The following is a 61001-nucleotide window of genomic DNA, read 5'->3' on the forward strand; positions in this document are numbered from 1 at the left end:
ATGCCCTAAGCACAGCCCAACAATGGTTCCCCCCTCGGCCCTTCCATTGCTTAACTGACAAGACATTAAGACTCAATAAGTGCTGAAGGTAAAATAAGAGACTGAAAATTCAGTTTTCTTCCAGGCCAGATCCCACAACTATATTAAATAAAAACTGTTTTTAATTGTATTTAACACTAAATAGCAGTAAGCAATGTAAGCAAATTATTTACTTATAACTAGGGCAACAGAAAAAATGCAAATTTTCAACACTGTTTTATGCATTTCTTAATAAAATTGTTTAAGGGAAAAAATGCAAATACAAAAATTTATTGAAACCGATTTTTAATCACCCTCCCAAAGATTATAAGGCAAAATAAGATCAGATATTACCTCTACTGAAATTGCTTGATCTCGAGAGCATACTTTTCAATTTTGAAAATCCACTTTCTACAGAAATCTATGTTGACGGACAATTTTTTAAGAAGAGATTCTAATGGAGAAATATCATTATTTGTACGAAACAAAACATCTTTTATTCCATTGCTTTCTAACCTTGAAGATACACGGATCAGCCATGGAGCACATTACGACGCCAAAGGTAGAAAACGTCAAGTTACTAGATCGTTACACCAACAGGAAGCCAGCAAATGGAACGTTGTACTTGACAGCAACTCATCTGATCTATGTAGATGCTTCAGCTGAAGTTCGAAAGGAGACATGGATTCTCCACCACCACATTGCTACTGTGGAGAAGCTGCCTCTGACCGCATCGGGCTGCCCACTGCTTATTCACTGCAAGAACTTCCGTGTCGCTCACTTTGTTATTGGGCATGAGCGGGACTGTCACGAAATCTACACTTCCCTGCTGAAACTCTCGCAGCCAGTGAAACCAGAAGAACTTTATGCATTCTCTTACAACCCCAGAATGCCCAAAGACAACCAGGAGATGGGCTGGAAGCTGATAGATGTCAAAGTAGACTACCAAGGGATGGGGTTTCCCAATAACTATTGGGAAATAACTGATGCTAACAAAGACTATGAGGTTTGCAGCACATACTCTCTGGATCTAGTGGTTCCTAAAGCAGCTACTAGGGCGATGGTGCTGGGGAGTGCGAGGTTTCGAAGCCGAGGTCGGATACCAGTGCTTTCCTACTTCTACAAAGAGAATAATGCTGCCATATGCCGTTGTAGTCAGCCCTTGTCTGGGTTCAGCGCCCGCTGCCTGGAGGATGAACAGCTGTTGCAGGCACTGAGGGAAGCAAACCCAGGAAGTCCGTTCATGTATGTTGTAGACACAAGGCCAAAGTTGAACTCCATGGCCAACCGAGCTGCTGGTAAAGGTTATGAGAACGTTGATAACTATGACAACATCCGTTTTAAATTCATTGGTATCGAAAACATACATGTAATGAGGAGCAGCCTGCAGAAGCTCTTGGAAGTGTGTGAAACTAAATCTCCTTCAATGAGCGACTTCCTTACTGGCTTAGAGAACTCTGGCTGGTTACGGCACATTAAAGCTGTAATGGATGCTGGCATCTTCCTTTCAAAGGCAGTGAAAGATGAAGGCGCCAGTGTCTTAGTGCACTGTTCTGATGGCTGGGATCGCACTGCTCAGGTCTGCTCAGTGGCCAGCCTTCTCTTGGATCCCTTTTATCGGACATTTAAGGGATTCATGGTAAGAGTAGGAGAACACCTATCTTTGTGTTTTGCTTTTAAACCAAGTAGTCAGTTTGTGAAAATGGATTCAAACTGGTCTGAAATGTACAGACTCCAGTTAAATGCATCTGATTGCTTTTGTAGAATGCTTGTGACTTGCAGAAATCCCTGACGAGATACGCCTGGTGCCTTCTTTGTTATCTTTTCGGCGCCAGGTAAAGACCTACCTCTTTGCCCAGGCATTTTAATTTTAATTTTAATTTTAAATCTAATTGTAATTGTAATTTTATTTTAATTTTTGTCTTAATCTTTGCTTTTAAAAATGTTTTTATAGTAGTATTGTACCCACTCTCACTTGTATTTTAAATGTGGTTTTTATTCTGTTGTACACCGCCCTGAGAGCTTGTTGCTATAGGGCGGTCTAAAAGTACAATAAATAAATAAATAAATAAATAAATAATATATTCATAATGATTAGAAAAACACTGAAATTCATGCAGAAAAACGTTGGTAAGACAGTCAAACATACTGAACTCTAGGTCTATGTCTGACACCTTCAAATTTTTAAACTTCAGTCACTCACCATACCAAAGAAAACTTTTTTTTTAACAATTCAGATTAAAGTCGAACATGGCAGATAAGGAGAATTACAAAAAAATCGACTAAAGTCAAGTGTGGCAGTAAAAGAGTTGAAAGTTAAGGGCATGATAGCTAGCGGGGGAAACTCTGCGGTGCCTCCCTTCCCTTGGTGCCCTGAGCACGTGCTTATTTTGCTTAATGGTTAATCCAGTGCTGCCTTCTGTCCTGGCCAGCATGCTCAGCAGGGATGCAGACACGACGGTGGCTCTGCCACTCCATTGAGCTCCACCAGGCAGCTGCTAGGGTCAGGATTGCACCCTCTGATTGCAACAGTGATATGCAGTGGTCCCAATCCTCAGAAGTGTCCCACTGAATTTAATGGGGCTTATTCTTATACGCAAGTGTATAAAAGATTACAGCATTAGCTTCTGATATGCTTCTGTAATGCCACAATGTGTGCTTGTGCAATTGCATTCAAAAAGAAGTTAGGAACTTTCAAGCCCCTTGGATTTTCCATTTGAGAGTATTTATTCAAAATATTTTAAGGGGAGGTTTCTCACACATTGAAAGAATATGCGAGTGGGTTTCATGGTCATGTCTCTTGATTGTTTTTAATGCGGGCGGGTTTTTTTCTGAAGTTGAACCCTTGAGATTTAAACCCACATGGAACTTGCTCTACCAGTGGTTGCCCAGTCCTAGAGCTGACATGAGAAGCGGGTGGGAGGGAGGCAAGCATGAGGTGCTCTTTTTTTTTTTTTAATAGGAGAGTCTATGAAACGACAAAATATGGCTGCTTATTTGGAAAGGAACTTCTGTCCCTAATTTTAGAAGAGCCGTAATCTCCAGATTCCATTAAAAAAATAAAAAGAGCAAGAGAGAAAATAAGGACTTGTCTGGCATTTGTAGAATAATAATAATAATAATAATAATTTAATTTGTGGGTCGCCTATCTGGCCAATGGCCACTCTAGGCGACGTACAATTTAACAACAATACATTACATCATAATAAAATACATCATAAAATACAATATAACAATAAAACAGTTCCAGTACAGAGTAGTAGGCTATTGGTCGTAAAAATTTAACTCTCCCCGTAAGTCCCAAAGGCCTGTCTGAAGAGCCAGGTCTTCAAAGCTTGGCGGAATACATTCAGGGAAGGGGCATGTCGAAGGTCATACGGGAGGGAGTTCCAGAGAGTGGGGGCCGCCACTGAAAATGCCCTCTCTCTAGTCCCCACCAACCTAGCTGTTTTCGTTGGTGGGACTGAGAGAAGGCCCTGCATAGCTGATCTAGTCAGGCGGCTTAATTTGTGGTACTGGAGGCGCTCCATCAGATAAACTGGGCCGAGACCGTATAGGGATTTAAAGGTTAATACCAACACCTTGAATTGGGCCCGGAAAATAACTGGAAGCCAGTGTAGGTCGAACAACACTGGGGTGATGTGTTCCCGGCGGCGACAGTTTGTAAGTAGTCGAGCTGCAGCATTTTGTATAAGTTATAATTTCCGGACCGTTTTCAAGGGTAACCCCACATAGAGCGCATTACAGTAATCCAACCGAGAGGTGACCAGGGCATGTACCACCAGTGGGAGCTGATGAGCAGGAAGGTAGGGCTGCAGTCTACGAATGAGGTGTAATTGATACCAAGCTGCCCGGCTCACTGCCGAAATCTGAGCCTCCATGGACAGCTTGGAATCAAGAACAACCCCAAGGCTGCGGACCTGGTCCTTCAGGGGCAATTTCACCCCGTCGAACACCAGGTCAACATCTCCCAGCCTTCCCTTGTCTCCCACGAGTAGCACCTCAGTCTTATCAGGATTCAACTTCAGCCTGTTCCTTCCCATCCATCCACTCACGGATTCCAGGCACTTGGACATGGTCTCCACAGCAGACTCTGGTGAAGATTTAAACGAGAGATAGAGCTGAGTGTCATCCGCATATTGGTGACACTGCAGCCCAAATCTCCTGATGATTGTCCCCAGCGGCTTCATATAGATATTAAATAGCATGGGAGAGAGGATAGAGCCCTGTGGCACACCACAATTGAGAGGCCAAGGGTCTGAAACCTCCTCCCCCAATGCTACCTGTTGATGCCTGTCGGAAAGAAAGGAATGGAACCACCGTAGTACAGTGCCTCCTATTCCCGATTCCTCCAGGCGATGTAAAAGGATACTGTGGTCGACAGTATCAAAAGCCGCTGAGAGATCGAGGAGGACAAGAAAGGTGAATTCTCACCTATCTAATGCCCTCCTCATATCATCAACCAGAGCGACCAATGCTGTTTCAGTTCCATGTCCAGTCCTGAAACCCGATTGGTATGGATCCAAATAATCCATTTCATCCAAGTGTGTCGACAACTGATTAGCCACCACTCGCTCAATGATCTTGCCCAGGAATGGTAGATTCGAAATTGGACGAAAGTTATTCAAAACTTGGGGATCCAAGGAGGACTTCTTTAAGATGGGCTTTACAATTGCCTCCTTGAGTGCTAATGGCATTACACCCTCCTCCAAGGATGCATTGACCACCGCCTTAATCCCCTCGCCCAATTTCTCTTTGCAGCTCACAGGGAGCCATGATGGGCAAGGATCAGTTAGACAGGTGGTAGGCTTCACAGTCGAGAGCACCTTGTCCACATCCTCAGAAGGAAGAGGTCGAAACCGATCCCATTTGACCGGATTGCAACTGGCCAACTCTGTTTCATTTACTGTGTCCACGGCGTATGGAATTGAGCTCCGTAAATGTTCGATTTTGTCGGCAAAGTGCTTTGCTAATTTGTCACAGGAGGCCTTAGACTGTTCCAAGGGTTCCTGAGCAACTGGACCGACCAGGCTTCGGACCACTTGGAACAACCTCCTGGGACAGCACTCTGCGGATGCAATAGAGGCGGCAAAGGACCTCTTCTTTTCTGCCTTTATTGCCACTTGGTAGGCAGTTACTGCTGCTCTAACCTGTGTCCGGACATCTTCGGAACGGGATTTCCGCCATCGGCGTTCTAGTCGTCTCACCTCCTGTCTCAGATTTCGCAACCGTGGAGTATACCAAGGTGCTAACTGAGTTCTGTTCAGGGGGAGAGGACATTTCGGCACCACGCGGTCCAGAGCCCTGGTGATCCCCTCATTCCACTCCATCACCAGGGTATCGACCGTGCGGCCTTCAGCAGGTTCCAATTCCCCAAGCGCAGTCAGGAATCCTTCTGGATCCATTAGGCGTCTGGGGCGGACCATTGTAATAGGTCCTTTTCCCCTACGGAGGGTGTGTGGTATCGAGAAGCCTATATTTACCAGATAGTGGTCTGACCATGACACAGGGGTGGAAGAAGCCACCCCCAACTTCAGAACACTTCCCTCCCCTCCCAGGACAAATATAAGGTCGAGAGCATGACCGGCTACATGGGTGGGCCCAATATTACTAAGGTGCAGTTCCCAGGAAGCCATGGTTTCCAGGAAATCCCGAGGGGCTCCTACGAGAGTGGCCTCAGCATGTACATTGAAGTCCCCGAGAATTAACAGCTCTGGGGACAACGCACGTACAGCCGAGACCATCTCTAGCACCTCGGCCAGGGAGTCTGCTGTGTAGCGGGGTGGGCGGTACACAAGCAGGATCCCCAAACTGCCCTTCGGGCCCAACCTCCAGTACATGCAGTCAACAAACTTAGTCCTATGAAGAGGAGGTCTGGTGAAAACTAAAGACTCCCGATAGATGACTGCCACACCTCCTCCCCGCCTTCCCACCCTCGGTTGTTGTGAGATAGGAGGCAACAAATGCAGGCCCCCGTCTGTAGGCCTAATCCAGCCTCGTATGTCTCTTCATTTGATCCAGGAGGCCATTTCAGATAAGCCAGCCCACCTGCCCTGTCACTGATGTCATACATAGGGGGTTAGGTGTGGGGCAGGTATGGCAGGGCATGGACAAAAGGGGTTTTGCAGACACTGCCAATTGTCAGTGCCTGTAGAGTCCAGCTGCACAGCACTTCCCAAGTGCTCTACAGCCAGCTAGCTGTCAGGTGTTTGGAAACCACTGCACAAAGCGCTTTGCCAGCCCTGTGCTTGACACTTAGGAAGCGCTGAGCACAGAGCTTGCAAAGCACTTTGCACTGCACTTCCCAAATGCCCAACATCCAGCTGGTTGTCAGGCCTTTGGGAACCATTGCACAGGGGACTTCGACAAGTGTCAGTCACCTGACATCATTATGACACCCAACTGATGTTCTCCTGCCAAAGTTGGCAGAGAGCAGGGAGTGATAAGGATCTGGCTTGCCAGGCCCAAATGGTTCCCCATCCCTGGATAGACTGTAGAGAAGGAATTTCTCGGTTTGTTTTTAAGCCTTTTAGGCTCCTACTGGGAGAAAGGGTGGGATATAAATCTAATAAATAAATAAATAAATAATGTTATGCTAGTCTTCCCTCGTGGAGGTGAGTGCTGCCCCAGCAAACAATTCAGGTATCTAGGATTTTAGTGCAGCTGTGACAGGTCAATTGTGCACTTACTCAAAAAATAAAAGGTAGTAACCCAGACAGATCCAGACAGGACTTCATGATCTTTCTAACTCGGGTCTTATTGCATCCACACACACAAAAACCACTAAATATTTTTAAAAATTACTCTGCTAATGCCAATGCACCCATATTGTACCCATATTGCAGGATGTGGGGCTGTGACTGGCAGAGTGGGAGTTACATCATCCCTGTGAAGTAACCCAGAGTCCCTAAACCCACTTTGCATTGGGGGGGGCAATGATAGCGTAGGGCATGACAACCCTGATGTGCAGTCTGGTGTTCTTGTTTTTAGAGAAATGCAGTGGGGGAGAGCCATGAAGCTGATTATAGCAGCAGTGCACTTAGGCCGGAAGGAATAAAGGAACCCATGGAAAGAATGTAGGGTTCCAGAAGTGAGTGGAAAAATGTTGTCTGGATGCCAGGTCTACCCATAGATGGACAGGCCTACCCACTGAGAAATAGCAGATGTGTATGCCTGGAATACAATTTTTTTCTCAGAATTTTTTCCCCTCAGATTCACCCAATCTCGCCACTGCTCCGTCACCAGATCTATCAGGAATCTCTCTGATGCTAATTATGTTTGTTTGGTTTTCTGGAGTATTTATTTTGTCCCCGTCCCTGGAAAAATTCCTGTGGACACCCAAGTTTGTAGGAGGGGATACTATCTTTCCTCCTGGCTTTTGTGGAACCTTGTGAAAGCCAAACTAGTAAGTCTTTCATTATATGGGCAAAAGCCCATAGGTTATGGTTTGGTGTAGGGTTGCCAGGCTCAGGGCCTGAGAATGATTCTGTATCTTTAAGAGAAGAGACAATTCAGCCAAGTGCAGGTTTTCTTGCAACACTGTGGTGGGAAAAACCACAAGGTGAAATTCTCCCTTCCCCCTGCACAACTTTTAAAGATACCGAAGACCGCTTGGAGGCTGGGCCTGGCAACCTGCATGAAAAGAAAACCTGCACTTGGCTGAATTGTCTCTTCTCTTAAAGATACAGAATCATTCTCAGGCCCTGAGCCTGGCAACTAGGATTGCCAGGTTCTTGGCCTGAGACTGATCCTGTATCTTTAGGAGAAGAGAAGGTCAGCCAAGTGCAGATGTTTTTGCAACTCTGTAATGAGAAAAACCACAAGGTGGAATTCTCCCTTCCCCCTGCCCAACTTTTAAAGATACAGAAGACCTCTTGATTGCCAGGCCCGGCCTCCAAGAGGTCTTCTGTATCTTTAAAAGTTGTGGAGGGGGGAGGGGGAATTCCACCTTGTGGTTTTTCCCATTACAGAGTTGCAAGAACACCTGCACTTGGCTGACTTTCTCTCCTCCTAAAGATACAGGATCAGTCTCAGGCCATGGACCTGGCAACCCTAGTTTGGTTTGTGCTCAAAGAAAGATCAAGGCAATTATTCCATTCACTCTTCACATTAGTTAGCAGCTTTTCAAGAACCTCATGTTAGAACTGGACCTGATCATGTTTATTTTGTCTCTGTTTCCACACTTTTATAATCATTATGACAGCTATGTATACTGTATACACTGTGATTTAAAGGTTTCTTTAAAATCCATGGGACTCTCAGTGAGTAGGGAAAATTGTGATCCGTGAATCAAATTCTCAGTTAAGCATGAAAAGGGGAAATATAAACTGATTTAATGAGGATGAAATTCAGCCTGACCCATGATCTTGATTTCTGAGAGTTTAGGCTGAAAATGGGATAACATTTATGTCCACCTGATGACAAAAACTATAATTTATGAAGTTCTCATTTTTGCCTTCTAAAATAAAGTGATGAGCTGTTATAGAAAATGGCAGATAAACTTCGTTTTATCACAGAAGGAGACTGTTTTTTTACGAAATTACTGCTATTTTCACCGTTATGTGTAATTGGCTTTATTGCTGTTTTAATCTTGACTTTTTCCTTCTCTGCTCTCTGCATTTTTTAAAGCAGTAGACACATTTCAAAAATAAATATACCAGATGAGAGTGAAGCACTTCAGTTTTAACATGACTGCCACCGTAATGAATGAGATCAAGTTAAATTGAGCTGCTTGGCTTATCTTTTGAAAAGGAAGCTCACACTTATGACAGATCTAACTAGTAATCTGTAGGCGATGGTTTTCTTTTCCTGAAAGCTCTTTGATGCGATACTGTGGTGTTTCCCCACCTCCATGCCTGTGACAAATGCTGATGTAAACAGGCCAGTTTGACAGGCCAATGAATCCTCTGTTCTTTCTACAAATCTGTTAATTTAAAATGTAGAGGCTAATATCTGGGTAACCTAAAGCCCCTGCAAATCACTGTTCACAAACACCACAACATGCCAGCCAAAGTGTAGACTTCATGTTCCATGTATTTCCATGAAAGAATTAAGTACACACAATATTCTCCCACTGAAATCAAACTTTGGCTGGATAGTGTCCAGCAATAGCCACATCACAGACAGATTCATGAAGGTTTTTGAACTGCAATCCTATGCATGTTTACTTTGATGTAGGCCCCTATTATGCTTAACGGTGCTTATCGTCAGGACTGCAGCCTTACAGGGCATCCTAGGCATGTCTACTCAGTAGTAAGTCCTACTGAATGAAATGAAATTTAGTCCCAGGTAAGTGTACAAGATTGCAGTCAGTGTATTAAGTGAAATTTTATCTGTCTGTAAGGTATCCAGTTAAAAACTGACTTATTTAAGCAGAGACGTTATTTGAAAAATCCTCTGTTTTCATTAGTAGAAAAGGAAGTACAGTACTTGCTTACATAATTAAACTATGGAATTCACTACTGCCATATGTAATAATGGCTTCAGCTTGAATGGCTTTAAAGAGGGGTTAGAGGAATTCATGGAGGATAAGACTATGGCTACATACTGCCTCTGAAACCCAATTACTGGGAATCACTAGTGGGGAGGGTGCTGTTGCGCTCATGTTCTGCTTGCAGTCTTAGCCGGTCACTGTGAGAATAGGATGCTGAACTAAATGAGTCTTTGGTCTGATCCAGCAGGACTCTTCTTATGTTATGTTCTTATGAACTGCTAAGAGTAGAACACATGAGATAAGATTTCAATAGCAGGAAGAAAGTAGACCTCAAGAGGATATAACCAGAATTTAAACAGAAACAGGAAGTTGTTCAGAAGGGTGTTTTTGGCCATTAATGTGTTTGAAAGCTCACTGGGAAAGAACTGAAAATTCAACATTTTATTTATCATTACTATGTTTCAAACAATGACTCAAAGCCAAGCTTAATTTTCTTTTACAGTGTGTTGCACAACTATAGTTATTTGTTAACAAACATTTCCAGCTTTATTTTCTCTTGTAAGCAACAAAGGAGGGTAGTAATAGAATAGTTAGAATACTGACTCCCACTGGTTATAAATAAAACAAAGCCAGTTTTCTGACTATTAATAAACACTGACCCTGTTCAATAGTCCACCCACCTTCTTAATCAATGCTATGCTTCTTATTGGACCATTTCCACATTGTTTGTTGCTTTCTTTGCACAAAAATGTAAACACAAACTTTTCTATATTTTCTGGTATTTGGTGCATTAGATGCTATACAAAAAGAGTATCATTCTGTTTGTAGTAATCTTTTAAAAAGCAGTCTTAAGAGGCAAGGAGACAGCATTCAGCACAGAAACAGTCTACACAAACTATTCAAAGCCCAAGGTTGATTCTAGTTAATCCATAGATTGCCCTACAATCACCAGTCTTATAAACTTGTGCAGTATTTGTTTCATATAAACTCATACACTAAGGGCACATTATAACTGCTGTTGACCCAAGGCTGAGGGGAGTTGGATATGGCAGACCTCTGGCTGGGTCAGCTGGGTCCCAGCTCGGCCGGTCTATGTCGGCATAAGCCCCTCATCAGCTGGAGGTCCACCGGAGAAGCCAAGCCCAGCATAAAGGAAGCCAGTGGAAGGCCTACAAAAGGGGCATTCCAGGAACTTGTTGGAGGAAGGGCCAAGGGGGGGGATCTATGCGATATCCAGGTTTCATTCAGCTAGCTGCTGCAGCAATCTGTCCCGGCAGCTGGTACTCCGGGAAAGGGGTGGCGGAAGGAAATGTATTTTGTTTCCTCCTGCTGTGCCCTGCCGGCGTAATCGGTGCCCTTCCCTCCAAGAGGCCTCTGAGTGGCAGCTGGATGTGGTGGCCCCTCCCATCAGCTCCATCTCCGCCAGCTTTGCTCCTGCCAGCCTCCCATAAATTGGATTGCTCAGCCTGGATATGATCCAGGCAATGTTAAGCAATCTTGTTGATTTCAAGGGTAAAGTGAAGACGTTACCTAGGAGAAGACTTTACCTTGCCAAACACAGTGGAACTTAAATACAAGTAAATATGCTTAGCTTATCTGTGAACTCAAGTACTTAAAATGAAGTTTCATTAGGATCTGTGGAACTTGGTTCAAAGAAAATGTAGTTAGAAATTGTAAATACTGCACCTCAAAACAATATAGAAGGCATGATACAACCAATCCCAAGTAGTTTGAAGTCTTATTTAGAGATTTACATTTTTGCTTCAGGGCAAACTACACATTACACAGAAATCTCTGTAACAAAGCCCTGATATCTCTTTAAATTGACAAGCAGCATCAAATTGATGAGCAGAATTTGAATGAAGGGTGGGTGAGTGGAAAAAGAGTTGCTTAACCCTTTCTTGACAGCAATTTTAGCTTTTCTCCCCAAAGTGTTCCAGATGTGAGTAGGGCACACACGTGAAACACTGTGTGGGGGAGGGGAGGGCAACTGGAGAGGGAGCTCTTGAGTGTAAATGGCCAGGAGCAGAAGGGTTCAGCAGGCTGCTTTCCCTTCCTTGGCTCAAAATCACAGCCTTCCAAAGCTCCTTTGCATTTAAGTATAAACAAATGTTGTGGCTTTATCTACATTTCCATGTAGCATATAGACTGAACCTAATTAAAGTAGGGCCCCGCTTCCCGGCGTTCCGCCAATGCGGCAGCTTTCATTCCCCGTTTTAAAGCCGATTTTGCGCTTTTGCGGCATTTTGCGGCATTTTCGCATCATTTTTTGCGTGACACGCCCCATTATACTCAATGGGGTTCCGCTTTACGCCAATTTCCGCTTTACAGCAGGGGTCCGGAACGGAACCTGCCATATAAGCAGGGCCCGCCTATATCCAACTGAATAGTAAGTGTTTTACTTTGTCTGGATTAGGACAAAGCAGTTTACATAGATTATAGTTCCCAACTCCATTGCCAACTGTGGCACATCTATCACAGCTGCACAGCTTTTCCTGTCCATATCTTGACTCAAGAGCTTCTGTCACAAGATGTATTGGCAATCCTAAAACAAATAGCTAATGTTGAGCGTCCATCTAATGCTAAAAATCACATGCATGCAAGAATCCGGATAAGAAACTAAGTTATTTTTGAAAGACCAATTAGCAAATCAGAATCAGAAGGAAAAGGCACTCCCTTCTGCCTTGGATATTCAAAACACAAATTGGTTCTCAATAACCTCTACAATGCCTATACTGAATATTAGGCTCTATGCAGACATATCTTGAAAATCAAGGTTGCTGATGTTATCTCCCACAGTTCAGGCCTGGCTTTCCATGCCTTTAAAACCCCTTTCAAAGATGTACTAGACAGCAAAGTGCCTTGCCTGTTTCTTGCCTGCCTTACCCCTTCTCCTTCAAGTGGACAGTTCACCTCTTTTGTAAAATAAAATAAAAAAGGCCTCTTAACAGCATGAGCATTCATTCACATGGCCATTGGTTAAGTTCCTTATTTGTAGGAGGAAACATATAGAAAAATTCCTCATGTTATGCACACCTGTATGCCACCTTAGATAACAAAAATATTCAAATCCACTATGAAGTATTTTTAAGCATGGACCAGCATATTCATGTACATACATTTATTCTACAATTCTCACCTGAAGTGTTTTTTGCACCACTTGAAAATATATTCCATTCAAAGCCAAAGGACTGCCTTCCAAGTAATGAATTTCGAACCAGTGTGCTATTCAAATAAATTTCACACTCTGCCTTATGAGAAAAAAGTGTAGTCATCAAACCTTTAAGAACTAAATACAAGCTGACCTTCATATTAGAATTACAAATCTTCTGTTTTATCACTGTTTGATAAAACCAACCAGAAGAAACTGGGCTGCAAGCACAAGAAAAGCCACATACAAAAAGAAATTGTGCTTGTTTGCAGAATGCATCAACACTATATATGTACATACATGAAAATAACAGAACAGCTACATAGGGCCTATCAATTCTTTTTTCAAATTAAAGAAAATGAATAGTGCAATCATATGCATGTTTACTCAGACGTAAGTCCCCCTATGTCAGTGGAACTTACTCTCTATTGAGTGTGTTAAGGATTGCAGCCTAAATATATCAAGAAAAATGTGCCAGACTATGGACTGGCTTGTTAGCAGGGGCAGAAAATGGATACTATATCCCATGGCAGTATGCATCTTTAAGATGTATAAATTCAGGGAGATTTAGAACATGAGTCTCCTGCCAATTGTATAAAAATATACAATTTGTCCCTGATTAGAAATTCAAGTTGAATACCCTTTTAACTGGAGAGCGGAATATACTTCAGTACAGAAAAGAAAGACACAACTAGTTTTAAGGAAGGATGGGATCATGATGACTATTTCCTATGATTCATTCAGAATTCCGCTTTGATACTTCTTCCGGTAACTACAGCTTTTCCCCTACACTACATATGAATATGTCTGACCAAGCAATAAGCAACACAGTAACCTGAAATTACAGTCCTTCCTTTATTGTAAGAATAAAACAGTGACAGAAATCACTCAAGGTCACATAGTTACTTAGGTAACTAACTACCCTTCAGTAACTGGTATACTTAACTCTGTGCTGAATTAAGGCCCATGTCTCTCAACATTATCACTCAAAAGAAATAATTGTGACAATAAAGTCAACTGAGAATTAGTTCAAACACTGTTTTCAGTACTTAGATGGCACAAATTAAACTGCCGTGCACTTGTAAGGGAGTTCTCAGTTGGTGTGGATATTAGTCTACACGGATTTGCCCTAAATTCTGTGCAAATATGTGTTTGGGTGGGTTTTTTTTAAGATGCCTGTGTCTGCAATACTATACATATGTACCTGGGAGTAAGTACCACTGAACTGAATGGGGCTTACATCTGAGTAGACATGTATAGGATTGCACTACAAATCCAGTGATTGTTAGGGAGATTTTATTGCTTACTGAGCTTAACATAAACTTTATAAAAATGAAATAATGATATAAATAACATAGTATGATAATAAAATATTTATCCTAAGAATACTCCTGATGGATTGTGCAGAATGTGCTCCAAACAGTAACAATATAAAATTTGAAAATTATGAGAATGTCAGGAATTATATTACTTTTAAAAAAACTTACACACTGCAACTTTCTTGAAAAACTGTGTAGACTTCTAAAAAATAGCATACTTTTATAAAAATCACAAAATAATTCCACTTCAAAGAATAACATATTTTTGAGTGCCATCTTGTATCATAGTAAACTGTTGCTTCAGTCTAAAAATTCCTGCCCTGAGATTTCTAATCAAATAAATAATTAAGAGTCTGAAATAAGTTCAAGTCATCTACAAGACACTGCCCTCATTTAAGAACATGTAAACATATCAAATATTTTGTCAGTTTTCACACCTAACCCCAGCAGCAGAATCTGAGGTAAAGCAATCCAAAAGATGGAGGGAAGAGGCCATGTGTCCACTGTAAAATATTTTTAGGCTTGCCGATATCCATTCTTTGAATGATTTTGTTCTTCTTCATTTCCTGGGTGAAAGCACTGATTTATATCCTGTAACTGTGATCCAGTGATTCACATATTATTCATAACTTCCAAAATTGTGCTTCAGGCACCAATTTTCATATGCTTACTCTTGAACAGAGGAATGAGGGATAGATCGGTGGTAATCTTCTGAACTGGTGACTTGTTCTGATATATCATAGCCTCTTAGAAAAGGTCCAGTGTTTTGCTGTGCAAAGTAATATAGCTGCCTTGCAAACATTGGCTCAACCTTAACAAAAGAAAAAAGATTAATGGGACACATAGCCAGATGCTCCGATTCATTCATACTGAGGAATTTTAAAAATGTTAAGACCAGGACAAGATAACACAGTTGCACATACGAAAGCATTTCGGTTGATTTCTGTCTCGCTTAATTTGTTCAAATAAGCCTGGTTCAAGTTATTAAAGCTTATCAGACATGCTTCTTTTCAGCAGCAGTGATATATATACTTACTGGGAATAAGTCCCACTGATATCAGTAGAACTTATTTTTGAGAAAGCATGCATAGAATCGCGCTGCCAAGTATATAGCAGTCTAGTGGAGTTTCATGTACATAGAAGCCTATACACATATGCAAGCACAGGCTTCAGAACATACTTGGGCTGAGATCCTGGACATACCTTGAACATATATTTACCTGAAACACACAAGACTAGCCTATTGCCAACCATGGATGCTAACAAAAATATATTTCCCCCAGTTGTACACAATTTTTCAAAATGTATGGAGCTGCTGCGTGTGAGCACGGCACAGCCCCAGGGGTACTCCACACAGACAGACACACGCAGCAGTAGGGGCATTGAAATGTTACTCCTCACTGTGTAAATTGCTCATACAATCAGTTGCAATCATTGGTGAAGATGAGTAATATTTAAATCTTCTATACATTATCAACTTTTACAGTTGATTATTATGAGGCGGGGGGAATTGTAGAAGAAAGAAAAAACACAACCAAACATACACACAGCTTTCAAGACAACACTGTCTTAGCTCATATAATAATGGCAAGCATACGACTGGCAAATTTCAAAATAGCCTACACTGCAGCTGAGAAAACAAACAAGATAACCTTGTTTGTCACTATTATATTGGTCATATAATGTAATCTTGTACATCTAATTCTTTTGCTGAATGTTTCTAAATAATGGATATAATAGAAAACACAATTAACAACCTGATTCACAATCTAATTATGCCAATACACTTTGATTTTAGGACAATAGTGAACTGATGCCCTGGCTTAACAGCTTTGTGAATTACAGGTTTAGTGTCTTGCACTTTAAATTGATTCATCAGTGCCCTAAACAAAGGAGGATGGAAAGAGCTGGCTGTAAGGGCACAGAATTCATGGAGGACATGGTAAGTGGTAGGAGGGAAGCACTATGGAAGTAAGAGGAGAGACTTCTACTCATCCACCTTGCTCAAAGCATCACTATAATCACTATAAGAATACCAACACTGTACGTACAATTTGTGGCAAGTCATAAAGCCTCATATTTATAGTTCATGTCTGGTTTATTAGCAGTATTGAAATAAACTGTGATTTCCATGTTCGTATAATTTGAGTTGTTTAAATGTTTAGCTTGAACCAAAAGTGAAATCACAGATGTGAATAATTTAGAAACTGGTATTGCATATTTCCAGGCAACGTAATTATAATTATGGATGTTTCAGTTATATTGCTCAGCAGTCTGAGTGATTCACTGTGGAAATCGCAGCTCATTTCAGTACTACAAAACAATTGTTGAACTTATCTGAATACACTGGATTAACTTAATTAATTTGAAGCATTCACTTTAGCTATGTACTTTTATACTGGCAGTCCATTTAATATTTTCAAATGTCCCTAGTTTTAAGTAAATCAAATAGTTTATACTTACATGGGCTGTAATTTTTCTCTGCCTTTGTGGATCTGGAAACTCTTCTCCAAAACACAACACAATTTGGAATCTAGGCAATGGCCGCCCATGGTGAGCAAATGCTTGTAGTTCTGGAAAGTCAACAGAAAATACTCAAGCTATTCTCTGGGACTGAATTTCAGAGCTATAGCAGAAAAAAATAGCATGGAAAAGTTGGCCTAGATTACTGACCAAAAGATTCTATGGCAACAAGAATCTAACTTTAACTATGGTACAAGTTCTAACTCAGGGATCACCAACCCATCACCCACAAAGGTCTTAAGTGATGCCCCCAGCAGGTAGCCCAGAATCTAAGCTTTCATTAAAAAAAATTGTAAGTCTCTAGCCCTCCTAGAAAAAAAGTTATGGAGCAAAATGAAATGAGCCAACCTGGCTATTCCTACCTATCAGTGTTATTACCCATTGACTGAAGTCAGAGCTGTGATTGAGAAGTGAGTTGTTTGGACACCAGACAATAGGAATCCCTGCGGTCCTAAACAGCTGCCTTTTAATACACTTCCCCCCTCCCTTTTAAATGCACTTTTCTTGCTTTCCCCCCCCCCCGTCCTTGGAATCTCCATAGTTCGCCTTTTCCCCTAGCAACTAGGATTCATCTTTCCTGTGATGGGTTCACCTGAAATCAGGTAGTCCCTAGAAGTTATTGTCTGCAAATACTACCACACCAATAAGTGTAGGTAGATCTTAAAGTATCCCTTCCCCAAAAGGCAAATGCAAAATGTGAAAACTTTGTGAAAAGGTTTAAGCATGTCTCCTGCTGTGGAGCAGCTGGTGTCCAAAAACTCATTAAGAATTCACTGTATAGTTAATTTACAATATAATGGTATACATGTCTACTCAGAAATAAGTCTCCCTTACTACTGTGTTGGTGATGAGGTCCAAATGCAAACAACTCAGGGATGGGTTCCTGCTTCTGTCACAGCAAAAGGGATGAGCCCTAATTGTATGAAGTTATAAGACTGGGGGAATGACTTACAGAACAAACAAGAGACATCTGAGGAAGTCCCAAACATGTCCCACCCCCACATCTATGGAACCATCTCAAGATGCATCCAACAGACAGCCCCCTGAAGTGGACGGAGATCCATTGCCCCAAGACTGTTCACAATAATATGAGCATCCAGAAGCATCCAGGAACTCTCAGGAAACAGCCACCCAAAGTAGGGCTCTAAACTCACTAATCACCAGATCAAAGCGTTTCAGTTTAGTCACACCTGTAGGGGGAACAGGTTGATCTGCCAATCAGTTGTGAGATCTCTTAGAAGCGGATTTTTAAAACACCACTCAAGCTGTTCCCACCAGGTTTTACAGTAAAAAGGGGTGGGATTTGAGTAGTATGTACTCCTGTTTCAGAAGTCCTGTCATTGAAGTCTGATGGTCATAGTTCACCGATCACTGAAATGAGCATCTGCAAATTTTAAGCATGTCTATGAAGAAATTGGACTTTACTGTTTTTGGACTGTAAATATGGACTATGGCTTTTTATGGGATGTTGTGTATAATATGGGAATGCATGTTTTTACTTCTTGTTCATTGGGGATTATAGGGTTAACCTGCTCAAATCACCTAGTCCAACTGATCACATGACCTCAGTTGGGGACACAACTATCAAGACAGTGTAGTGGTCATTCCAAATGTATGGAAAATCAGATTTCAGCCTACTCAAATAATTTAATTCCTTATCTGTTGGTGGCAAGAACCTCATATGAGGAGTGGGAGGGTGCAAGAGAATTGTACACTCTATTGTAGCTGTGTCTACCTTCCCCAGATGGCCAGGGACCCATAGTGTCAGGATGTGGCCATCATACATGCACTTGAAGCAAACCTTGAGAATGCCACAATGCCTGAGAAGAATTCAAGTTAGACTTCTGATATAAGGCCAAGTATCAGCATAAATATAGGCAATGATACATAACCACAGTGCACATATAACCATATAAATCAATAATCTACAACATCCTGCAAAGTAGTGTTACACTTCCCTACTTCCCCAGACTTCTGATCAGGTACACAGGTATAGTAAAAAAAAATATTTTCATTTGGCAGGACATTACAATGACCAGCTTACTGAGTGATTACATGCATGCCATGGTTGTCTGTATTCACCTTCAGTTGGGATAAACTGGAGCTGACTTTCAGACAAGACCAAGGCTTTTTTAAAGTAATACAGTAGGGCCCCGCTTTGCGTCACTCCGCTTTGCAGCGTTCCACTGATACAGCAGTTGTCAGTTGCAGAAAGGCCCTGCTCCTACAGCACTTGTTCTGCTTTTACGTCGTTTTTTGGCCGTCGGGCGCCATTTTAGTCAATGTTAGTCAATGGGTTCCACTTTACAGCGGCTTTCGCTTTACAGCGGGGGTCCGGAACATAACGGTCCGGAACATAACCCGCTGTATGAGTGGGGCCCTACTGTAGTTGTGTGTCCAAATGGACACTCAGTCCTCGCTTTTAGACACCAAGTGGACACAAATGGACACATAAAATTTAATCAATGAACCAAGAACACAAATTCAGGTTGGAAACCACTGAAACACTGTCTGGAGGTATGAAATTTTACTGAAATTGAACAGAAACAGCAGAACATAGGGGCACATGACACAATAATCCTTAGGGTTCTTACGAACCACCAGTCTTTCTGAAAATCTACTTAACATAATCTATCAATAATTGGGTGTTAGAACAAATTAAACCAGAACTGTCACTAGAAGCTAAAATGATGAAACTGAGATTATTATACTTTGGACACATAATGAGAAGACATGATTCACTAAAAAAGACAATAATGCTGGGAAAAACAGAAGGGAGTAGAAAAAATGGAAGGCCAAACAAGAGATGGATTGATTCCATAAAGGAAGCCACAGACCTGAACTTACAAGATATGAGCAGGGTGGTTCATGACAGATGTTCTTGGAGGTTGCTGATTCATAGGGTCGCCATAAGTCGTAATCGACTTGAAGGTACATAACAACAACAACATCTCTATACACACCGTAATCAGGTGTGTAGTCCTGTTGGGATGTGTTGGGATACCATCTTACTCTTTTTTGGAGGCTGCCTCCTCCCAGCCCCCTCTGATGCACCCCCACCCTCATGAAGAAGGAGAAGGCAGGAAAGGAGGGCCACTGGGCTGAATGATAAGAGTGGAGGCATCAGCAGCAGCCCTCCCAAGCAGGGCCAGACTGTGGTGGAGGAACAGGAACAGTACAAGAAGGTGCCACACCATGGGGCAAGAGACAGACTACAGACTGGGGTGAATGAAATATCTGCTTGAACTGGACTGCGGGAGGGGAGCGTCAGAATTTAGCGGATATTTGTCCACACCAGCCTGCAGCTTGTCTCTTGCCCTGTGGTGTGGCGCCTCCTCTTCCTGTTCCTCTTCCTCCTCCATGGTCTGGCCCTGCTTGGGGAGTCTGTTGCCAAGGCCTCCACTCAATCGTTTGGCCTGAGGAGCCCTACTCTCCTGCCTCCTTCTCCATGATAGGCATCCACTGTGGGTGTGGATCTCATTACTAGTGCAGGTGTGCTTACTGAAATGGAGGTTGCTCAAGTTTTGTGTGTGTGTGTGTGTGTGTGAGAGAGAGAGAGAGAGAGAGAGAGGGAGAGAGAGAGGCTGAAGGAGGCCAGGTTGCAAGGGGGGTGGCATGACTCATGAAGGGATCCTGCACTTCTAAATTTGCACCACACTACTGACTGTAATGTCTGGTTCTCTGTATCTTTGTTCTTTTTTCCTATGAATTCTGCTAGAGAAGGGTGTGGATCGTAAGGAGCAGTTTTAAATTTTAATTTGCTTTTCAGTTCATGTATTTACTGGTGGTTGGGCAGGCTAGTAAGAATTTTGCTAGGCTAGTAACTTCTGTAAATGCATTTGCAAGGCTGTATTCACTTCCTGTTTGTTTTTTAGTTTGAACCACTTTCGCCTCAGTCCAAATGTCAGAGCTTTTACATGGTAGAGAGACTTCCATGTGTGCAACAAACCATTCGAATGAAAAAATGGACACCCAGTAACAATTCCTTTAAAAACACCCTGGACAGGACCCAATGCAATAGCTTGGCTTTCGGATAAGAACAAGTATGGAGAAGACACAAATCTCCCATACACTTTTTGAGGGGGAGGGGGGATTTATGATTTATCTATTTATTCAAAATTGTATACGTGGGGGTATAGAAGGATTGTTTAAATAAAGCTGAGTCCAAATGGGCAAATCTATAAAGTAGGGGAAATTTCATACATAATCATTTCTTTCATCTATTCCTTTTTCAAATTTGCTCAGAAGTGTTCATTTCAGTCCAATTGTTTCTATACCAGCTATATATGTATGTTCACTATACTGTGAATATACATTTCACAGTTTCAAATTAAGCTGGAATGCTACATCACATCACTGAAGGACAGGCAAAAATGTGCATGAGGGACATTATCAGCCCTCAGTGGGACAACTAGTAACACAAAATGGCTATTCTCAAATGAATACTAATTATACATTTTTAGTCGATTAGATAATATTTCATTATATTTTATGGCAAAATAACAGTCAAATTATGAGTGTGTATTCAACTCCCAATGAAACCCACTGCTAGTTAAAATAATAATAATAAAGCCTTAATCACACAATTTAGAAAGGACAAGAATGCATTGACAATTGTAACAAACTGAAAATTTACCTGATAAAAATTGCTGAGTATCAAAAAGTTTGCATGTCTGCTCTCTTTCCAGTTTGTTAGGTCTGTCATTGCAAAATGCCAGAGGCCCATCCCAGTAGATCCTGCTTTGACAAAGTCTCTTAGCGTATAGTCCATCAGATGTCATCCAGAGTATCACTCCCCCTTCTAGATGGCTTAGGGATTTTTCAGTTATTTTCCTCTGATTATGATCTTCCGGATAAGGGAAAAGAACTTCATCCAGCCTGCTGACTTCATAACTTTGTCCATGAGATATTCTACAGCCCTCAGTACTTGATGTTGTGACTTCTTTTACAAGAGTTTCATAGTAATATAGACAGATACGTAATCGACAATCTGAAAGTATATTTATGCAAAATTATTGTAACAATGACATCAGAAAATGGCATTTAATGTACCATCTACAAGTGCCGCCCTGGGCTCCTGCTGGGAGGAAGGGCGGGATATAAATAAAATAATAAAGTAAGGTAAGAAACACTGAGGTTTAGGTGGTGCATCAAGCCTTAGAGATGTGGGTTCAAATCACTTTTCCGCTGCAGACTTTGAGTGAACCTCAGTATGTGTATGCAATTCTGAGTACACTTGCTAGGACGTAAGCACAATTAAACACAGCAGGGCTTAAACATGTGTAAGATTGTGCCACACAGCATGTGAATAGATTCATTGGGGAAATGCTTATTGCAAGTGGTATCTGGCATAGTGAATTCTGTTATGTATCAGGTTTACATGCTTGCTGGCCTAGTCAAAATGCACACTAATTGATGGCACCTAGGTAGCAGCTCTATTTGTTTGGAGCAAGTAACAAATATGGCTAATGAGCTGCAGGTGTGGACAGGTGTGGAGTTACAGGTAGCCAAACAAGCCACCTTTATAAACCACCCTTAGACCAAGAGAACATATTTATAAACATGCACCTGAAAATAATTTTATCCATATGCTTAAGTACTGCATAATTTATGTCAGCATATATCCATCAAGGTTAATAGGAATTGTAATTGTACAGTCTTAATGCACATTTAGATGAAGGCATGGAGAAAGTTCACCAAACAGTAAACAGGGAATTTCACACATAAGGATGTTTGTTATGAATACTTGACAAATGGTTCTGGGCAAAATTAATTGGACAGATGTACTTTAATGCCTGGTTAATGATATGCATGGCCTCCACATACATTTCACCTAGTGCCTGGGTAATTATTTCAGATTTGTGCACCGTTCTTCAGTGGAACTTTCATGTTTATAAAAATATCAAATATATAACAATCAACAAAAGAGAGGAAAATATATTATACAAGCCTGGGAGAATCCTTTGCCAGTTCCTTCCCAAGGTCAGCCTGCCTGGCACTCTGAAAGAATAATAGTGCCTTCCTAGGGAAGGAATTCCACAAATAGGAGCTCTAAAGAGGATCTCTGTCTGGTTAACACCTGTCTTACCTTGGACACCTACATAGATTGCCCAAAACACACACTACCCAACTGATTTTATCCACTTATGCATATTTTTCAACATAAGTTGGAAGTGGAATCCATGCATGTTAACTGGCCATTGCATAAAAGTCCATGCATATTGACTAGGCATTGTACAAAATTCCTTGTTCATGTTGTCTGTTTTTGCATTCTCCACACTTCATGTAAATGTGCATAATCAAAGTTTTAATTACATTCTCCACTCACCATACATTTCCCAAACCAAAACAGAGAACCAAATGTTGGTGAAATTTCACATTTATCCCCTTGTTTGATTTCACGGGGAAGGTAGAGACTTATCTGGAAAGTTATGGGAAGGTTGCCATGAATTCATCATACTTGCCAATTGTTGAATGATTTCTATACCTGACAATGGAAGAGCTTCACCAGACCTTATGCTTGGCTCTGTTGGGATCCCAGGAGTCTGTGCCTCAGGGTGTGCACAAGCGTAAAAGGTTCCAGTCACCTGACAACCTGTTTTCACAAACAACAAGTTTCTCTTCACTAACTATGTTGCCAAGTGGTCCAAAATCAATAGAAGGCTTTCCCCTTCCAAATCTGAGACACCTACCATCCATTTTGACTTGAATACATTTTACATATTTATTTAAAATATTTATAGATTGTCCTTCAGCAGAGCTCCCAGGAAATTTACAAAAGCCTTGGTGGATGTTTACCTTCCCTTGCACTTTGGATGTTTCTGCTGAGGGCCTGTGGTGGCTGCAGAGATGGTTCTCTTGGTACTCCTGTACTTTTTTACACTAAGTGGTACTTCGCTGATGCTTGTAACCATTGCCAGACTCCAGAAGAGGCATAGCAGTGGCACTGAGTTCAGGGTCTTCCTTTCTAGTAAACATGTTTAGTATTTCAGTCTAATAAAGTGATCCCATACATGTTTATTCCCAAGTTCCTCCAAGGAGCGCAAGGTGGCACATATTCCCACAACAACCCTATGGGGCAGGCTGGCCTGAGAAACAGCGACTAGTCCAAGGTCCCTCAGTGAACTTCATGGTGGAATGGGGATTTGAACCTGGGTCACCCCAGTCCTAGTTCAACCCTCTAACCACTGCACTACACAGGCATGCAGCCTTAGAGTGAAGGCAGATGTAACATTTATACAGCAGCAGGGCCAGCATGCAACACTATCACTAGGTTCCATCTAAATATATGTTTTCCTCTTAGGCCAAGCTCTGCAAACAAACAAACAAAAAACAGTTGTGCAAGTTTACAGCAAAAGCTGGCTTTGTATGGCATCAGCTGGTTTTGTGATGTTGCAAAGCTTGGAAACCCTCAAGGGGTTTCTTTGAGTATTTGACTTTAATGCTTAAAGGACACAATACTTGGTGACCTCCACTTACCACCCCCTCTTCATCTCTCAAAGGATTGAAGTTTCACATTGGGGAAACCCCATCAAGCCTCTCCTCTGACTGGAAATGAAGCACTGATGATGAGGGCTAGACCTTAAGCATCATCCCTGGTAGTAAAAGATGCTCACAACATCATTTCCTGCCACAGAAGAGAATAATCAGACCCCTCCTGTCATCACTGGAGCCCTCCTCTGCCTGCGATCTATGCCCATTGCCTCTAGGTGAGGGTTATTTTTTCCCTTTGGGAAGGAAGAACAGATAGCAAGAGAAGGGAAGGATGTCTGTGTGCAAAACTGATTCTGTGCCTGCCTTAATTCTTACATAATAAAAAACACCCCTGCTTTGATTTCCCCTATTTGCAAATTGTTTTTGAAATGTTTACATTTTAAAATAAATAGAAGAAATAACATTTAAGCAAACAATTGCACATGTTCCATTTAAATAAAAATAAGGTGGGCAGCCTACATAAAGCATTAATGGGAAGTACAAGACAGAAGCCTGAATCTATGTTCAGTTTGTTGGTACATACGTCTGTCTGCCTAATTGTGATGCCAAATTCCAACTGCTGATTGAGAACCCACTGCAACTTATCTTCACATGTTTAATCTGTCTTTACCCTTCACATTTTTACCAATAGAACGCTCTTGTTGGACAAGGCCAAGATGTAGCTGTTAGGATCTGGGTATCCATTTCTAGTCTGCAGAATAGAAATAATATTTCCTGTATCAAGTAGATTTGTGGTGTCCATGCAATAGGATTGAGAGAGATACCTAAAATCTGACTGCTTAACTCTTCCACTGGAATCATTAATTTTGGGTGGATCTCGCTTTAAATAATTGTTTCTTTATAATGTATCTTTGTATTGTGTTTAAATCAGTTGGATCTACTCATAAACAAACATGTATAGGGTGGAAGCAAAAAACGAACAAAGCAATAATTTTTTTTTACAGGCTTCATTGCAAACCTTCCATGTTTATGAAGTTTCCAGCGCCCATGGAAACCTGAGTAACTATCATGGGCACCACATCACAACCACACATGCACATCCTGCAACCATACAGGCGCACATGCCCCACATCCACACATTCATTCTCTCCTCCTCAGCAATTAGGTTTGAAAAAAAGTGTTTTAGACTTTTTCAAGACTTTTTTTTTTAGGGGGTGGTGATCTTCCTGGACAGTGAAGCTGTTGAGGAACTGGTTAACCCAGTCTCCCATGCTACAATCTCTGATCACACACACACATACATAACAATTAGGTTTGGGGAAAGCCTTCTGCTGGAGACAATTGAAAGCTTTTATGTCTAATTGCTTTAGGGGAGGGGTGATTTTGTGGGTCCTAACTGGGGAGGAAAGGGTTATGGAAGCTGGCTTCTTTCACATCCAAGTCCAATGAAGCAGGGTGAGGAGGGAATGCTATAGGCACCAGGGAGGGCTTGGCAGCACACGTGTGCCTGTGGGCACCATGCCGGTGACCCCACTCTGAAGAATAACAGAACAATTCTGTCAACATTGAAAAGCTTTCATTATACCTACCATCAAAATTTGGCTCATTTTCTTTCCTTACTTTACCTCATCTATTATTCTGAATGTACATAGTAAAAACACTCCAAACTTCTAATGAGAGATTACCATTTTCTTGTTCTAAGTGCTTACTATATTTAGTGAAGCAAAATAGAGCCTGAGAACATAACCCAAAGTTAACCATTTCTGTAAGTCTAGTTGATTTCAGTGGGAGTGAGTTATGCAAGTATTTATCTTTCCCTTATATGGGATTTTAAAGTGCTTACCTTTGACCGCTTCATGCACCTATTCTTGTTTATACTATTATAGTTCCTTGCAACAGTGGGAGGTTTGATGAATGCATAGGGTTTTCCCACTTGCCCTGGGTTCCCCATTCACATCTATGAAGAGGGAATTTTCACACACACAAAGGGATGCATATGCAGAGCTGTGTCCCCCAATGAAGTGAATGAGGAAATCCATGTACTCAGGAGCACCATGCTCACAACTACATGAACACAGAGGACCAGATCTGGAACTGCAACTTCTTTTGCTGTTTAAACAACAATCAGATCTGGCACTGCATAAAAACACTGGGATATTCTTACCATTCTGACACACTGTACTTTGCCAATGATGATTACGAGCTGCAAAAGGAACACTTGCACACTGGTAGGAGATATCAGGGTGTGACTGCTCTTCTATATAGTCTCTCCAGTTACGGTCATGAGACATCATGTAACTTGGCACCTGTATACATTTATCAAAGCATTACATAATTATTTTAGTTGGTGCGAAATCCTCTTCAACTTTCCTTTTCTCACTCTATGTCATCCTCAGAATGTCCAAAGAGAAAATTATCTCCAGGGTCTTTTGCAGGGGTGCCTCCTAGCCCTGCTCCCAAAGATTCTTTAAGTAGCGATGCCAGGGACTGAACATGGAACCTTATGCACACAAAACATGCATTTTACCACTGAGCCATAGGCTCTCTCCTAAAAATAGTGACAATACAATGCCAAAGGTCCTCTCAGAAGATGATATACATATGCAACTGATGCATTTGCACAAATCCAGTGTTATTTTTTCTTTTAATGAACCTGCAATTACAGGAGGATGCAAGTATTTGAAATTTGTGAAGATTAGTACTGGGACCAAAACGACAAAACAGAAATGAAATGTAATAAGATCACAGCAGCACCTACAAATTCTTCTGAGAACATTCCTTAAATTGTGTTTGACGTTCTTCGCTACTTCTTTTTCAGTCTTAGATCAAGAAATGAAACAACAATGGCATCTATACAGTTTCATTGTTTGTCATTCAGAACTAAGATAAATGTATATTACGTACCTGAGACTGTAGTGGAGGGTATGATGAATTCATGGTGTAAGGATTATTCATAATCATTTGTGGATCTTCCATGCTAAGCTGTTTTGCTCCTGATATATAGATGAAAATAGAGAGATTTACACATATATACCATGGAGAATCTTGCAAGAAAAGTAGCTTGCATTTAAATATGACATCCTTCATTGCTAATTTCTACTTGTAATAACATGCTTCAAACTACTTCACAGACATGAAGTTTATTTGCATGCTTTACAGAGAGTGGATAAATCTAGTATTCTGTCATTTGAAAACCATATGTAATCAGAGTAAAAGACAACATACATGCAAATTGTCTTAATCACATCATTCATTTTCTTACAAAATTAAGTAGAACTGCCTCAGTTATTTGACCCTTGATTTCACTACGTGTTTTCAATATCATTGTAACCCTACTTAAAAGTTTATTAATTTTTTATTCCACCAGATTTAATTCACTGAAACAGTTGTAATGCTGCATATACTTCTCCCGCTCCCGTTCCCCTGCCCCATCTAATACATGGGATTGTTCTGTATAATGAAAGGCACCCTACCTTTTTTTGCACCTTCTGGAACTATTCTGTACACTTTATAAGGGTCTGATATATCCAGCTGGCTTCTTTCAACCAGTTCTTCAAAGTCATTGCTCTTGTTCAAAGCACATCGCAGCCTTGTCTTCCAAGTGGGAGGGTCTGGCTTATCAATGCCTTCTCTGAACTTTCCTTTAAATAGAGCCCAAGCCTAAAAATATTGATGGTGGTTAACAACTTTTTAAAAAAGATTTTTAATACATATCTGTAAGCAGCAATATAAATTGCATAATATGTGTATTCACTAATAGAAGTTCTTTGCTGGAATTATCATTAGCTTTTCTCCTGCCACAATAGGATTTTCACTTCCCTAGTCATAATTCAGCCTGGGTGGGTGGGTGGGTGGGTGGAGCTAACCATCTGGGATCTTTCCTGTTTTTTAAAATGGTAATGCAGCTATGATGGTGAATGTAGCCCCAGATTCTTCTCCTCCTGTATACTATAGGGTTCAAATAAAGACCTACTTGTAGAGAGTAGGCAATGGGAATAGGGATATAAAGCCACTGAAACTGGAATGAGAAACCTGTGGACCTCCAGATGCTGTTGTATTCCAACTCCCATCAGACCCAGTCAGCACAGTCAACAGTCAAGGATTATGGGAACTGGAGTCCAACAGCAGCTGGAGACCCAACTGTTTCTCATTCTTGCTCTATAAGAACTCATTGTTCACATACTGGCATGGAAATAGCATCTAAATCCCTACCAAGTCCAGTCTAAACACTAGAATTTGCAAGTAGTAAAATGTGGGGCGGAAAATTCAAGTCAAGAGACAGCTTGTTAAAAAATACATGTCACAATGTGAATTCAGTACACAAGGTTGAGAAAGCCACACTGATGTTTAACATGGCTGAATGAGTGAGGGGAAAAGATGTACCATATGGATTCCACCAGTAGTGTAAGTGGTTGCTTTAAAAAATTAGTTACTATTAAAAGAAATTAGCTACATTAATTCTAGCAGAAATGGAACAGTTTTGCTCCAGGTAATACTGTTCAATAACAATCAACAAAAGGAGTTTTGCAAAGAAATTCTTACTAAACAGTTATGGTGCTTGCTGAAGTTAATGACAAAGGCTGTAATCCTGTTCAAAATTATACACAAGTTCCATTGATCCCTATGGGATGTAAGTTAGTGCAACTATGAGCATCATTGCTCGCCTTGGGGCAGTTAATCAAAGGAGGAAAAGGAAATTATGGAACATGGAAAAAATCTTTCAAGTGTGACAGGAAAGCAGCAGATGCAACATCTAGGATACCAGTTGGGTAAGAAAGATACTTTCTTCAGTAATTTAGGTGATCATTTAATTTCTCTCTTAAAGTAGTAAAAGATGTACCATATAATAAAAAATCCTCTTCAGCCCAGTATCCAGCAATTCATGTTTAATGGGAGGGAGAGAAGTCTCGTGGTTGCTCCAAGCTACCTCTTGGGTTCTTCAGTCTACAGCAGAGATGTAATCATCCAGGGTCTCAGGGGGTCTTAGACCCTTTACTTTTTTGGGAGCAGGGTCCCAGCAGGTTCCCTTAGTCTCCAGCACCCTGTGAGCCAATCAGTATGAAAGGAAGAGTCTTCTGATATGCTTCCTTGTCCTTTCCTGTTGACTGGAGCCAGTCAGATTGAAAGGAGGTACGTCTGCCACAGAGAAGACTATTCTCAGTATTCCCTTTAATGCTTATTGGCTCCTAGGAATGTCTGTTGTTATGGGAGAAAGCATTAACAAGGATCTCATTCTCAACTCAGCAGCAAAAAAAAGCGGGGAGGGGGCATGGCTTTGACTGACAGGATGAAGGAACCCTGCACTTCTGAATTTGCCACTACACTACTGGTCTACAGATTAGAAAATGCCAAACATAATTTCTTTAACAAATCATAGATCTGCTCCTTTTGATAGGGAAAATGTCTGCCCTTCTGTTGGGGAGCAGAGGCTGGAGTTGGACCAAGGAGGCCTGAATTCAAATCCCAGATTACCCATGAAGTTCACTGGTGCCCTGGTTCAACCCTGTCTTCCAGACCAATCTACCTTGCAGATTTTTGTGAAGATAAAACATAACTGTTTACATTAAATTTGCTCTCATGCATATACATCCCTTGATGTGCAATCTCTCTCTATTTAAAGGTGTTGCATTTCAAATGACAGTACTATATCATGAACATGCATTTGTAATCCAGCCCTGTTTTTCAAATATTAGTCCAAACCTTTAAACACTCTCATCAAAAGCAGGCTTCCTGCTGCCTATCACTGCCTAACAGGTGACTGAAGCTAGAGTTGTAAATGTCAATGCAGTGATCACAGACACGCAACAAGGTGATCAGTGACATCAGCCCTTCCAGTGTCAATGCTACACTAGTGCTTTGTGGAAAACCTTCATGTGCACAACTGGATGCAGGTTTTCTTCCTCCATCACAACACCCTTTATTATGCACAAGATCAGATCCAAAAGAAGGGTAATCCACACACGGAATCTTGTCTCCAGGCACAGATTGCTGGATCAAGTCCACTTGTTTAAAACTGGTATGAGTCTGAATTTTTCTTACAAAATGGAAGTGCTGTATTTCATTGGCCTTGCTCACACATGCATGGGATTACTTGGTTTTCTTACTGTTGACTGGCTGCTGAATGTCTGATTTCCACTGAAAACCATTGCATTTGTGGTGATGTAAGATGATATTTATTATCTATCCATGATGTCCTATTCGTACATGCAGACTTCAAGCAATGAAAGTGCATGTGTGAAGCAGCCTCTGATATATGCAGTTGCTTAATGATAAACTAATTATCAGGTACAAGAACCTACCAGTAAATATTGCTTCTAGAAGGAAGAAGAAAAGTCTAAATAGATGTATACATATAGGCAAATATGAGTTCTGGACTGGCTCCTGATCTCAGTGGTGCTGAAAGGGAAGGACTTAGGGCAGACTACAAGGGTCCCACTCAGAAGAATGAGCCAAGGGCCCACAAAGACAGTAGGACTGACTGACCACATGTTGAAGTAAGTGATGTAAGACACATTCCCATCTAAAGAGCAACCCCCACCCCACCCTGTAGAACACATCATCTAAAATTACCTAATTGCACCACTAGACCTAAGGCATATGTCCACCCAAGACAAAATCAAAATGGTGCATCCCATTCACTAGTGTGGTAAAGCAGACAGAATGTTTGGTCTTACATGAGGAAGACAAAACTCTGGCTGTGAGCACACTAGTTGCCCACAGCAATGCATTTCCGTTGGCCACACCTGGAGGGACAACAGGATTGGCTGATCAGTTGCAAAATCTGTTTGAAGCTGAATCTTTTAAAAATGCACTCCACAGCTGATCCCACCAGGTCTTACAGTAAAAAAGGGCAAGGTCTGGCTAGTATGGTGTGTCCCCATTTTCAGAAAGGAGAGGTGGAGATGCACTGGAGCCAGCAGAACAGTATGTGTGCCTCTACCCTCTGTTTTGAAGCTAACTGAGCAACTAAAGTGGGAGGCAATAAGATCCTTAAGTCTAGAGGCTAAGGATAGAGACACACTTACTGTTGTGCTGGTGCCAGTGCGTTTCCCCCTCTCTTTTCTGATAATTGGGCACATGATGCTAGTCATACCCAGCTCCTTTTTACTGTAAAACCTGGTGGGAGCAGCTCAATTGCATTTTTAAAAAAAATTGCTTCAGATTTTGCAACTGATCGACAAATCAACCGGTTGCCCCTCCAGGTGTGGCCAATGGAAACACTAGTATGCTTAGTTTAAGTTTATGTAACTGCACCTAACCCCTCCTGACCCTAAATTTGGAAACAGTCCCACTTAATATCACGGCCCATTTCTAAATAAATGCACTTAAGGCAGTTTGCTTCATACACCCAAACTTCTGGAAGAAAATATACACGGCCCTTCACCTCTGGCTGATATCCCAGGCAGGCTCGCAGTCCCACGAATTTGCGAGATTTGGTGTGTGCCTGCCCTGCTCGCCCCTGCCCCAGGGAGCCGAGCCTGGGCTGCCCAGTACCTTGAAAAGAGCTGCGTCCTCATCGCGGTTGTAGTCTTGTTTGCCCGCGTGCTTCCAGGGAATGCGAAAGATGCTCTTCTCGTCGTTCTCCCACACCAGGCCCGGGTACTTGCCGCTGTCAATCTGTTCGATCAGCCACTGTCGGAGTTTCCCGTTGCCGCAGCTCACCGAGCTCATCCCGCCGCCGCTGCCCTCGCTGGCGCTGCGGATGCCGCTGTTCCTGCCACGCGCCCAGCCGCCCTCGCCTCCTCCCCTAAAAGAAGGAAGGGAGGGAGGAAGGGAGGGACGGGGCACCGTGAGCTCCCTCTTGGTCACGTGCCAAGCATCGAACACACACACGCGCGCGCCAGTTCCAGACAAACTCCTCCGCTCTAACAGCCTTTCCGTGAGCTCCCGCTTCCTCTCTCTGACACCCAAGAGGCGCCCCTTCACAGGTTCATAGGCAAAATACAAACTTCTTCTCCCCCTTTTGCAACTGTAGGCGGCGACCGGGCATTCTCTTCAACAGGCTGGTCCGCTGCGCTGCTGCAGTCGCTGCCCACGGTCTCCACAGACAGCGCCGCTTCTCGAAACCGCAGAGACCTTTCCCTGGTTTTAGGCCAACACGAAGTCGCCCCTTCTTCTGCCACATCTTTCGTTTTCGCTTTTCTCTCACGGAGTCCATAACATCAGTCTTTTTCACCACTACCCCCTCACCGCCGTCCTCGTCACACTTTGCCCTAATAATTGACCAGTCCTGACTCTTCCCCTGAGCGCGCACAGAGAGGCGCCTCTCCCTCACGCGCACGAACTCACGCTTCCCCATCATACTTTATTTTGTGCCAGTTTCCCCCGGAGGCCTATTGTTTTTCTGGTGTGCAACCAACATGGCCAAACACCTTGCCGCCTCTCAGGCCTGCAGACACTCGCCCCACACGCATCCCTCCCAGCTTCCTTCCTCTAATGTGTGCGCCAGTTTTCTCGCACGCACAGGCTTGATCACACCTCATACTCACAGAGTCCAGCTTCTCTCACACACAGCTGCCCAGAGTCAAGCCTTCCACTCTCCCCGGTCGCCGTCCTCTCTCTCACACACACACATACGCTATTGAAACCCGCGCCGAAGACTTGCCATCTTCGTCCCACCCACCCACGCCCTGCCCTTAGCCCTCTCCCCGGCTCCGCGGGAAAGTCCTCACATTCACCCGCCAACGCTCTCCTGCTGTTACCGTCATTCCCGCCCTCAAGCACGCACACACCGTCCGAGAGAAGATGGGCTCCGGAGACACGGGCCACCTACACACACCTCTTTCTTTCCGCGCTGAACCCCGACAGCCCCAAGCAGCCGCTTCACCCTCATCATCATGACACATTTCCTCTCAGCCACCCTGAGAAATAGGACAAGCCCAGTTCGGCTTGGGCGACTCTCCTCTGAGGCTTCGCTGGGGCAGGCGCATCCAGCTTGCTTGACATGATGGGACCCTCCCTCGGCTAAACTGTACCGTACAAGAACTCGCGAAGCCTCCAGGCAACAATGCTGAGGGAATTGCATTAAGTGAGAGACAAGGCAGACACGTGGTTCTTAGGTGTATTTAAATGTAAATGTGCTGCCTTCAAGTCGATTCCGACTTACGGCGACCCTATGAATAGGGTTTTCATGCGGCTGATGTTGCGCTGTGTGTGTTTGTGTTGCTTAATTTCATTTAAAAGCAGCACCACAGCAGCAGAGTAACAGCAGATGTTGAAATGCGAGTGTGCCAGCATGTGCATGCATTTGCCTAAGAAAGCAGGCTTTACCCTGCATCAGCATCACTGAGACTTGAGACTATGTCAAATAAGAAAAGCTACTTTATTTATAGAAATACATAGTAGAAGGAAAGGCAAACCTAGTTCTAACTAACTAGCTAAGTTTGAGGCATAAAGCCCAGGTGCGGGGGTTAGCCCCATGCTTGGAGAGAGCAGAGACAAAGGGATGTCTCCTCTCTCCTGGACAGCCAGAGAACAAAGGGATAGGAAGGGCAGGAGGAGGAGGGACAGGTAAGCTTCCCTAAAGACGTCACAGTCTAGCGACAGAAGGAAGTCAGTCAGAGCATCACAGGTAAACAAGCCTATCCATCTGGCGGACCCTAGCTCTATCTTCCTTCTGGAGCTTAAACAAAAAAACAAAACAGGAGTTGCTCTTGCCCACTTCCAACAGCTGAGAGGCAGTGACTGGCCCAAGGTCACCCAGTGAGCTTTATGGCTATGTGGGGATTCTAACCCTGGTCTCCCAGGTCGTAGTCCAACACCTTAACCACTACACTACACTGGCTCTGGGTGTATTTATTTGGGAGTATTTCAACAAGACAATCCCAAGTAGTGTGCCCAGAAAGGATCGCGGCCTCTGTTCGCGTCGCCATGTTCAAACATGCACATTTGGCCCCTTATCCTCTACTTACTGACTTGGAAGCAGAGCAGGTTGAGTCCAAATAAAGCTCCAACCCTTTGATCGCTTCCCCTGGCCATATTTCCGAGTGAACATATACAGGATTGGTCTGTTATAGTGCGATCCTACGCATGATTTCTCGGAGGTCAGCCACAGTTTTCTTATTACTAGTAGCTCTCTAGGAAGTGTGTTTAGTTTTGCAGCCTAAGGCTGCAAAAAGATTTGTGTACTGAACTTAGTGGGACTTACTTAGTGGGACTTACTTCCAAGTAAACATGCATAGGACTGTGAAAGCTCTCTACTGCCTCACATCTTCCCCTTCACATCGAAATCGATGGAAATTGCTTCTACATTAAAATACATGGAGGCTATGGGGATTTGCTGTGACAAGACAAGGCAGGCTCAGGTGCGATTGAAGGCATGAAGAGTTTGCCCTTGAGCAGAAGGGTCCCCCCCCCAGGTTTTTCGCACATAAGGATAAATAGTAAACAAGCACCCCTGCACAATTTATATAGTAACAAATACCCTGAAGAAGCAAAGCAAAGCCTTTTCAGGAGGTGATCAAATGCTTGGAAAAACCTCCAACACGCGTTTTTTCCCTTAATAAGACAATCTGAATGTATATATATATAAATATTTACACCAAGATACAGCTATTTAGGGAACCATGAAGTTAAACACTGTAAAGGACGATGCACACACCACAGTCCATATGTGTGGGCTGTAGTAGAGATGACTAATACAAGTGAGGACACAATCCTATGCTTCCTTACTCCCAGGTAAGGGAGCACAGGGTCATACCCTCACTTACTTCTTACTTCTGAGTAAACGGATGAAATTGCTCTGTTAGTGGGGGCTGATGCATAGCATAGATTGGCAGGTACATATAAAATTATCTGCATGCAAATAAATATACTATATATTAAAGAAAGCCATTTGCTGAAGTGGAATAAATAGGTCATAACAGAGCACCCACACACATTACGAAAGGAGGAAAGATTGCAATTCAGGATTGGTCACATTCATCTCTTACTATTGCTTTCCTTCCCTCTCCCTTCCTTCCTTCCTTCTCTCTCTTGCCTTCCTCAGTTGTAGAAATTTCCCAGTTGTCAAAATTTCGACTGTAGGCTCCTGGAGCAGAGTGTGTATGATGTGTGTGTGTGGGGGTGGGGGGTTATGTTCCTCTCTAAAGCATCTTGTACTTAGATGGGGGAAAAAATGAGTGGTATCACTTATCTGTGTGCTATGCATTTTCTAGTCCAGGTTACTCTCCAACTTCCTTCATTCCATGCCATTTGCCTAGGGAACTTTGGGCTGGTTGGCCTCAGAGAATGAAAACGGTGAAAAGTCCTATGCTATGCCTGCAATTTTTGTGCATACTGAGCATCATAGCTGAACTGCTCCAGTTATGCTTCTGTGCATGCTCTGTAGTGGAGCAGGTTGGAGTCTTCATGGTTGTCTCATGCTATGAACTGACAAGCACGCAGTCCACCTTTCTAATATGTTTTGTAGAAGACTTGGTGAAAACACAGCTCAACAAGTCAAGGGACATCAGGGGAGAAGAATGTGAGAACAGCCATTCTGAATTAGACTAAAAGTTCACATTACATCCTGTTCCCCATAGTTGCTATCCACACGATTACAGGAAGCATTCAAGGAAGGTATGAAAGCAATGAGGAAAGGTCATCGTTCAGTGGTAGAGCAGATGTTTACATGCAGAAGGACTCAGGTTCAATTCCTGACATCTCCAGGTAAGTTGGAAAAGAACCCCATCTAAAACCCCGAAGAGAAGAGAAGGGACAGGGAACCTGTGGCCCTCCAGTTGTTTTTGGACTGCAACTCTCATCACCCCTGACCACTGACCATGCTGACTGGGACTGTTGGGAGTTGGAGTCCAACAACATCTGGAAGGCTATAGGTCCTACCCCTAGTGCAGACAATATTGAGCTAGATGGACCAATGGTCTGACTCAGTATAAGGCAGCTTCCTATAAACCTCTCCTGCTGTTTGTTGGCTCCCCAGTCAGAGTTACACCACCTCTGAACCTGGAAGCTCTATTTAGCTGATAGTCATGACTAGGTCCATCCTCTATGAATTCTAATTCAAAGGTCATAATCACATCTTACTGAAATGGTAGTGGCCAGTGGCATGGATAGCTTTAAAAGAAGGTAGTTTAATAAAGACTTGCTGCCTGCCTTCATCTAGCAGAATCATCTAGATGTGGATTTCTTCCTTCTTTCCTTATTTTTGTCCCATCCCTTTTTGAACTAGTTGTTCTCACTTGTAGGCAGGTTGGTATTTGCTTTGGCGCTACACATTTATATTGCCTCTGGGAACAGAAACATTCAAGGAGTAAAAGGCAATCCTGAATGTGTTCAGAAGCCCCCTTTGTCTTTGTCATAGCCCACCAGTTCTTGAGCAACAAAACTCATTGTCCAGTCCTGCTCTGTTTTGTATTACTGGATCCAGACTCCCAGTAAAAGCAAACCTAACCGACTTCGGCTTGAAGCAACTCAGGTCTGAAAGATCTCTTTAAAGGTGTCTCACTGTCTCCAAACCTATTCCCTTTAGAGTGATTCCATTTGCCTCCAGGCAGGCTAGGGCTTGGCAGATTCCTACATGTCTTTAGGATCTCCTACCAATGACTTCTTCAGTTACCGCCCTCTTTGATTTTCTCCTTGGGAACTAGCCAATGTAGCTTACCTTTGTGTGAACCATCCTATTCCAACAAAGTTTCCACCGTACTCTAGCAGGTGCCCAGCACCCCCACTGGTATATTAATCCTCTGAAGCGATCGAGAAAAATAAAGCTATTTAAATACAGTACTACTAGTAGTACACTTGCCACTGCTGCAGCTAATAACCTAAGGAGCATCAGCTCGATTTGAGAGTAAATAGTAAAGTCCTTAAGTTTAAGTTATACAGGTCTTGAATGCAGAGTCTGAGAATAAAGGTGGGTCTAGAATCACTGGATCTACATCTGGATCCAGCAGCCCTGTTAAAGTCTGTCCCAGCAAAAACAAAAATCTTCTGTCACCTTGGAGATTTCCTGGGGCAGAAAGTAGCTCAGGCAAAGGAAAGCTCATGATGACCAATAAAATCTGTTCCCCTCAAAGACACCACAAAGTTTGGTTCTTTTTACTCTCCAGAAAGACTGTCGTAGCAGGCATGATCAAAACCTGTAGCAGGTGTTTACTTCAGACCAAGGGCATCATTCAGAAGGTAACTTTAAATTAATATAAGCACGATATCAAAGTAACAAGCTTTTGGGTAGCACAGAAATCTTCCCCGTCTGAAGGAGCTCTGTGAAGTTCAAAAACTTGCTTACTGATCTTAATAATATAATGGAGACAAATTTCTTACATTAAAAGTATTTTTAAATTCATCTTGCTCTGCTAGAGACCAAGAGGAGAAACCCTGTGGTAACTAAAACTGCAATACTAAATACACTTGCAAGGGAATAAGGCTCATTGAAGTCAAGCGGGGCTCATTTTAGAGTAAACATGCTTAGGGTCGGTACATTAATGTGCAGCCCAATCCTGTGCTTATTTATTCTGAAGTAAATCCCACTGTGTTCGTTGAGACTTACCTTCAAGTAAGTGTACGCTGGACTACCGACGTGAAATGGAATTCTATGAATATGTATTGGGAAGGTATTCCCTAGTAAGTGTGTTTAGGATTGCACCCTTCCCTGCTTCTTTTTTCTACCTGAAGTGTGTGTGTGCGAGTTTAGGGACAGGAGAATGAGAACATCTTCCCAGAATGATCTTTGCACAAAGCATTACAGGAAGGACAACATTCTCCCGACAGAATGTCCTGGCTGAAGTGAGTGCGGGAGCGCTTTTTCGCATTGGATTCAATCACCAGCAAATCCAGTTTGCGCAGTTAAAGTGGACACGATGGGATACGGAAATTGACGGGCAAATGCGCTGGAAACTGTGGGGTAACAACTGCTTGTTGCAACCTGTCAATCAATCAGCACAAATGCGCAATGAGACCTGTAGTCTGGAAGCGACCCTTCGGAAAGACCACGGCTCGCGGATTGCCGGCCAAATAGTCATTCTAGTCAGAAAAAGACAGCTAACCCGAGGACTTAACTCATGCAACCTGCAGGCGAGCAACCTCCCTTGGGCGGCCTTCAGCCTTACCCGAAATCGGAGGAGATCCCAACTGCGGTTTTCTTCCAAGAACTTCACCCGCTGCCCTACTTTTGCAGAAGACACCAAAAGAAGAAAACAACAGACCGAGAGCCCCATCTTCAGACATCCTCCTCCTTCTCTTTCCCGCCCCGGCCAAGGACCCACGAGCAAGGGCAGGATAGCCTTCTGCACAGAATTAACTCCCCGCCCCTTGATTCAACACCTCCGCTTCTTTTGGCCGTGATGATCCGCTCCAGCCCGAGTACCCCCCGCTCCGCCCCATGCGATGCGATCTTCCCCGTAATACTAATTAACTTCATTCATAAAATGCAACATCTGCGACTGTGACTCGCAGCAGAAGGAAGGGGAGCCGCTAGAGAAAAGCAATTCAACCTGCTGCGAGGGCTGCGGAAAGAAGCTCTATTTTAGAACACAATGTCGAATAGGATCCACAAGCCAGTTAACCCCCTTCCCAATGAAATCAAAGGAACATAGTAAATTAAAATGTCGTCTTTGTATACAGCGCCTGGCACACCGCACCCTTCAGGCACTCGTATAGGAGCTCAATCCTATACAAATCAGAACTAGTCCCGTTAGATGCAATGCGCCTTACTTCTCAATAGATACTATAGGACTGCGCTGTTAGAGCGCAAACCTATGAATCGGAAGCAAATCCCACGGAGCCCTAAGGGGATTTATTCACAAATAAGCGTGCACAGGATTGTAGCCAAACATCCTACTTTCCCATGCGAGGACTTTCTCCCCAATTTATTCTCACCACAGATGGCCATGTGTGGGTGAAAGAGAGCTGACTTGTCCAAAGTCACCGAGAGAGCAAAGATTCGAACCCAGCTCTCGCAAGTCAAAGCCCCGGGACTCTGCCCATTGCAGCACACTGCCCCTCCTGTGTTCCGCTGGCAGGAAAGGAAGCAGCTCTCCGATGAGATGAAACGAAGCGACTGGACCCCATCTTAACTGGCTGGGCGTCCCTGTGTGCCAGATCTACAGGTACACCTGAAGTGCATTCTCCAAGAGCCACCGTGGTCCAAACCTGAGCGGGCATCGCTCTAGAGCCGGATCCCTTCTGCCAAAACGACACAGCCGCCTTGCAGCCTGATCCGACGCGCAGTCTTACTCTGAAGTCAACCCCACTGGGCTTCAACGGGACTGGCTCCTGAGTAAGCGCACGTAAAACTATTCCCTCTCCCATCACCAACGGATTCCCCAAAAGGGCACATTTGGCAAGCAAGGGCGATCGTCTTTCCCGGCTCCTGGCGACGGACCTGAACTGTGATGGACGCTCGAAAAAGAGTTTGTTTTAAACAGATCTCTCACCACTCCTGCTCCAAGAAAGGACGAGTTTCTGCCCTCTCATCTACCCCCCCCCCTGTGTCTGATGGTCAGGTACGGTGATGGAGGGCGAAGCCACTTACCTCTCTCCCCCCCCCTTCAGAGCTTGGGGAAGGATCAGCGCCGCACCGTTTTCTCGAAGCGATGGAGGGGAAGGAACTGCGGTACTCGGTGGGGGGGAGGGAAATCAGATTTCAAAAAGTAAGAACTGAGCAGCAAGAGGGAAAGGGGAACTCTCTTTTATGCCCGAAGCTGAGAGCCCGTGGAGGGGAGGGGAGGGGAGGGGGCGGAGCCTTGCTGCTTGAGCGGCCCGGGACAGCAGCAGGCAGGAAGGCAGGCAAGCAGCCCGGTGAGGAGGAACGGGGCGCGGGTCTGCCTTCATTAGAAATAAGAGTGAATGAGCGTTGAGCTACTGCGAAAGACTTTTCAGTCCCTCGCAAGCCGCTGAAGTGCAGCGAGCCTGGCCCTGGTTTCCTACGGGAACCCCTCGCCCTCCCTCCAGAGGGCTGCACGTGCTAAATTTAACTGTACAAGAATCGTTCTCGCGTCCACGGCTCTTTTCCCAATAGGAAGAAGGCTCCTCTCTGCTTATGAAAACCTCCACGCGTTTAAAAGAGAAAAACAGAAAAAGAAAAAGCACGATCGAGCCTTTTCTTGTTGGCAGCGGGTTGGCTGCTGAATGGGGCGCTCGTTAGAGGGCGTTTCAGCATCAGAGGATGCCCAGAGGAGGAGGAGGAGGTATATAATTGCCGCCCTCCCCTCTTTCATAAATGAGAGTTGTCATGGATATTTCAGGGCCTCCCCCCCCATCCTAACCCTCTAAATCCCCGATTGCTGGTTCACACGTGCTTGGTTCATCACACTATAACTGCTGTGTCAGATGATGGCTTGTCCGGGTGAATAGCTGAGCAATGGTCCGGGATGGTGGTCCAGCAACCTTGGACGGATTGGTGGTCATGGAATCAGTTCACACTTTCAGCCCCCAGTGAGCACAGTAATCTGGTGTAAAGAAATCTATGTATGTCTGAACCGGCCCCAATGTTGTGTTCGCTCAGTAGCAAAGGAAGACATTTAGTGCCCCCATCCCTTGACTAATCGACTTTCCATCTCCATCTCTCAGGACTGAACCCTGACACTGAAAACCGGTGCCAAGGCTAGAGAACACTGTCATATCCTTTTCTCTCCTTTAGCAGCAAAGTGTAAGTGACATTTTTCATGAGAAGAGGAGGAAGAAGTGGTTAACATGGGTGCTTTTATTTCATGAAGGAAAAGCAGCGATCCGGATTGGGGCCAGCACCACTTTACTGTTGAAAAGTTTTTCTTGTCCCAGCCAAAGACATTGTACATTTTGCTCATTGATTAATCCGGAATATTTCTGTCCCCCTCCCGACGAATCCACCAGATCCTACCCACAGACGCGAGGTGAAAGCGTGAGGGAAAATCACGGTGGTATCCCCTTTAAGTGCCCCCCCCCAACGTCAACTGAGTTAGGCGCACCTAGTTCTGCATAGGATCAGGGTGCTATGGGGCTTAATTTCGACTGATTCATGACCATGTTTGCTAAAGATTACACCTTCCCTGCAAATTAGTCAGACAGACTTTAAGCTTTAAAATAAGAAATAACTAGTTCATTCTGGAAGTACATACTTGATAGGAAAGAGTTCTACATCTAGCTAACTAGCTAAGTTGGAGATACAAACACTAAGCCTAGTGTTTGCCCTCATGCTTGGAGGAGAGGGAGAGACAAAGAGAAGATGTCTGCTCTCCCTCTCAAGACAAAGAAGAAGGAAGGAGGAAGGAGATGTGGTCAACATCCTATGCATATCAGTCTAACAGGAAGGGAGAGTCAGCAGGAGATCAAAGGATAGGTATTAGCCTAGCAATCAGGAGGTCTCCTCTCTAGCTACCCTTTTTAACCCCATGCAGCCTCAACCCACAAGTTGGAGTTGAACCACATATTCCAACAGACCAAGACTCTGGACCGAACCCATAATAAGGGGAGTGTTCCCGGAACGCCTCAAATTCTTTTGCTTTGAAACAGCTTCTTCTAGATAGATTTGGTTTCCATCAAAGGGTGAAAGTGATCAGCAAAGGCTTGGAGCCCTCGACAAACTCCTCCGTATTTAATTTAAACATACCCTAGTTTCCTCCCCCCTCCCGTGTACCTCTATTCAGAACTGGCTACTAACTGGAACTGAGAACAGCGCCACCCTATCCTGCATCTGAGTCTCTGAAAGGGTTGGAGAATGACCGACTTGATCCAGTTTTCCAGACTGGGGAACAATGGGCTCGTTACACAGGTGGTTTTAATAAACTGGCTGTGTGTGTGACAGGGATAGTTCCCCTCTCCATGTTGCTGGACTAGAACAGCCATCATCCCTGACCATTGGCCAAGCTGTGTGGGCTGAGGCAGAAGGCTGTTGGTGTCCAACAATATGTTGGAGATGTTGGGATGCAACTCAGCTTGCTGGTGGGTTTGCATGGGAAGGGAGAGTAGATAGAGAGGGGAACCTCCATACTTCCTAGGCTGTCTTTCTTACCTAACCTGTGCTGACCTTCCTTCAGGTGTATAAGCTGATACTCTTAGGAGTATCAGTTTCCTGATTCCTCCTTTTCTTCTTCATCCCACCCTGGAAGAGGATACATCTTTCCTTTTATCTCACTCTCTCCGTCTCTGCTGAGACCAAACGAGCAAGCTTGGCTCCCTTGCATCTCCAACTCAGTTAGCTAGACCGAGGAACTCTTTTCCAACCAGTATGTACTTCCTATAATAAATATAAGTGTTACTGTTTTCCTAAAGCCAGATTCTCATTGTGATTATCTCCAGGGTCAAGTGCGCTCCTTCAACAGGGATCCTGTTACAGTTCAGCGTCTTCCAGCATTCAACTCCAACACTAACACAACAGTGGGAGGGCCACAGGTTCCCCACCTTGGTATACAAATTATCTGTACTTCTTAAAGTTCCAGGACTGCATGGGAAGGCCCCACACATGTTTATCTGTATGCATGCAAAGCTGGACCCAGTAACTGACACCAGTCATCAACTTTCCCAAGGCAGTTCTTTTGAAATCAGGCAGGGTTATACAAAAAGAAAAAAGCAGATGCGGTTCATTGGTGGTACCGACCCTTTAGGGGTCAATTTGAAAGTCACACTCACCCGTTGGACATGGATGATTTGGGAGTGGGGCTGGGGTGTGGGCTGCCATGGTTTCCTAGACTATCTCACCAGATCTCACCAAGGATTAACACTTGTTTTAAGGACTCAAAGTCCACTTCTGGATACCTAAAGCTGTAATTCAAGAATAGCGTGACTCTGAACACGTGCAGTGTTTTTCTTCCTAACCCCTGTGGAAGCAGTGTCCACACATTTGAGGACTTGTTCAAGAGTCAATTGACATGTTCCTCTGATCATTACTAGGGATATATCAGACCCAGAAGAAGCTCCTGCTCCTCTTCAGAGTCCTCTCCTGCTTTGCCCTCCTTTGTCTCCCTGCTCTTATAACTTGGTACATAATCTTCACTCCTAGAAGTCTTCACTCACCAGTCTTGGCCATTTGAAGGACTCTTGCTCTCTCAAAAGACTCCCTCAAAAGACTCTGCCCTTTCTCCCTGACTGCCCTGATGCTTGGAGTTGCTTCACAGAACCCCTCCATGATGCCACCTCTCTCACTTCCTTCAGATCCTTCCTCAAGGACCACCTTTTCCATAAAGCCATTAGCTCAGTACCCTAATTCCCATCCTCTGCTACTGCTAAGCCTGTGACCAAGCCTAAGCATGGGTATTTGAAGCAATTTCATATTCTTTCCTTGCCTCACCTTCCCTTCCTCTGTTGTTCACCCCCATCCTTTCCTTAAAAGTCTAAGGCAACTGTTTACATCTATATCCTTCCTTTCTTCCATCATGAAACTCCCAAGTGACCTCTCATCCAGGCACACTGATCAGACCCAGATTTTTTACCTTCAGCATGGTGCATCATGTGCCTTCAGACCACATCCGGAGGAGGTAAACATGATTAAACCATGCCATTCAACAGTTTAATTCACTTTATTGAACATTGCTCTGAAAAAAAAGAAGTGGTTGCCATGATGCACAATGACAGTTGCACCTGTACAGGAAAGTTACAGGAAAATGCACTAGAAAGTAGGGAATAATGCTTATTTGATGCAAAGTCATCTAATCTCTTTGCAAACAAATCAGAATGAATGCTCATTATATAGATGGCGGTGGATAATATCCCAGTCAAGATAAATGCTCAATAAATAGGTCATCTGGAAGCTACCATAGCTCCAGCTATCTCCAGCCAGGCCGTTTTCCAATCATTCCATTCTATACTCCTAATGTTTTACGTATTATAAATATTTAGGCTTTTTTTTAAAACCACACATGCTGATTTTACCCCTTGTGTGAAAGCTGGCTGTTACAAGCATTGCCATTTCTGGGAAATGGTTGCGGGTTTTTTATTTGTTTGTTTTTTAAATCTAGTGTAGACAAACTATACTTGGGTTATCACAGGTATAAAAGAGGAGTGTGCTAACAGTGTAATCCTAGGCATGCCTACTCTGAGTAAGCCTTATTTAAGTTCAGTGGAACTTACTCCAAGGGAAATTACTAATTTAGTAAAGGATGTAAATCTTCAGACTTTTCAGGAAAAGTAGGAGGGTGAACTTTGTACATAGGAAAGCCCATTTTGTTTTCTCATAACCACTCTGTTAACCACTAATGCTTTACACTTTTTTAAAGGCTGCTCTAAGAGTTTGCCAGAAATAGTTATTGTTTCTTCTTAACTCAAACCCTTGGAGTGTGTGGCTGCTGGGGGGAAGACCTGTTCCTAACTTTTCTTCTTCTTTTTGCAATTGTTTGTTTGTTTGTGAAGTATTTATATACCACCCTCTTGCAAAAATCAGAGAGGTGTACAACATTAAAAAAAACCTTTGAAAGCTGGCTACTCAAGACATTGTTAAACAACTGCATGGCTCTGTTGGTATAAAAAGGTCTTCAAGAGACACCTAAAAAAGTCTGCGAGAAATGCCTGAAAGTCAAAAGTGAGGATGCCTCCTGAATCTCTGCTGAAAGAGTGTTCCATAGCATGGGACCAGTGACACTTAATGTCCAACTTCTGGTTGAGGCCTGTTGGGCTTCTGTAACACATGAGACAGTGCTTCTCCGAATATCAGTGATTGGGCTGGGATATAAAGTATGCTGGACCCAAGCTGTTCAGGCTTTGTATGTCTACACAAGAGCCTTGAACCTCGCCTGGTAACATATGGCAGTCAGTGTAAATGTTTTAGCAATGGTGTCACATGCTGTTGACCAACTGTCCCCATCAGCAGTCTAGCCACTGAAATCTGCACCAGCTGGAGCTTCCAAACCAAGCCCAAGGGCAGCCCCAGATAGAGAGCATTGCAGTAATCCAGTACTGAGGTTACAAACACATGGACTACAGTGGCCAAGTTATCCTGATCCAGATACTCCTGCCAGAATTAAAGTAGCAAATCTTACTACCAGCCCCAGGCTCCTCTAGATTGTTGCAGAGTAGCAAAATTAGATATTTGAGTCTCTGAGTGAGCTTTGTGTATTTGAATCTTCGTTGAAGATTACACCTTCCCTGGAATTAGTCAGACAGAGACTTTAAGCTTTAAAATAAGAAATAACTAGTTCATTCTGGAAGTACATACTTGATAGGAAAGAGTTCTATATCTAGCTAACTAGCTAAGTTGGAGATGCAAACACTAAGCCTAGTGTTTGCCCTCATGCTTGGAGGAGAGACAGACAAAGAGAAGATGTCTGCTCTCCCTCTCAAGATAAAGAAGAAGGAAGGAGACAGGAAGATGTGGTCAACATCCTAAGCATATCAGTCTAGCAGGAAGGGAGAGTCAGCAGGAGATCAAAGGATAGGTATTAGCCTAGCAATCAGGAGGTCGCCTCTCAAGCTAGCCTTTTTAACCCCATGCAGCCTCAACCCACAAGTTGGAGTTGAACCACATATGCCAACATAGATGACCTATTTGTTCAGCATTTATTCTGATTTGCTTGCACAAAGCTTACCCACAGGCTAGACAATATCCAGTCCTTTCTGAGCATTTCCTCTGATTTATTTACAGGGTGGTTATACAACACTGAGCATTCGTCCTACATTCATGCTGATTTGCTTCATTCATTCCACACTTTTCAGTGTAGGCACTTCCAGATGACCTGTTTATTGAGCATCCATCCTGATTTGTTTACAGGGAGATTATTTATTTATTTATATTTATTTGTTGAATTTCTATACCGCCCGACTAGCATAGCTCTCTGGGCGGTGTACAACAGAGAAATATAAATATACACAATAAAATCCTATAAATTCAGTACAAAGAACATGTATATAACAAATCTAAAATCAAATTTATAATCAATCCAAAAAAATTAAATCAATTAAAACATATTTAAAAGACTAAAATGCCTGAGCAAAGAGGAAGGTTTTGACTTGGCACCGAAAGGATAGCAACGTCAGCGCCAAGCGCACCTCATCGGGGAGGCTGTTCCACAGTTTGGGGGCCACCACTGAAAAGGCCCTAGTTCTTGTTACCAACCTCCGAGCTTCCCTATGAGTCGGAACTCGGAGGAGGGCCTTTGATGTTGAATGTAGTGTAGGGACAGGTTCATATCGGGTGAGGCGTTCCAGCAGGTATTGTGGTCCCGCGCCATATAAGGCTTTATAGGTTAAGACCAACACTTTAAATCTGGCCCGGAAGCATATAGGTAGCCAGTGCAGGCGGGCCAGAACAGGTGTTATATGTTCAGACCGCCTGGTCCTCATTATCAGTCTGGCCGCCGCATTCTGCACAAGCTGTAGCTTCCGAACTGTCTTTAAAGGCAGCCCTATGTAGAGCGCATTGCAGTAATCCAGTCGAGAGGTTACCAGAGCATGGACAACTGAGGTGAGGTCTTCCCTGTCCAGATAGGGATGTAGCTGGGCTACCAACCGAAGTTGGTAGAACGCATTCCGTGCCACTGAGGCTACTTGAGCCTCGAGTGACAGGGAAGGATCTAAAAATACTCCCAGACTACGAACCCGCTCCTTCAGGGGGAGTGTAACCCCATCCAGAACAGGGTGAATATCCACCATCTGGTCAGAGAAACCCTCCACCAACAGCATCTCAGTCTTGTCAGGATTGAATCTCAGTTTGTTAGCTCTCATCCAGTCCATTATCGCAGCCAGGCAACGCTTCAGCACATTGACAGCCTCACCTGAAGAAGATGAAAAGGAGAAGTAGAGCTGCGTGTCATCAGCATACTGACGGCAGCGCACTCCAAAACTCCTGATGACCGCACCCAGCGGCTTCATATAGATGTTAAAAAGCATGGGTGACAGAACTGACCCCTGCGGGACTCCACATTGGAGAGCCCACGGTTTCGAGCAATGTTCCCCAAACACTACCTTCTGGAGACGACCCGCCAAGTAGGAGCGGAACCACTGCCAAGCTGTACCTCCAACTCCCAACTCCACGAGCCTCTCCAGAAGGATACCATGGTCGATGGTATCAAAAGCCGCTGAGAGATCAAGGAGAATCAACAGAGTAACACTCCCTCCGTCCCTCTCCCGACATAGGTCATCATACAGGGCAACCAAGGCTGTCTCAGTGCCGAAACCGGGCCTAAAACCTGATTGAAATGGATCTAGATAATCGGTTTCATCCAATAGCGCCTGGAGCTGGCCAGCAACCACTCGTTCCAAGATCTTGCCCAGAAATGGAACATTCGCCACCGGTCTATAGTTGTTAAGATTTTCGGGGTCCAAGGTGGATTTTTTCAGGAGTGGTCTCACTACCGCCTCTTTCAAACGGCCAGGGACCACTCCCTCTCGTAAAGAGGCATTTATTACTTCCCTGGCCCATCCGGCCAGATTAGACAATGTTGGCTATCTAGTTATTTGTTTGTGGGGAGGTTAAATGACTTTGCATCAAAACAAGTGTAATCCCCGACTTTCCAGTGCCTGGTCCACATTGTTTTCCATATCACAAAAGCCAGATCTTTTGGGGAAGCAGGTTTGTTTTGCAAGAGCTCTAAATCAACTATAATTGTGCAACCTGAATTTGCCAGTAATGTGATTGAATGCCACCTGAAAACAGTGACAGTCTGGAAGCGCCCTGCATTTTCCTGTCACATTTCTAACCACAAAAAAGCCTGGGTTTTTAAAAAGTGGATTTATTGTGCTAGGGCAACAGAGTGCTTTATAATCCACTTTAATTGCACAAACCTAAATTTCTCCTGTTCTCTTGAACCCCTTCCACAAAATATTGACAGTCTGAAGTTGAACGTAAAGTTCTTTTGCTGTTGTTTCAGTTTTGACTGGATGGGGAAGCAGCAGCCATGCAGATTCATGGATGGTTTGTTGTGAAAAAATGCTTATTATTTTTTACATGCTACTTGCTTCTCCAGGTGCTTCTCTTGAAGAACTAAGAGTGCCATAGTTTTGTTCTTGATTGTGCTGTTGTGCTTTTAACAGCTTGGTAAGAGGTAGAAAGGCAATCAGAGCAGCTTTTCACAGTGCAGAGAGGCAATGATGGGGAAAAGCTCTGCCTGTTTGAATATCTGCTTGTGCTGCATAGCTTTGAATGGCATCAGCCTCACCAGAAAAGAAATAGCAGCCCTACTTAAAACACCCCTTTGAATAATATCCTTTGGCTTCCCCCATATCTCACTTGCTTTTCTGCAGATCTGGATATGTAAGGAGTTCCATTATTTGTGGGGAGGGATCTGCTTGTTGTTTTTTTTTAATGTAATGCAGTTTCTGGGACAAGTGGAAAAATGAAGGAGGGTTTTTACAACAAGTTTTCCCCTTGTGCCATTTCACCACTGCAAATCATCTCCTCTACCACCACCCACTCCCGCACAGCTCATAGCTTTTCCCCAGAGGGTAGGTTAAAACTGTTGAAAACTAACATGAGGGGAAAGAGTAAAGAAGCCCTTGTCCTCAGCACCAGTCTTCTCACTTCAAATTCTGCATTCATTCATTCATTCATTTTCAATTTCTATCCCACTATTCATCAATTCATTATCTCAGGGTGAATTACAACCTTTTTTAAAAAAACAACACCTCCTCAATTAAAATAGTGCTCACTAAAACAGATAAAAAATAAACATTATACTGAAACAGCAGACTAAAACAATTTACATCTTGCACATTAAACCAATCTCTCACAATAGGTAAGTTTTCAGCCAGGACTGAACCCTGGACAGTGACAGGACCTGTCAGGGGAAGGAAGTTCCACAGCCAAGGTGCCACCACTGAGGAGACCCTATTATGAATCACTGGACAGTGAGCTTGCCTCACAGGTAGGATCACAAGAAGGGCCTCTCTTGCAGATCTTAATGTATGGACAAGCTGCTATGGGGAGAGGCACTTCTTCCAGTATCTGGGTCCCAAGTTGTTCAGGGCTTCATTTGTTCATGTCAGGACATTGAATTTGGCCGAAGCATATAGGCAGTCAGTGCAAATCCTTCAAAGCTAGAATGATATTATATCAGCAGCATGGTATTGAGAATTTTAAAAATAACAGACTTAAATGGACCTCCGCATAAGTGGAATGGACATCTGCTCATGCAGCAGGACTTTGCCTTCTTTTTTCCCTGCAGTTCTCGAAGTGTTCCCAGAATATGTTTCTTCTGGCTGGGTGTCCTTCCAGAGGAGATTTTGAGGATGTGTGGGGGCCTTTGGGGGAGGGAAGATGACGTTTCATTGTGCAAGGGTAAGTTCACTCATGCCATGTTGGATTCCACTCCATATATAATTCTACCCTTAAGTGCATAACTAGATGAACAGTGTAATCCTATACCTATCTACTCAGAAGTAAGCTCCATTGAATCAATGATACTTACTCCCAGGTAAGGACATATAAGATCGCAGCCTTAAGGACCTTATATTGAATTTTCTGGAATCCATATGCCTCACTAAAAAATCAGATTAATCTCATCACCAGCCTAACCCTTTATGTCTGTGTAACTCTGCTCAATTATGATGCATTGGATTCCTGCATAGAGCAGGGGGTTGGACTTGATGGCCTTATAGGCCGCTTCCAACTCTACGATTCTATGACATGGGGGGGGCACATGTGCATGGGAGAAAGAGGAACAGGGTAACTCTGAAGCTCTGGTTTCCCCCCTTGATTTAACCCACTCCTGCAGTTATTAAAAGCCTGAAATTATTGTTGTGAGTTTGGGGGGTTAAGATGGATAATTCCTATGAGTCCCCTTCCAGCCTCTGATTTGGAGACTTGTGCTTGGGGGGTGAGAAACTCACTGTGCTGGTCAGATGAGTTTCTTTTGTTTATCTAATAGAGTGGCCATGTGGGTTAATGGGTCTATCAGGTGCCAGAGCTTGGAAAAGTTACTTTTTTTGAACTACAACTCCCATCAGCCCAATCTAGTGGCCATGCTGGCTGGGGCTGATGGGAGTTGTAGTTCAAAAAAGTAACTTTTCCAAGCTCTGCAGGTGCCCAGCAACTGGTGAATGGGCCAGAGCTATACTTTTGTCATTGAAACTTTTCAGGAGAGCCTTCCCCCCCCCCTCTTGGGGCCAAGGAGCGGCTTGTGTTTTTAGTGTGTCTGAGAAAGGCTGGGAACTGGAGGCAGGCAAAGAGACTGGCTCTCTGCACCATGGCTTTGGGGTGCCTCCTGTAACCCTGATGGAAAAGCTGGATATTGGACTGCTGATGCCTTGAACCCCTACATCCTAAGCTCAAGTTGGAATGTGTGCAAATAAACAAACCATATTTCATAAAGACACCACAGTCTTCGCTGACCTTTTCCCCAAGGAAACCAAACCCTGGGCGAGTTCAGGGACCCCTGGAAATCTCACTGCTTGGAGATTGGGGTGGCACACAACATTATGTTTTGGAGTGCATCCCAAATATAGTTGCCGGGTCTCCAATTTTTGCCTGGAGACTCTGGATTTTTGAGGTCCTCTCTGGGTCTCTGGGTGAGTCACCTCAATCTCCAGACTTTCAGCTTTCATTAAAAAAAACGTTTCTAGGTGGTCTGGTTCACGAGATATAAACCAAAACATCAGCTGCTCACTCCACAGCTTCTATTGAATGAGCTCATAGCTGGCTACTCTAAACCTACCCTTTCAGGGTTGTAGCCAATAAGTGAAGTCAGGGTTGTGATTGACAAGGGATTTGCTGGCCTCCAGGCAAGGTCAGAAAACTTTTTTTTCCTGCTTGTTTGAAAAGTTTAGTTTATAGCTTTCATCAATAGCAAAAGTTTTCCTCTCTTGTGTGCAGGAGATATTAATGCCATTGCAATGTGTTATGCTTTCTAATTATGAGGGGTTAAACAAGTTTACATTTTCCCAGGCTGTTGAAGAGGGCAGTGTTTTGAAAACCTTCCCTGTATGAAGCTTTAATCCTATACTCACTCTTCTGGGAGTAAAGCTGCAATGCTAATCCCACATACCCGGAGTAAACCCCATCGAATTCAGTAGGACTTACTTTTGAGTAGACATGGTTAGGATTGTGCTGTAAATTAATGAGACTTTTGAGTGAACATAGCAATGGATTGTGTTTGTGTAGTAAATCTTTCTCTCCCCCTCAAATCCTATTTTTAAAGCAATAAGGCAGGGCTTACTTAGGTATCACTGCTTTTATTATGTAGGAAACTAATACTGATTTTATTTTTAAAAAAATGTTCTGCAGTGACCAACTGGTTTTGACAATAAACTATTATATGGGGTGTATATATTTTTACATCTCCAGTGTGTGTGTATGTGTGTGTGTGTGTGTGTGTGTGTGTGTGTGTGTGTGTGTGTGTGTGTGTGTGTGTGTGTGTGTGTGTGTGTGTGTGTGCGTGTGTGTGTGGAGTCTTTCCTACAACCCTGTGAGGTAGGGTTGCTGATTGGAAACCAAGGCAGCTCACAATAAGAAATAAATCCCTTTAAAATCCAATATCCATAAAACAAGTATAAACTTAAGTATAAGCTTAAAGTGGCATGATTCTGAATTTTGGATTGGGAGAGGTTGCAGTTCTGTACAAGCTTCCCTGTTTGAGTAAGCCCCATTGAATACATTGGGACTTACTTCTGAGAAAACATGCATAGGATTGCACTATAAATATCTTTACAGGTTGTGTAAGTAATAAACATATTTGATATTTATGCTTATATTTCTTCATACTATGTCTCGATATGTATCTGATTTAACACTATGGCTGCACATTATTTCCTCTACTTTTTAAGTGTGCTCTTCTTCCTTGGGGTGGTCATGGTCCCCAATTAACTTTATAGTTCATTTTTATTTTTAAAAATTAATTAAAACAATTTACATGCAGGCAAAGTTTATTAAGTTTATCCAAACAATACATTTAAAGCACATCCAGCTCACATTTAAAGTGCATGACTTCTCCAAAGAATCCTGGGAAGTGTAGTTTCCCCCTCATAGTTATAGTTCCCATCACCCTTAACAAACTACAGTTCCCATATTCTGTGGTGGGATTCATGTGCTTCAAATGTGTGTTGAATGTGCTTTAAATGAATGGTGTGGATCTGCCCTAGGTATGATGTGCATTCATTAGTGAATTGAAAAGAACAATTTTAAAATACATTTTTTTAAAACAGGGGAAGGGCTGTAGCTCAGTGGTAGGACACATGCTTTGCATACAAAGGTCCAAAATTCAATCTCTGGAAAAGAGTATTGCCTGGAATCCTGGAGAGCCAATGCTAGTCCATGTCATCAGTACTGAGCTAGATGGTATCAAATGGCCTGTGTTGGTATATGGCAGATTCCTTTGTGTCTAAAAGAAGAAAGAGACCCAAGGGCCACAGTGACTCCAAAACATATTCATATATTTTATTCACAACATTTATATACAACTTTATTGTAAAACAAATCTCAAAGTGGTTTACAGTTTAATGCAAAGTTGGTTGCATTACAGGAATTAAAACAAAAACGTTATTGGAAAAAAACAGTTCAGGACAGGTATTTAAAAACATTCAAAATAATAAAGCCAACACTGAACTAAAAACAGATAAAAAATCATAATAGCTTCCACATGCCTGGGTAGACTTGCCTAAATAAAAATGTTTTTAGCAGGTGCTGAAAAGAGAACAATGAAGGTGTCTGCCTAATGTTAATAGGCAGGGAGTTCCAAAGCATAGGTGCTGCCACACTAAAGGACTGATTTCTTACAATAGCAGAACAAGCACTATGGGGCACCCATAACACGGAAAGCACACCTTGAATTTGGCCTGGTAGCAAATCAGCAACTGGTGCAGATTTCAGAGCAGAGATATTATGTGCTGATAGGATCTCATTCATGTCAGCAATTGTGCCACAGCATTCTGCACTAACTGCAGCCCCTGGGACAGGTTGTGCTGCACGAGGATTTCTGTAACCTTGGCTAACTTGCAGCCAGGATTTTTTTAGTTTTGGTTTTTGGTTAGGAACCCTGGCTGGTTGTGGAATGCTGAGTTTTCTGCCTTACTCATAGGAATCTTGTTGTGGTTCGTATGGTATTGCATTTAGGAAATCATCACTGTCGTTTGATTTTCTTTTCCTATTTGCATTTCATTTACCTTTAATCTCACTCCCTCGCATCCATAGAAGCAACAACAGTGATTCCATGCTCTCATCTCAACCCCCTTTAACCCACTAATCATGAACCTTGTTGGTTGCATGACACTTTGTTTCTTGCCCAATTATGGACATTCCAGGCAGGGGGCTGCCAACCCTGGTTGAATATCAATATATTGTTTGGTTAAAATGAAATAGGAACAATATGTACTCCTATTTCTTAGCAAAGTATATATGCAACAGTGGATTTGAGAATAACCAGTCCTACACCTTCTCTCAGACATACTAGTTAATCAAATAAATCAACAGAAACAATCTTCTTAGCTAAAAGGGGGAGGCATGCAAGCTTGCTTAAACATACCTTTGCAGAAGATCGCTAGTCAAACTTTACCAAAAGCACAATCCAAACCATATCTACTCAGAAGTAAGTCCTATTGAGTTCTATGGGGCTTAGGCCCTTAGTAAGTGTGTTTAGAGTTGCAGTCTTCAGGGGCATCCATCTTTACTCCTGAGTGCTCCTATCTGACATCTCCACAACACTAGGCTCCCTTCTTTCTACAATGGCTTTCTGGTGACTGGCCTGATCTGAGGGCACTTAAACCCTTCTTGCTAGAAGCAAGTAGGCTATATTAAATGTTCCCTACCCAAGCTCCCTAAGCAGGTGAGAAGGAATGATCCTGTCACTTCAGCTGTATCTGGGAATACCTTTATTTAGCTAAGATTTCTATCTTAATTTCTAATCAGGGGAAAAAATTGTTTGAATTGTATGCTCCAAGCAGCTGTGGTGCTTAATGTGTCATGCTTAATGACACCACTGGAGCCTGTCCCCATTACATCACTAGGGCCTACCCCTGAAATCTCAGGGTTTGGGAGGCTTCTGGCCTGGCAACCCTAATCTGTTTTATGCTTCAGGCTGCATCTGGAGGTAAAGAAACTGTTATTACTAGTTGTTTTCTTTTAAACTATCTCAGATGCACCCACCATGGGGAATAAGACATGGGAGCTCTTAAAATGGCATCAAAGGCTTCTAGGAACACTATAGATTATCAGGTTATCTCTCTTATGGAGGATGTGGCCACACAGACTGGTACTTTACATGCTGAATTAGTTAAAAAGTGGGATGAGAGCTTCAAAAACCTAGAAGAAAAACTCTCTAATGGGGAAAGTAGATGGGAGAGCAAAGACTGTGGTAGAAGCCCTGGAAGTATGCATCTAACAAGTGGATACAATCAAACACATTATTAAAAGACAGCATGACATTCAGAACTGCCTGGATGATCAAGAAAATCATTGACGCAGACAGAACCTTCTCTTCCATGGCTGAAAAAATGAGCAGAACCTACTGATATTCCTTTTTAAATGGTGGAAAGATCTAGTCCCAGAGGTGGAACTGACTGCTACTGATATTGAGCAGACCCATAGGAGCTTGGACTCTAAACTGAAAGATAATGTACCACCAAGGGACATTCTTGTTGCCTTTTATAACTTCGTTGTGAAAGAATGACTAGTTAAAGCATAGGGTACTAAAGGACAAGTGGAGTATGAAGGGTGCCAAATCTAATTCCTGCAAGACCTCTGTGCAGAAACTTTGTGATGATGCAAATCCTTTAAGCCTGCCACTGATCTTTTAAGAGAGGTAGGACAACGATACAGGTGGGGTTTTCCATTTGCATTGCTTATAGAAATAGATGGCACACAACAACGAGCCATGAAGAAACTGGAGACGTCCCGAGTACTTGCCCTATTGAACATTCCCTCTCCGTGGACAGAGGAAGAGTTGGAATCGAATGATCTACTGAATATGGTCCTAGCAGGGAATGACTGGAAAGCTACAAAACATCATCATTGGGCTAAGACTACACCCACTTTGCCTGCTCCACTACCACCAACCAAAAAAGAAACGAGGCCACTCTATCTTCTAGTTTCATTTCAAGGCTTCTTCTATGTTGGGAAAATCCAGAGGCTATCCTTTTCCTTTGCAACAATTTCAGGTTTCATACAACATTAGTGATGTTTTCCAGCTGTATTTATACAGTATATTACTATACTACCTGATAGTGCTATCAGGGCTGGCTCCCGGTATGACTGGGCCCTTGGGCACCAGCCTGCCCTGGGCCTGCAGCACCATAGCCCAACCCCCCCATAAAGGTGTTGCAGGGCTAACCCTGCTGCAGATCACGGAGAGGGAGCTTCCAGGCACTCCTCCCAATACAGACAGTGCAGGCTTCAATCAGCCCGCCTGCATGCCCCACCTACCTCTCATGTCATGTGAATGATGTGCATGCATAGGGTACATGCCTGCTATCAACCAAGATGGTGATGGGGGCATCAGCCCCATAGGGTCGGGTTGCAGGATCCAATGCTGCCATGGATCGCAGAATGGGAGCGCCACTCTCCCACCCTAAGGAGAAGCCCTTCAAGAGTCCCTCTGGGCTGCAGGGGTCCATCTGCTGGCACCAGCCCTGAGTGCTATAAGTTATTCTGAAGGGGGGAAGGAGAGACTGTTACTTCTAATGGGTTAGAATTTGCTGTTGATAACCGCAGGTTTGTACACCCTATTAGATTTGGGCCCAGGTTTTGTTCGGTATTATAAAAATACACACAAAAATAGGAACTAATTTGGTTGGTCTTATTTCTTAGCAGAGATATAAAAGTACAAGCAGCAGAATGAGATGTAAACCAGCCCTACCTTTGTCTATATAAACAACAACAGACACAATCTTTTAGGTAAAAGATAAAACATTTACTCACAAATTCTTCATATGTTCAGAAACATAGGCTCTAGCTTAGAAGAAAGAAAATAGGAGTCTCAGTTCATTTTAGTTGTTTAGTATTGATGCTCTTAGAGAGAGCATCTGTGCCATGAAGCCTCTCCCAACGGTAGGAAGATCAGCAATGGAGAATATTCAAAAATCCCCCAGGACAAAGGAGGAGGAAGTCAGGTAAGTAACCCCCACCCATTAGGAAGTTACATCATGGTAAAACAGGTACATGGGATATTCCCCAAATATCCCTTAAAGTGACCATGAAACATTTGCCTATTCCAACAGGTTTGACAGTGGCAGTGTCCATTCACATCACAAACATCATGATTTCCCCTGAGTGGTTTTTTCTAGGTGTGTTGGGGGAAGGTAGTCAAGGGGGATTGGAAGTTTGGAAGCATGGGTCATGCATTGGCATTGAATGGATTTGGGCTTATGTATATGTTCTACTAGGCAAGTGATGATTGTTTTACTCCTCCTTTGATACTGAGGGGGGTACTATATGCTTTCCCATCAACAGCCATATATGGCTGACATTGGGTGTTTGACTTTTAATGTCCATGGCTTGTTTGATGTGGTGAAGCAGCCGAGGGTCTCCAACTACATATGGACTTGGAGACCCTCCATCATCTTTCTGCAAGAGACATATGCCCTGGATGATCATGAAAAGGTGTTTAAGCACTCCTTTTTGGCCCCAGGAACTAATCACTCCAGGGAGTGGGCATTTTCTTGGCAAGTTCAGTGGATTTTCAATTACAGCAGATCAAAAAGGATGTGGAGGGGAGATTTATTTTTGTATTAGGTTTGCCAGGAGGGAATGCTCTTATCCTGGCATCTATTTACTCTTCCAATCCTAACCAATACAGTTTTTTAGCTAAAACATTGAGACAGCTTTCAAAATTTGCAGTTGGGGAGGTGATTGCAGGAGGAGACCTTAATGCCATTTGCCATATAGATCTTAATAAATACACCTCTGGCCTCTTCCATGCATTTCAGGGGCGGAAGAATATTGCTTGCCTTTTGGAGCACTCCTACTTGGTGGATGCATGGTGAATTTAACCAGGGGGTCAGGGACTATTTGTACTTTTTGCCAAGGTTCTAACCCTTTTCCTGAGTAGACTACATTCTGGTGTCTGCCCCCCCCCAGTTCCGGACTTGTCTAGGGCGACCAATCTCCCACAAATACTGTCTGATCACTCTGCAGTAGAGATGGATTTGCATCTTTTCCCATATGGTGCCTTAATCCTGTCTTGTTATCTAATCACAGATCTTCAATGGCTATATCCAATGCTATAAAAGAATATTTTAAGATGAATGTTACCCCTGACATGGGATATCTGCTGATCTGGAACGCAATGAATGCAACAGTTAAGGGCCATTGCATTGCTAAAGAGGCCAGGCATAAAAAATACATAGAACCTATTAGGATCCAATTAACAGAGGAAATTTCAGAACTGGAATGTCATCATAAATGGACAGGGTCCAGGCTTATATACACTAAACATCTAGATTAAAGGAGGGACTTGGATGCACCAGACTCAGCAAAAATGGCAAAATCCATGGTATATCCTCGCAATTTTTTTTATCAATTTAGAAATAACTGTTCCAGGCTCTTAGCCCATGCAGTTTAAAAAAAAGTCTACCAGGATTAGCTCCATCTATCCTGATAAGGGAAAACTTACTTACGATTCTAAGATAATTAACTCCATTGTTGTGGACTTTTATAAATCCCTTTATATCTCAGCACAACCCAATAATTCAAGCATCCAGAAATATTTTGCTTGATTTCACCCCAAACCTGTCTCTGGTACTCAGAGGGACTTCTTGAATTAGGCTATTATAGAAGAGAAAATTAAATTAGCAATAAAGAAACTCAAACCAAATAGGGCACCAGGCCCAGAAGGCTTTAATAGTTCGTTCTATACCCACATTTTAACCATATTGTTTAATACAATTTGGATGGGGGACTCACCTCCAGACATCTCGCGTATCATAGTCCTCCCCCAAACCAGACAGAGACAAGAAACTTGTTGGGTCTTATTGACCCATTATGCTTTTGAACCAAGACCAAAAGCTATTCACATCCATTATGGCCTCCCTACTCAATACTGTTATGTTACATTTGGTTCACACAGACCAAACTGGATTCATGCTCCAAACATGCATCTCTGATCCAATACATAGGTTACTAAACATTGTACACCATGCTACCTATTCTCTACGGCCACTCGCCTTGTTATCACTGGATGTGTTCAAGGCTTTTGATTGTTTGGGTGGGGGTTCCTAGAGATGGTTTTTGGCAAAATTCCAGCTGGGTATTTTCCTTTCTTCAATCTCTAGGTTATACTCCTGCAATACAGCAATGATCCATACCAATAACTTGGATGCCCCCCCTATCCCAATTGGGCAGGGAACAAAACAGAGTTGCCCGCTTTCTCCATTGCTTTTCACCCTCTCCTTGGAGCCTCTGGCAGAACGGCTATGTCATAATGATACTATTGGGGAGTACCAAGGATCACTTGCTGAATATGTATGTGGACGATATGCTACTCATGTTGGGCAAGCCAGAGGATTTGGCAGGGGCATTAAAGAGGGAACTAGACCACTTTGCTGGAGAGGTGGGCCCTTAAGGCAAATTATAATAAGTAATTATGTACTGGAATATTCCTCCTCATACTCAGCTGGACATTTTCAGATTATTGGGGGTAAGCCTTTCTAACAATGCTTTCCGTTACCTGGGTCTCCACATTCCCAAATGATTTAGAAAACTGTTTAAATTGAATTATGGTCCGATAATCAAAAGAATTAATAGACTTATTTAAATGGTCTAAATTGAACCTGTCTATTCTAGGGCAGATAGCATCTGTACAAATGATGTCAATTCCAAGGTTTCTTTATTGATTTCAAGTACTTCTCATCCCCATTCATCCATCAATGTTTCAGTCATGGCAACACATATTAAACACCTTTGTATTTCAGAAAAAAAACCCATGGATGGCACTAAAATTGTACTACACAAAATTGGATGATGGGGGACTGTCCAATTTACGCATTAATTATGATGTGTTCCAGCTAAGACAACTTAGCTCTATTATCTTAAAGACTTATAAAACATGGATTAGTATGGAAGAAAGAGCCTGGCTTTGGGACCACTGTAGTTTCTTCCATTCTCCCACATGTGGGAAAGCTTTCATCCAACAGATACAACATCCATTTGTTAAGACCACCGTTTCAGTGCGGAAAGAGTGGCAATGCTTACTCTCCCGAGTGTGCTCACATCTCATCCACTTGAAATGTTATCCAACAATGCAAGACTCTACATTCCAACACACTATAGCGAAATGGGGGGGGGGTCAGAGATACTTCAGATTGAATGATTTTTTCCCCCCAGGGTTACCCAGTCATTATGGAACAATTGCAGGTAGATATACCTAATTTAGAACTGGGATGGCTTCAGCGAATTCAATTGGAACATTTTCTTAGAGAACCTCAGGTAAAGACACATACAACCAGACCAATGACAGGTTTTGAGAGGACAGTTGTGGACATGAACAAAAGGGGGAAAGGTCTCATTTCTGCATTTTATAAATGTACGCTAGAAGCCAAAATGGGCCCACTCACAAGTATGAAACTTGAATGGGAACATGACTTACAAATTGACATTGACAGGCTGGACATCTCTCTGTTCCAACAAACTTCATAAATCAGTCTCAGTAACCCTTAGAGAAACTAATCTAAAACTGTTCTGTAGAAGTTATAGGACACCAGTTCAACTTACCCGTATTGCTTCATCTCTGAGTCCCCATTGTTGGCAGGACTGTACCACCAAGGGTATGCATTTTAATCTTTGGTGATCATGCCCTCGGGTTAATTCTTTCTGAGTTATGGTTCATCAAGTACTTTGCAATCTTACAAAAGAAGCTGTACAAGGTACTCAGAAGTTGTTTCTATTAACTACATTTGTGGATCCCAATCCAGAAGTGATGTTTAAGCCACATCTTTTCTACTATTGGCTGCTAAGCAGACAATTATTCAAAAGTGGAAAACTTTGGTTGGACTGGACAAATCTTCCTTATACAGAAATGTGTGGCACATTGTGCTTATGGAGAAAATCGCCCATGAGATATGTCTATTACAAGGCCTAGTGAAGCCTCAATCCTTCAGTGCCACTTGGTGGATGTTGATTAATTATACTGTGCACAGCACAACTTGCATGAACACTTATCTAATACTGTTAAATCTATTTGGACTGCTTAAATGCCTTGGTTTTTTATATTTTGCAATATCTCTGTAACAAAATGTTGCTGACTCCATGCTTCCTTGGTTAGGTTTTCTTTGTCTTTTAGATCTGAATGTTCTGTTGTATTTTGTTATTTCTCGTTCCTTGTTTTGTTGTTTTGTTTTGTTTCATATATACAGTATATAATAAAAAAACTTTTAAAAACTATGATGCAGACACAGTTCAAGCACAACTGCAAATATAATTTTGTTACAATTATTATCATTTCTAATCATTATTATTTCTAATAACTTCTACAGTGCCTAATATGTATTGTATTGCATACAGATTACAAATTAAGACCATTCCTATGGACAGTCAAAACACAAAGAGAAAAAGAGATGGGAAGGGAAGAGCAAAACAAGCAAACTCAGGCACCAGTTCTCAAAGCTAACAGGCAATGTAGCAGAAACAACTTCATTTGCAAGAGATCACTTTCTGAAGCTACAGGAGGGTAGGTATACTCAGCATCCCACAAACCAAGCAGCACCAGAATTGTTTAGGAGGCCAGCTCCAGACACTCTTGGATGAGACCAATTTTCTGGATCCATTTCAGTTGGGTTTCAGGCCTCGTTTTAGCAAGCAAACAGCCTTGGTCACCCTGTATGATGACCTCTGTCGGGGGACAGATGGGGGAGTGTGACTCTGTTGATTCTCCTTGATCTGTTAGCGGCCTTCAATACCATCGACCATGATATCCTTCTGGGAAGACTGGCTGAGTTGGGAGTGGGAGGGACTGCATGGCAGTGGTTCTGCTCAGAGCTTGGAAAAGTTACTTTTTTGAACTACAACTCCCATCAGCCCCAGCCAGCATGGCCACTGGACTGGGCTGATGGGAGTTGTAGTTCAAAAAAGTAACTTTTCCAAGCTCTGGTTCTGCTCCTACTTGGCGGGTCAGCTCCAGAAGGTGGTGCTTGGGGAACATTGCTCGGCACCCTGGACTCTCCAGTATGGGGTTCCACGGGGTCAGTTCTATCCCCCATGCTGTGCAACATCTACATGAAACAGTTGGGTGCGGTCATCCGGAGCTTTGGAGTGCATTGCCATCAGTATACTGATGACACGCAGCTCTATTTCTCCTTTTCATCTTCTTCAGGTGAGGCTGTCAATGGGCTGAACCGGTGCCTGGCTGCGACAATGGACTGGATG

At 43.0% G+C, this 61001-nt stretch overlaps 2 protein-coding genes across 2 annotated transcripts; one reads left to right on the forward strand and one right to left on the reverse strand.

Moving 5' to 3' along the window:
• The first annotated feature begins 556 nt into the window (after window positions 1-556).
• On the forward strand, window positions 557-7098 carry LOC133377220 (myotubularin-related protein 8-like). The gene is made up of 2 exons (XM_061610809.1): window positions 557-1657; window positions 7009-7098. Exons 1-2 carry the CDS (start codon window positions 557-559, stop codon window positions 7096-7098), a joined length of 1191 nt encoding a protein of 396 aa, XP_061466793.1.
• A 2867-nt stretch (window positions 7099-9965) lies between these two features.
• Window positions 9966-39451, reverse strand: IRF4 (interferon regulatory factor 4; the record flags this gene model as incomplete). The annotated part of the gene is made up of 9 exons (XM_061610821.1): window positions 9966-14732; window positions 16385-16494; window positions 21081-21434; window positions 22932-23039; window positions 26043-26184; window positions 26783-26871; window positions 27352-27538; window positions 31373-31625; window positions 39348-39451. Coding segments are annotated over 9 exons (1491 nt in total), but the record flags the coding sequence as incomplete, so codon positions are not given.
• Window positions 39452-61001: the final 21550 nt, after the last annotated feature.

The sequence above is a fragment of the Rhineura floridana genome, chromosome 1 (genome assembly GCF_030035675.1).
Source record: "Rhineura floridana isolate rRhiFlo1 chromosome 1, rRhiFlo1.hap2, whole genome shotgun sequence".
Classification (NCBI taxonomy): Eukaryota; Metazoa; Chordata; class Lepidosauria; order Squamata; family Rhineuridae; genus Rhineura; species Rhineura floridana.

Coding starts and splice junctions, on each gene's coding strand:
- LOC133377220 (XM_061610809.1), top strand. CDS start 557: ATGGAGCACATTACGACGCCAAAGGTAGAAAACGTCAAGTTACTAGAT. Junction 1,658..7,008: donor GGACATTTAAGGGATTCATG/GTAAGAGTAGGA, acceptor TCTTGTTTTTAG/AGAAATGCAGTGGGGGAGAG.